At 43.9% G+C, this 72,089-nt stretch overlaps 1 protein-coding gene across 3 annotated transcripts; it reads right to left on the bottom strand.

Moving 5' to 3' along the window:
* Nucleotides 1-22,498: 22,498 nt before the first annotated feature.
* On the bottom strand, nucleotides 22,499-68,103 carry LOC120913054 (kelch-like ECH-associated protein 1A). Of its 3 annotated transcripts, XM_040322747.1 has the most exons (7): nucleotides 67,984-68,103; nucleotides 60,088-60,285; nucleotides 55,654-56,322; nucleotides 43,161-43,837; nucleotides 31,857-32,062; nucleotides 27,244-27,420; nucleotides 22,499-23,435 (listed from the first exon to the last, which is right to left on the bottom strand). In XM_040322747.1, the coding sequence occupies exons 3-7, from the start codon at nucleotides 56,215-56,217 to the stop codon at nucleotides 23,272-23,274; spliced, it is 1,788 nt and encodes a 595-aa protein (XP_040178681.1). In that variant the 5' UTR covers nucleotides 56,218-56,322; nucleotides 60,088-60,285; nucleotides 67,984-68,103; the 3' UTR covers nucleotides 22,499-23,271. The 3 variants fall into 3 exon arrangements, with proteins under 3 accessions (XP_040178681.1, XP_040178673.1, XP_040178689.1); XM_040322739.1 differs by lacking the exon at nucleotides 67,984-68,103 and having other exon boundaries at nucleotides 60,088-60,597; XM_040322755.1 differs by lacking the exons at nucleotides 22,499-23,435; nucleotides 67,984-68,103 and having other exon boundaries at nucleotides 27,346-27,433; nucleotides 60,088-60,597.
* Nucleotides 68,104-72,089: the final 3,986 nt, after the last annotated feature.

The raw sequence follows: 72,089 nt of genomic DNA, 5'->3' as shown, positions 1-72,089 counted from the left end.
ACAACTGCCAGTGTAGAAAATGCTGCGGGAGGTTGGTAACCCTGGCATACTGTATGGGAGAGTGAGTTTTGTTGGAGTATTTTTTGAGGTTTTGACTTGCTATGAAGGTATCTTAGCTAGATTTGTTATTTCACAAAAGATTTTTTTTTTTAAGCACAACTTTTTTTTTTTTTAAAAACACGTTCGAAAAATTGCTGCGCAAATACCGTGCAAGATAAATGACCGCCATTGTATTCTCTAGGGTCTTTGCTAAAAAAAGCATATATAATGTTTTGGGGTTCTATGTAATTTTCTAGCAAATAAATGGTGATTTTTCCATGTAGGAGAAGAATGTCAGAATTGGCCTGGGTGCCCCAGAACGCCTGAAGGTGCTCCCTGCATGTTGGGCCTCTGTATGTGGCCACGCTGTGTAAAAGTCTCACACATGTGGTATCGCCATACTCGGGAGTAATAGCAGAATGTGTTTTGGGGTGTAATTTGTGGTACGCATATGCTGTGTGTGAGAAATAACCTGCTAATATGACAATTTTGTGAAAAAAAATGTTGATTTTGCAAAGAATTGTTGGAAAAAAATTACAACTTCAAAAAACTCACAATGCCTCTTTCTAAATACCTTGGAATGTCTTCTTTCCAAAAAGGGGTCGTTTGGGGGGTATTTGTACTTTTCTGGCATGTTAGGGTCTCAAGACTTGAGATAGGCTGTCAGTACTTCAGGTGTGATCAATTTTCAGATATTGGCACCATAGCTTGTGGACTCTATGGCCCGGATTAACAGACACTGGCGCATATTTATGCCGCCGTAGCGTATCTCCTTTACGCTACGCCGACGCAGCGCAGAGAGGCAAGCACTGAATTCTCAAAGCCAGTGCTTCCAAATCTGCGCTGGGTTTCCAAGGCACAAATCGGCGTAAGTGGAAGTGGGCGTGAGCCATGCTAATGAGGTGTGACCCCATGCAAATGATGGGCCGAGCGCCAGACAGATACGTATCGCCAACTGCGCATGCGCCATCCCGTGGGCGCATCTCAGTGCGCATGCTCACAATCACGTCGGAACAACTGCCTAAGATACGTCGGATCACTGCCTACGGCGTGAACGTAACCTATGCCTAGTCATATTCACGTCCTACGTAAACTACGTAAAATACGTTGGCTTGTGTTCCCTGGTGCAGCCCTTTGCATGGATGCTGCTGAGTTACACCTCCTTTATGGGGCATAACTTTACGCCGGACGTATGACTTTACGCGCACTGCGTCGGATGGATGTACGTTCGTGAATCGGCGTATCTCCTTCCTTAATTTGCATATGTGAATAGAAAATGAATGGGAGCGCCAAATACGTCCAGCGTACATATGCGCCCACTCTACGCCTGCATAGGCAAGTTACGTCGGTCGGATAAAGCCTATTTTCTGGTGTATCTTAGTTTTGTGGGCACAGCGCACAGATACGACGGCGCATATTTGCACTTACGCGGCGTATCTCGAGATACGTCGGCGCAAGTGCTTTGTGAATCCGGGCCAATAACTTTCACAAAGACCAAATAATATACACCAATTTTGTACTTATTTTTACCAAAGATATATAGCAGTATACATTTTGGCCAAAATTTATGAAGAAAAATTAAAAATGTTCTAAATTTTATAACAGAAACGAGAACTTTTTTTTTTTTACAGAATTTAACGTTTTTTTCTTTTATAGCGCAAAAAAATAAAAAAAAAACAATAGTGATTAAATACCACCAAAAGAAAGCTCTATTTGTGTGAAAAAAAGGACAAAAATTTCATATGGGTGCAGTGTTGTATGAGTAATTGTCATTCAAATTGTGAGAGCACCGAAAGCTGAAAATTGATCTGGTTAGGAAGGTGCCCAGTGGTCAAGTGGTTAAACTGCACACATAGCCATAATACACAGATGCAACACTCAGCACAGCACACAGACACACTGAACATAGACACAGGACACACATTCAGAGATTTAGTATAATAAACAGACAAAATCCACACAGTTAGGCCCAATTTACATGGATGATCACAATTTTTATGCAAATTTTAGTGCAACTTATTGCCACATTTTTGCAAAAAACCCTATATATAATAGACTAATTCCCTTGTTACCCCCGTCGCACTTCCTTCCTCATTTTATCCCCTCATTCCCTCCCCCTTATCTCTACCTCTAGACCCCCATCTCCTACTTTTCTCCTCCTCCGGCCGTGTATACCCACGGACCGGAGAAAGGGAGAAAAAAAAAAGAGAAAAAAAACACACAAGAGAAAAAAAAAAACACAAGAAAAAGAAAAAACATACAATACCCCTCCCCTCCTCCGTTGTCCCCCCCCCCCCCTGTATGCGGTATGATCTCTCTTCTGTTTCCCTTCTTTCTTCCGCCTATTAATCTTTATTCTTGTTCCCCTAGTAGCTTTTTACCTTCCTCCGATTGTACACATAGGGCCAAATTTTCAAAAGAGATACGCAGACTTAACTCCAGTTTTCTAAATTTACACGGCGCGTATATTTGCGCACGATCTTCAAAACGACTTAAGTAAACATTTCCGTATTTTCAGCCGTACTTAAATTAGTTACACCTGCGCATCCCCGGGCGCAAATTACGCTAGGCTCGCCGCTGTTTTTGATAGGCAAAGATGCAAATGAGGGAGTTAGGGCGATTCTCAGAATTAAGTGTGTGTGCCGTATTTTCCGCCCTGTGCGCACCTGTTAGTTTTTCTGACAAAATTTCCACATTATAAAACCAGCCCTAATTTTACACATGCTGTGGAAGGGTTTGCTGTAGGTAGTGACTAGAGCTTAGAGCTATAGTTGTGAAGGTTATTTTTGGAAAAATGCCAGGACCAGCTATGATTGTGACGGCACTTGCTGCCTTACAGGCACAAAGGAGGAGGAGGGCACAGAGGAGGAGGATGAGGGCACAGGCGCGAGTTTATCGTCCACGGCGTGATCTTTGGCAAATGCCAGATTATGAGGTGATTGGCAACTACCGTTTTGATAGGGAGGCCATCCTGGAGATCACCCAACTTCTTCATGAGGATCTTATCACCCCAACCAGACGCTCCCATGCCCTGACACCTCTCCAAAAAGTGATGGCAACCCTCCATTTTTTAGCCAGTGGCTCATTCCAGCGTGCATCTGGAGGTGTGGCTGGGATGGTGCAGTCAACAATTAGCAAATGTGTCCATCAGGTGGTCCCTGCCATACTGCGGCGCATGACCAACCAGTTTGTCATGCCCACCCAGGAGGACCAGCGTGTGCAAGCCATGACAGACTTTTATAACATTGCTGGCTTTCCAAGGACCATCGGGGCGATAGACTGCACCCATGTGGCACTACAGCCCCCCCATGATACTGAACACCTGTTCAGAAATAGGAAAGGCTGGCATTCGATAAACGTACAGGTTATCGTAGATGCCCATGGCCTCATCTGGCACGTTTGTGCCAAGTTTCCAGGGTCGTGCCACAACAGTTACATCCTACGGCAGACCAAGATCTACCAAGACTTGGAGATGAACGTTTATGGAGACAGCTGGCTGATTGGTGAGTGACATTGGTGTCAGGTATGCCCCCCCCATGATGCAGACATCACAAGGGGCACATGCATGACTAATATCCTCCTGTCTTTTCCCTTACAGGTGACTCAGGATATGCGTTGGGACCCCACCTGATGACCCCCTTTAGGAACCCCCAAACACCCGGAGAACGGAAATTCAATGAGGTGCACATCCAGACCCGGGCAATAGTAGAGCGGACATTTGGCCTTCTCAAGTCCAGATTTAGATGCCTTGACAAGACTGGGGGTACACTCTTGTATTCCCCAGACTTTGTCTGCCAAATTATTGGGGCATGTTGCATCCTCCATAATTTTGCTTTGAGAAGGGGCCTGCATGTGGAGATATGTCCTGACCTAACCCCCCACCCAGGCAATCCCCCCCCCAAACCCCTCTACCCGGTCTGCTGAGGGCCAGGCAATAAGGAGACAACTGTCTGAAGGCATCTTTGCCCAGTAAATGGACCCTAATTATCTTTTTGTTTTTGCTTTGCCCAGAATAAATCACAGAGATTATGTGACCTTTAAATATTTTCTTTGCACATAAAATGCACATTACTTATATGCCAATGAGAATGTTTTTTTTTTGTTACAAAACGCACATTAATTATCTCACAATGAGAATGCATGAATGCACGTCACTGTGGTCCCTAGCACAGACACATCACATGCACATCGAATTGGATTAGATCCAAGAACCCCCCCCCCTTTGGTACTTGGGAGCAGTAACGCCCCGCCACGGCTCCAATTATGTCACTGTGCATTCATACACCATTCAGGAACCTAGGATGACTTCTCCCTGGTCCTGGGGATCCATACTCCACCAAAACTGAGGGTGACACCCTTATCTTTTCAGGAATGCCACCCCCCCACATTCACACATCATTCACACACATAAACCAAATCATAAGTACAGTAGCAAAAAAAAAAAATCAAAAGTACCCCTGCAAATTAAGGATGTTGCCGAGTGCTCCTTCTGGGCTGCCCACGGCCACGGCCACGGGCACGGCCACGGGGACGGCCACGGCCGACTGGGGGATCTTCACGGGGGGGGGTCTGTGCAGGGGAGGGAGTATTTTCAGGGGGGGGGGGGTCTGTGCAGGGGAGGGAGTATTTTCAGGGGGGGGGGGTCTGTGCAGGGGAAGAAGGACCCTCCCCTGGTGTCTGTCCTCCTGCTGGCCTTCCCTCAAAGGCAACGGCTATCCTTGTCAGACAGGAAGTAATGTCAGCCGTATTGGCCTGCACAGCCCGGGTATTGGCCTGCACAGCCTGGGTGAGAGCAGTCACCTCCTGGGCCACGCCTGTTGTGGCGTTCCTCAGGTCCCACAAACAGGTGATGACCCCCACGGAGTTGGTGGCCACGTCACCCAGTGACTCCCTCATTGCACCCAGGCTGCGCTCCACCTTGGTCATTGTTTTTTGGATTGCAGACAGACTGCGGGTCTGCCGGACATTGTCCCTCAACAGACTGACCGGCAGACGCACCAACCCCCCCCTGTTTTCCGGGGTCGGCCTCCTACTTGCCCCTGAGGCTTGTGGCCTTGGAGGAGGAGTTGGAGTGAGCCATGGGTGCTGCTGCATGTTGGAGGAGGGTTGGAAGGGGTGACCCATGATGGTGGCCTGACTGCTGGGCGCCTGTGGGGTTCCCTCAGGGGATGACTCAAAGGTCATATCTTGGCCCATCATTATTTCCTGCCCAATCACAATATTGTCATCTTCCTCCCCCTCATCCTCCTCCCACTCAACATCCAAATTAGGGGCGTTGTGGGCACTCCCCTCCCATGGCGAATCCTGCCCTTCTTGGGACTCTTGGGGGTGGTGCAGCAGCCTGCCCTGATGGGCCAGCAACCTCCTGACCTGATGGGGCTGCCACCTCCTGGGCTGATGGGCCAGCAACCTCCTGGGCTGATGGGGCTGCCACCTCCTGGGCTGATGGGGCTGCCACCTCCTGGGCTGATGGGGCTGCCAACTCCTGGGCTGATGGGGCTGCAACCTCCTGGGCTGATGGGGCTGCAACCTCCTGGCCATCTGGGGAGGACACAAAACAATCACAGGTTGTTGGATCCACACACTTGGCACATCTTCCCTTCCCCCACCCACACATGTTAATCACCAGATAGAAATTCCAAAAAATTACCTGTCCTCATAAGAGGATCATTGTCAAAGCCAGGCAGGCCCACCACCTGCTGTGGGTGGAAACACTGGGCCACTGCCCATTCCTCCTCACTCATCCTGACTGGGCAGGGTCCCCCTCCTCCAGTGCCCCTGGTATGGGCATGCAGCGTTGCCAGCTTGTTCCGGGACACGCTCCTCAAGTCATTAATTTTTTTTTGAACTCCAGCGATGGTCCTGGTCTCCCCCCCCCCCCCGCCGCATTGATCCGATCGGTGATCTTTTGAAGGATCTCCTTCCTCCTGGCTGGGGTGGTGTTGTGGCTCTCAGGGCCATGGAGAAATCGCCCATATTTAATGACGCCCTGAGCAAGTATATGCTTCTCTGCCAGGGTAAAATTAAGCTTCCTGCGCTTGGGAGCCATGACAGACAACACCCAGCAACAGGGAACTCACCCAAAAAACAAACAACAATACACACACACAACAAAGAAAATAAAAACAAGCAAAAATAAAAAATATACAGACAGCTACTATAAATTCAAAAACAAACAGGCAAAAAAGGAAAACAAAAAACAATCACACACCAAAAAAAAAACACTTATCAAAAACAAACAGGCAAACAATCAAAACAAAGAACAAATTAGCAAAAACAAACACCAACTATACCCTCCAACTCCACAAACACTTTTCTCACAAACAAATCTTACCAACAAACACTGACAAACGTTCAAAGCAGAAGCAACTTGCTTTAGGAAGGGAACACAGGGAAATACTTTTGCAATTGAAGTCTGTTTGACTGGGGCTATTTAGACACAGGGCGATCTTCAAACTAAGTACGCTTGGCCTTTTACCTATCTCACTGATTGCGCTGACCAAAGTTCTGCACATGCGCAGTGAGGTCCAGATTCGTGCGCGCATGCGCAGTACGGCCGGCACTTCATTTGCATGGGGTCACGGCTCATTACAATGAAGCACGCCCACTTCATTCCCACTTGCCATAACCACGCCTTACGCATTGAAACTTAAGTTAAGGATGGCGCAATTTTGTGCGCAAATGCACTGAGAATACGGTACTTACGACACCAACTTAGGGCACCGTAACTTAAATGACATAAGTTAGATAATCCTAAATTTACACAGGTTTTTGAGAATTTGGCCCATAGTTCCCAAGGTGCCCATATCATTTTGATTTGCTCTTTCTTATCTATTGTTCTTGGCAGGAGTTTCTCCATTATCCCTATTTTCCTTACTTTTTTCAGCCACATAGATATTGGGGGTGCCACGGGGTCTTTCCAATTTGTCGCAATGCAACTTTTTGCTGCATTTATCAGATGGCACATCATTCATCCCGTATATCCTACCGGAGAAATTTCTGTATGATATAGTAGGAAGAACGAGGGGTCATCTGGAATCTGGTATTCCGTAAATGCTTGTGTAATTCTCCATACTGTTTCCCAAAATTGTCGTATTGTTGGGCATCCCCAAAATGTATGTAACATTGTCCCTTTCTCCCCACAGCCTCTCCAGCATCTATCTGATATTTCAAGAAAAAATATATTTAGACACGCTGGTGTGTAATATCATCTTGTTAATATTTTATCGTGTAATTCTTGTATTTTCGTACATCTTGAAGAATTTAGTGCTAAATTTATGATATTTTGGCTTTGTATTGGGGAAAAGGTTTGACCTAAATCTCTCTCCCATTTGACTAGGCTCGACATTCTAAAGTCTTCCAGTGGTGCAATCAACAGTGTATACATTTTAGAGACCATATGGGCTAATGGTTCCTTTCCTCCACAATACTCCTCAAACTTTGTAAGTGCCCGTTTATATTTTTCTGCACCACCCAGAGTCTCCAGAAAATGTTGTACCTGTCGCGCTTGCCATATTGGTATGCCACAACGCCCTCCCCCTTGTGCTATTTCTCCTATTGTCATCCACCCCCTTTCTCCCAGAAAGTGGGAGGCTTGAAATCTACCATTCTCTTTTAATTTCTTAAATACCTGAGATTCCATGCCTGGCTAAAATTATGGATTTCCTATTATCGGATAGAGGGGGGAGTTTTTAGTTGAAAAATTCGGGTTATGACATACTTTATTTCCAGTCCATAAAGTTGGGCTTAGCGTTGGGTGGGTTTTAACTGTAAGGGGTAATGCGGAATAGCACCATATTGCCCTATTTAACGGTACAGGGCACATTTGTTGCTCTATAGTAATCCACAATTTGTAATCCCCATGTCTACTCCAATCTGCTATCCTTCCCAGCTGGACTGCTTGGTAATATTTTAACATATCTGGTGCTGATATTCCTCCAGCCTTCTTGGGTAGGATCAATAGTTTCCTACCAATCCTAGGCCTTTTACTCCCCCATATACATTTTGTAAATAAAGCCCGGACTTGATTGAAGTACGACATGGGGATCTGAATTGGTAGAGCTTGAAAAAGATAAATACATTTTGGCACTACACTCATGCCTCCCTGCCTTTGGAAGTCATGATTGTAACTAGGGATGAGCCGAACACCCCCCGGTTTGGTGCCAACATTTAAAAAAATGGCGTGGGGTACCCCCAAAAATCCATACCAGACCCTTATCTGAGCACTCAACCTGGCAGGGCACAGGAAAAGAGGGGGGATGAGAGAGTGCCCCCCCTCATGAACCGTACCAGGCCACATGCCCTCAACATGGGGAGGATGTCCCCATGTTGATGGGGACAAGGGCCTCATCCCCACAACCCTTTCCTGGTGGTTGTAGGGGTCTGCAGGCGGGGGCTTATCGGAATCTGGAAGCCCCCTTTAACAAAGGGGACCCCCAGATCCTGGCCCCCCTATGTGAATTGGTAAGGGGTAAACTCCGTCCCCTCTGACGCAACGCGGGTTTCCCCGTTGTGTCAGAGGGGGGCATGTCACTGGGTAACCCCGGCCTTTCCCCGTTGCGTCAGAGGGGGGCAGGGTCATCTGTGCACTGACAGGTAGCCCCGCCCTCAGCTATACAAGAGCTGTCAGGCTGAAGCGCATCATTTGTCGCGTGCCTCCCTTGGAGGCAGGATCGTGTTAGCATCATATCCTTGCTGGAGATCGAGAGAATTGATTTACATCGCTGGAGATCAAGACTGGATTACATCGCTGGAATAATTTTTTTCTTTTTAATAAAGGACTTGTCCCAAGCTGTGTACTTTGGTTTTTAAAATTTTTGACACTTTTTTGGGGGGAATAGTAGGGGTACAATGTACCCCTTACCAATTCACATGGGGAGGCTGGTATCTGGGGGTCCCCTTCCACCGGGCAAGGGTTGTGGGGATGAGGCCCTTGTCCCCATGGATTTTTGGGGGGAACCCCACGCAATTTTTTTTTTTCATTTTGGCGCGGGGTTCCCTTTAAAATCCATACCAGTTCTGAACATAAAGCTCATACCTAATTGTAACTGTCAGCCTTGCAGTGCCTCATGAGACTTGTAGTTCTGCAACAGTTGGAGGGCTACAGGTTGAGCATCCTGTTCATTTGAATGGTCCGCCCTACATGCAAAAAAAGGTGCCAAAGAAGCTCCTGGACTTCACTTGTTTTATTATCTGAGCAGTTATGCTACGTGCAAAAACTTTGATATGCTGGCCGCATCTAGTTTGCAATTATTAAATAATGGCACAGTGATGTGCATTTTTTGCACGTTCCTGGAGAGCATAGATGTAAGTGGAGCCTTATGCCCTGTACACACGATCGGTTCGTCTGATGAAAATGGATCGATGGATCGCTTTCATCTGACGAACCGATCGTGTGTGGGCCCCATCGTTTTTATTCCCCATCGGTGAAAAAAAATAGAACCTGTTTTAAATTTTTCTTATGGTTAAAAAACCAATTGTCTGTGGGGAAATCCATCGGTCAAAAATCCATGCATGCTCAGAATCAAGACGACGCATGCTCGGAAGCATTGTACTTCTGTTTTCTCAGCACGTCACCGCGTTGGACACGATCGGATTTTTAACCAATGGTGTGTAGGCAAGACTGATGAAAGTCAGCTTCATCGGATATCTGATGAAAAAATACATCGGTCCGTTTTCATCAGATGAACCGATCGTGTTTACAGGGCATGAGAGTTTTTTTTAAAATACTGCTTATTAATGTTGTGGTTAACATTGTCTGAAAAGTGTGATGGCAGCATAGCAGAATTACTTTTTCTTCTCATAACATACCATTGATGTTCGTCTTGCATGAAATGCATCTATACGCACATGTGGGAAATTTTCCATTTGCACGTCAGGTTTGTGGTCAGAAAAATCTAGAGAAATACAGTGGCTTGGTTGGCACACAAGCTTAGTGTGCTCATCAACATACAGAGGTGTCAGATGTCTGCACAACCACAAATAATTACTTCACATAGATCTATGAAAAGCATCACTTCTGTTTTAGCAATGGGACCTTATTTTAGTGGTTTCATGACTGTTGTATTCAACAATTGCTGTAAGGAAGTGTAATTTTTCTATTAGATATTTGCTATTTTGGCATCTGAAAGTAATTTGAACTGAGCAAATGGCTATAATGGCAATACTATGAAAACACTGCATTAGTCACTTGCATAAATGACCCAAAGGACAGCATGGTAACATTTAGTTCTCCTAAATATGAACTTTTTAACACAAGTCACACAAGTATTAACATGCAGAGAGCTATAGGAAGATGGCTTCATGTTGTGAACAAGTACTGTATATATTTGTATATAAGAGTCATAGACGTGAGGCTTTGGAAATATGACGAGCAACAACAAAAATGGTGCTTGTTGTATTAACGTGTTACTAACTAAACCCAGGACCCTGTAGTCACTGGGCCAGATTCAGGTACAAATGCGGCGGCATAAAATTCGACGCGGGAACGACGGCCATACTTTAACATGGCTCGTCTAAAGTTAAGCCATGTAAAAGCATGCTTAACTTTGCGACGGGAAAAAATTACTAGCAACGATGTAACGAACGCGAAAACCTTTGTGGATCGCCGTAAAAGCTCATTTGCATACCCGACGCTGGAAAACGACGCAAACTCCACCCAGCGGCGGCAAAAGTATTGCAGCCTATGATCCGAAGGCGTACGAAGCCGTAAGCCTGGCGGATCTTAGCCAAAAGCCGTCGTATCTTGTTTGTGAATCACAAATTAAGATACGACGCAGCAAATTTGAAAATACGCCGGAGTATCAGTAGATACTCCGGCGTATCTCTTCTGTGAATCTAGCCCTATATATCTGGTCTCCCACACCACACAGAACATGGAAATGCAACTATTTTAGTAGATATAAACTGCTAAATACCTTTTATCATCAGCAGTATATAGTGGTCTTGTGACTTCTACTAGTGTCCGGCCGAGCATTGGTTTAAGTTTGTAGGAGGCGTTTCAATTCTCCTCTAAATGTCCTATGAGGCTGCATGACCCCTGACCCTCTTTCTGGACAATGCTGATTGGCCCTGTGCTGATCACATGCACCCTCCCAAAAATAAAAATATAGGGCCAGATTCAGGTAGAAGTGCAGCGGCGTAACGTAACGTAGATACGTTACACCGCCGCAAGTTTACATCGCAAGTGCCTGATTCAGAAAGCACTTGCGATGAAAACTACGGCGGCGGCCTCCGGTGTAAGCCTGCGTAATTTAAATGGGCGTGTGCCATTTAAATTAGGCGCGCTCCCGCGCCGGACCTACTGCGCATGCTCCGTTTCGTAACTCCCACCGTGCTTTGCGCGAAGTGACGTCATTTTTTCGAACAGTGACGCGCGTAGCGTAATTCCGTATTCCCGGACGGCTTACGCAAACAACGTGAATTTTTAAATTTCGGCGCGGGAACGACGGCCATACTTTATACAGCAATACGTTTGCTGTGTAAAGTTAAGGCACCAAAAACGACGACTAACTTTGCGACGGGAAACTAGACTAGCGGCGACGTAGCGAACGCGAAATCGCCGTAACTCCTAATTTGCATACCCGACGCTGCTTTACGACGCGAACTCCCCCCAGTACTGCATCCTAAAATCCGACAGTGTAAAACAATTACACCTGTCGGATCTTAGGGATATCTTTGCGTAACTGATTCTATGAATCAGTCACATAGATACTCTGAGAGATACGACGCAGTATCTGAGATACTCCGTCGTATCTCTGCTGTGAATCTGGCCCAAACTCTCTAGCAATACACACCAAACTGAGCATGTGCAGTGTGCCTCCTAGGGCTCTGTTCTATCAGGAGATGGATTGGGTATGGTAAAAGAAGGGGAGGATCAGAGAAGTCAGGCTCAAGCAGCCTTTTTATACAGTGTGCGGGATTAACCCCTTAGGTTCCACAGTGAGTATAACAAGCATGCTTTACTGCATATACAAACACATTTTACTGTTGTGGGGTTAGTAACACTTTAATACAGTCATGTTTTCCGTGTTGACATTGTCATGTTATTAAAGATTATTGGAGGCCATATAGCAATGGTAAATTATTCAAAAAATCTTATATTACAGCATTAATCAAACCCTACTGCTCCTGAGAAAGCAATTCTAATTAAATGCTTTGGACATGGCTAGACCCTCACAACATCGTCACATTGGTGAGGCCCTTTGCATACACCTGCAGCAGCAGGATGGTTTTCAGAATTTGTGTTTGGTGCTCGTCTATAAGCACCTTAACATGTGAGGCCCCGTACACACGGCCGAGGAACTCGACATGCCAAACACGTCGAGTTCCTCGTCGAGTTCTGGGATGAAGCCGCCAAGGAGCTCGGCGGGCCGCCTTCTCCCATAGAACAACGAGAAAATAGAGAACATGTTCTCTATTTTCTCGACGAGTTCCTCGGCGGCTCCACCGAGCCAAAAGTGTACAGACGACAGAGTTTCTCGGCAGAATCCGGGTTTTGACCGAGTTTCTCTGTGAATTCTGCCGAGAAACTCTGTCGTGTGTACGAGGCCTGAGTGTTTTTAATTTGAGCAAGATCAAGTTTACATCGCTTCACTGCAATATGACCACACTTTGGAATTTACTGTTATTATGAAATAAGTTTTTCCTGAATTCCATTAGTAGTAATAAGGTTATAGACAGTTGCAATTTTTAACCATTGGTTGAGCTATTAATGTGGATTTTAACTATTTTTGCTACGTGTATCAAATAAAAAATTATATTTTTTTGTATATTTTTGTTTTGTCGTGCCTAAAAAGTCCAAACTCAATATTATTCTATTTTCTTTAATCTGAATGGTACGTGGCACATTCTATCTGATGGAGTATCCACAGTACCACTCTGTGATGATACAGCAAGCATATTGTCTGTTTTTAATTGTGATTTTAATAAAGGTGTTTGCATATCGAGTTTTTGACTATCCTGTTGCGATGATTTGACATATGAGAGCTGCTTAAGGGTAAGGAACATTAGGTACCCTCATTCCTACACTCTTGTGTTACACATTCCTGTCCCCTGCACACTCTGTATGTTACACATCCCTGACCCCCATACTCTGTGTTATTTGTAGCTGGTAAAACATAATTTTTTTTTGTTATGTATTCTGGACCCATGCAGTCTTTGAATTACGCACTACTGTTTCTTGTACTCTGTGTGCTAATTAGCCCTGACTTCTGTGCATTACACACTCCCTACTCCTGTTTCCTGTGCATTACACATTCCTGCTGTTTGTGCATTATTTAACGCCTGACCCCTGCACTCTGTGTTGCACATGCCTGACTCTCGCACTGTTTTATAGTCCTGACATGTTCTTACATGCTCTTGCCTCCTGCAGTCTTTGCATTACAAACTCCTGATCCCTGCACGTTGCACAATTCTGACCTCTTATACTCTGTTCATTACACAATTATGACCTCTTTTTGCACTCTGGGAAATTCATATTCTGGGCCCCTGTGCATTACACACTCGTGACACTTGCTCCCTTTGTGTTACGTGCTATTGACTTATGCACCCTGTGCATGAAAACATTTGGACCCCTGCACTCTGTGCGTTATGTACTTCTGTCCCTGCACTTAATTAATACATTATGTATCCCTGCACACTTCTAATTACTTACTCCTGTTTCCTGCACTCTGTGCGTTAGGTACCCTAAGGCCCCGTACACACGAGAGGATCTATCCGCTGGAATTTATCCGCGGACCGGTTTCAGCGGATAGATCCGCTGGTGTGTACGATCCAGCAGATATTTATCCGCGGATATTTTTCCGGGCGATGGATTTCCAGCAGATCAAAATTTCTTAGCATGCTAAGAAATCTATCCGCTGGAATCCAGTCCAGCGGATTGATCCGCTGGTCTGTACAGACTCAGCGGATCAATCTGTCCGATTCCCTCCCTCGCATGCGTCGTAATGATTCGACGCATGCGTGGAAGTCCTTATATTTCAGCGTCGCGCACGTCGCCGCGTCATCATCGCGGCGACGGCGCGACACGTCACCGCGGAGGGAATTCCGCGCGGATTTTGATCTGATGGTTAGTACAACCAGCAGATCAAAATCCGCCAGAGGATTTATTTTATCCGCGGAAACGGTCCTCCGGACTGTTTCCGCGGATAAATCCTCTCGTGTGTACTAGGCATAACTCTTGCACTCTATGCGTTACACTCCCTTGCACTCTGTGTACTATACACCTTGGTTACTTGTACTCTTTGAGTAACATACTCCTGACTCCTGCTCTCTGTGCATTACACACTCCTGCATTTTGTGATTACATATTTCTGATCCCTTCACTTTGTACAAAATGCGCTTTTTTCCTCCTGACCCCTGCACTCTTTACATTACATATACATACTCTTTGCATTACATACTCCTATTTTTGTGCTAGGTAACCATGACTCTGTGCACTACACACTCCTGACCCCTGCACTCCTGGTGCTACACACCAAACTCACCTGGGGACTGTTTTACAGAACATGACTAAAGTTCAGAAGCTGAAGTCAAAGGGATCTAAATGTTTAAAAAAAAAGTAATCACAATTTTTTAGGCTAATAGGCAAGGGATTGTCAAACAAATGGCATGGTGGTGGGGTCAGGCACTACCCTGTGGATCATGTACCTGAGAATTTTTCTTATTTTTATTCCGTTTCACAGGAAGCAGTGATTTTAATATAGTAAAAGTTGGGGTTGGGACTCAAGTTTGTATTTCCATGATGTTCAGCACTAGAAGCACAGGTAGTCCAGATTCTGGTCAATCCATATATCCTTCATCCACACCATGTCTTTCCGCTCCACCTTCACCAGTATCTATTGAAGCTCCTGCAGGTCAACATTGGCTACCCTTAAAAAGGACTACTTTGCTGGGCAAAGTACAGGTTCAGTTTTACCATGTATTATCGAGAGAGAGAGAGCACCTTGGTAACAGTATATCTTAATGAAACTAATTAAGCTGACACTGCCGACTGGCAAATACAATGTGCATCTATATGGTACTGAGTGAAAAGTGACAATAAATTACAGTTGTCATTAATAGGGATGAGCCGAACAACCCCCCGTTCGGTTCGCACCAGAACCTTCGAACGGACCGAACATTTGCGCGAACATTTAGAACCCCATTGACGTCTATGGGACTCGAATGTTCGAATTCAAAAGTGCTAATTTTAAAGCCTAATATGCAAGTTATTGTCGAAAAACGTCATTGAGAACCCGGGTCTTGCCCCAGGGAACATGTATCAATGGAAAAAAAGTTTTAAAAACGGTTGTGTTTTCAGGAGCAGTGATTTTAATGCACTATGACCTGCATGCTTGGCCAATCATCAGCGCGCAATGCCGCAGTGAATTATGGGCAGTGGCGCGTCACTCGAATTTGGCGCGAACGACCAGTTTTGTTCGTATTTCGACGAACGATCGAACATACGATGTTCGAGTCGAACATACGTTCGACTCGAACACGAAGCTCATCCCTAGTCATAAACACTATGGGCTAGATTCAGGTACAAGATACGACGGCGTATTTCCAGATACGCCGTCGTATCTCTGAGTTGCGGCGTCGTATCTATGCGCCTGATTCTTAGAATCAGTTACGCATAGATTTGACTAAGATCCGTCCGGCGTAAGTCTCTTACGCCGTCGTATCTTAGTTGCAATTTTATGCTGGCCGCTAGGTGGCGCTATAGTCGATTTACGCAAGGAATATGCTAATTAGGTAGATACGCCGATTCACAAACGTACGTACGCCCGAGGTATTTTTTTACGTCGTTTACGTTAGGCTTTTTCCGGCGTAAGTTTGCTCCTGCTATATGAGGCGTACTCAATGTTAAGTATGGACGTTGTTCCCGCGTCGAATTTTGAAATTTTTACGTTGTTTGCGTAAGTCGTTCGCGAATAGGGCTGTACGTAAGTTACATTCACGTCTAAAACATTGACGTTCGTAAAAACCGTCAAATACGTGGGGTCACACTAAATTTAAATAAAACACGCCCACATCATCCAAATTTGAATTAGGCGGGCTTACGCCGGAGCACATACGTTACGCTGCTGTAACTTAGGGTGCAAGTTCTTTCTGAATACGGAACTTGCGCCCTAATTTACTGCAGCGTAACGTATCGGAGATACATTACGCCCGCATAACATTACACAGGGCTATCTGAATCTAGCCCTATATTGTCACTGTGACAAATGATGATTAGAGCAAGCATCCCCCAATGCTCACTGTGATAGGAACTGTGCCTAGTAGACTCTGAGCCTCACTGAAAGAAAGTGTAAGCGTAAAGTATTACTAAACCCACAACAGTAAAATCTGTCTGTAAATGCAGAATAGCCTGTTTGTTATACTCACTGTTGAACTTAAGGAGTAATCCACTGCATTGTGTAAAAAGGCTCTTTGAGACAGATCCTCCCCATTCTGCAGGGTTTCTCTTGGCAAGACCAGATAAGACACAGTCAGAGTAGTAAAGCTGCACATGCTCAGTTTGGTCTTTATTGCTGGAGAGGATATTTCCTTGTTGAGCTGAGCTTTTCAGGTCACATGATTCTGACATCACACATTTGGGTGTGTGTATATAGATGCTAAATGACAGCACAGTCCCTCCTTCCTCCTCCAAGCACAGTAACTAAAAAAAGAACACAGTGGGTGTGATGTCACATCTTGATTGATGGATGATCTGCCTCCCATAACAACATGAGGACACGGGCTGTAGTGGAAATCTCCTCCTACCTGAACACTCAGCACTTGAGCAAGCCCTGCAGTTTATCACGTGACTGTGATATACAGATCAGCGGATGAACTATTTTCATATTACTGGGTTTAGTAACACTTTATGGGCCAAAACACAATTTTAAGATGGGTGCATTGAGGTTAAATGTGTAAGCATTTGAAATGGTACCCCATTGAGACAAAGCAGCTCCGTTGTATATGTGTTGCACAATGCATAGTAATGCACTAACATACGTGGTGCACTGACTTGGAAAAAGGACTGCATGCCTGATTTTTGGAAAACTGCTGCATCTTGCAGTCTGTTGGAAACATTGGGGATCCAGAGAACAGCCAAGTCATGGACTACCACCTGTAAAGGTATGCCTGGGCAGCCAACCAGTTGTAGCTAGTGTTAGGTTACTTACAATGATCATGTTGAACTGGATTTTCAAAAAACATTTAAGTAAAGTTGCATCAATGGTTCTAAGCCTGGATTGAAGTTTCTTTAAAGGGGTGCATATGGGTTCTGGTGTATCAAAAGAACATGGGTCAGAAAAGCACATGTGGGGTATGAAGCAAAAGCCACATAAAAACTACTTGGCAGGTCAAGCAGGAGGAGTATTGCAGGTTCTATGGGTAACCAAGAACTAGTGCAATGTACATTTCAGACAGTCGTGAAGCGTGGTACCTGGTATAGGTGACGGGTCCCTTGGTAGTGAGGGGGTCGTTGTGCTGGCACCCTCCCCATTGGTCGGTTTCCAGTAGCACTTGGAACCAAACCCACATTACAGAGATCAATGACCTAGTCACATGGTACGAACAAGTGAACCCATGAGATCTGTGCTAGGTGCACGGTGGGACCCCATTCTGTCACTGGGAGTAATGGGCAGAGGTACTCTGGACTGGTGTAGAGGGTATGGGTCCAGCAGCATCCCTACTAATCACAACGGGCATTAAATTATAGTGTGTAGTGACATGGGACAGCACTTTTCAGAGGCACTCTCCTGGTCCCAGCCATTGCTTAGCGTGTTTACGGAAATAATATGTAAACCTTCACCTTGTAAAACAACCCATTCAGTTTAAAATAGAAATGAAAGGCAAATATTTATGTATACATATAAAAAATATTATGAATACCTTTTTTCCCCTTTTTTATAAATGATTGCATGATCTTTTCTTACCTGAATAATGAGCTCAGAGAACGGGTAGAGGAGAAACAGCAGCACACTGGTCTTCCCAGTGAATTTTTGTGCAAAAGGGGTGTAAACAAGCCTGATTATTGGATTAGCTCCCAGCACAACCAGAAAACTGATCATGTTGTGCTCTTGTGTCGAGTGTGGTCAGTTTTTGATAGGAAAGCAGTGAGACTTGTAGAAACGCCAGGTATTTCACACAAAAAAGGCAATATAAAGAACCCTGGATAATTTTTCTTACAAGTACATGGTACAGCAGGCACATATCAGGAATGTTGGTTTGACATAATCTTTAAGTTCTTATTGAAGAAAGACTGCTTCTGCATTCTAAACTATCATTTAATATTCTGCTGTACATAGAATTCCATTTCTATAAATATGTATTTTCATAATAAAATTACAATTTACAAAAAAATAAAAGCGCTGGGGTATATAAGGTACAGTTTAAAGTTTCTAAGCAAGCCATCATTGTTCATTTTGGCAATATTAAAAATGTTCTTACAATACAGCCCAAAGAACAAAGCAGAGGTAGATATCATATCATAGGCAACCAATATGTTAAAAACTACTTACAAAGTTCATATTCTTAGAATTATGTAGCAAACATTTTACACAATACAGTGTACCAGACAGCAGGAAGTAAGCTATACTTCAGGGTCTGTTTAACACTGCTAGTATTAAACTGAACTACAGTAATATCCTTCTAAAACCTTTACACAAAGATCAATTGTGCCATCAGTATATATGTAAATACATTCTTGGTACATTAAAATAAAAGATGAAGCAGAACTTCACTCTCTCAAACACTATTTGTAGGCCTTATGCTGCTAGCATTAGTAAATAGATAGGAAAGTGTATTATATTTACTTGTTTTAATCATTTTTTACTTTTCTTTGGCTGCTTCATAATTTACAGGCCTAGGCAAATGATTTAAAAAATCCCAGCAGAGGAGGCGTTTTCTCCTCTAAACACACCCTTCTGCCTGCCGTCTTATAGTTATTTTGCTATAGAATGCAGTCACAGCTCGATTATAAAAGTTTGCCCCTGCCAGCAGCTGCAGATCAGGATGATTGGTCACTGTGGAGGAAGCAGTGGTTTCATTGTAGAGGTCCAAAGTGGCCTGTTGAGTCAGACCTACAGCTCTGCAATCAGCAAAGCTTATGCTCTTTGCTTATTGGACAGCTCTGGCTCTGCCCCCACCGGGGGGTGTCAGATCTCTGCAAAGAGATCACTGTTTATTCACAGAAAGTAAATACCCCCCTGTGCAGCATGTTGGCAGGGGACAGGCTTTTCTACTCAAACTGTAGTTGCATTTTAGTTCAATATTAGTTTATCAAAAATGTTGTATAAAAAGGTTACATTGCCAAGGTACAAAATGAGAACTACATGTGTAATACAGACCAGTCTTACATCATTGTATCACACTGATTACCTGAACAGTGTAGCATATCGTGTGAGAGAGAGAGGATATCCAATAGAAGTAAGAGGAGAAGATTGGGCACTATTGTCATGAGTCATCCAGATCATACTAGTTATGCTAAAGAATCTGTAAGGTCAGTATGGTGTTACCTTCATCACAGTATTCAATGGTATTCATTTCACTTGCTAATATAGTCTCAAATCAGGCAAGGCCGGATGAACAAAAAAGTCTGACATCTAAGTGTGGAAAAGAAGGTAAAAAAGGAAAAATAAAATAAAAAGAAGAAATGGGGAACAAGTAGTGGTGGCCACTCCATTAGGGGCACACTTCCTGTTCCTGTGCGGCCTGGGGGAGGATGTCTCGCCAGGAGAATCTGACAGAATGGCCCTGGCTCATCATGCCACCGTCTGTCTCCTGGGGGGGGTGTGGGTGTTGGGTATTCGCTGCTGTCTGTCTCCTGTGGGGAGGGGGATGTTGGGTGATTGCCACCAGGGGGGTTGGATACTGTTAGTTTGTGCCCCACCCCCTAAAATTTTGAGCACCAGACGCCACTGGGGACAAGAAGTGGCAGGGGAGGAGGGTAGGGTTACTCCATTACGGCTCATTTATGTATTATGGCTGCATTTTAAAGAAAATTACCTGTAAGACATTAAACATTTATTGTTTTAAAGCACTTGGAATGCAGTTAGCTCATTTAAACTGCAATTTCAATTAGGCATTAACTGGTTCCCGACCGGTTCCTGTAGATTTACGTAGTCAGAATGGCACGGCTGGGCAAAGTGACGTATATATACATCACCTTGAAATTCACGCCATGCGGGCGCGTGCCCCTGCCGCGAGCTCCGTGACCGTGCCCACGAGACCCGTGGACTCAATGTCTGCTAGTGTCCCGCAACTGGGTCAAAGAGCTGCAGAACGGGGGGAGGCAAGTGTAAACATGCATCTCCCTGTTCTGCCTAGTGACACTGTGACTGATTGTCTGTTCCCTCTCATCAGGAACAGCGATCAGTGACGTGTCACATGTAGCCATGCCCCTAACAGTAAGAATCACTTCCTAGGGCACACTTAACCCCTTCTACTTCACCTAGTGGTTAACCCCTTCACTGCCAGTGTAATTTTCACAGTAATCGGTGCATATTTATAACATTGATCGCTGTAAAAATGACAATGATCCCAAAAATGTGTCAAAAGTGTCCGATGTGTCCACCATAATGTCGCAGTTACGATAAGAATTGCTGATCGCTGCCATTACTAGTAAAAAAAATATTAATAAAAATGCCATAAAACGATCCCCTATTTTGTAGACGCTATAACGTTTGCACAAACCAATCAATAAACGCTTATTGCAATTTTTTTACCAAAAATATGTAGAAGAATACGTATAGGCATTCAGCCTAAACTGAGCAGAAAAATATTTTTTTTTATATATTTTTGGGGGATATTTATTATAGCAAAAAGTTAAAAATATAGCTTTTTTTCAAAATTGTCGCTCTATTTTTATAGCGCAAAAAAAAAAACCGCAGAGGTGGTCAACTACCACCAAAGGAAAGCTCTATGTGTGGGAAAAAAAGGACGTCAATTTTGTTTGGGAGCCACGTCGCACGACCGCGCAATTGTCAGATACAGCGACGCAGTGCCGAATCGCAAAAAATGCTCTTGTCTTTGGCCAGCGAAATGGTCCGGTGCTGAAGTAGTGGGTTGAAACTCAAAGTAGATATTTGCTATGATACAGGAACATTTTTGAAATGATAATTGTGCCCAAGCAGAATCCTTACAAACCTAAAGTGTTGGTATTCCAACAGCCACCACAGGTGGGTATCAGAATACAACAGATACAGTGGGTGATTCGTCCATCCACGCTGTATAGCTTGGATGGAGGAGTGATTAGGCTATCTGTAATTAATCAAAAATAAATCTTATTAATATAGATTAGGTTACAATGGTAGCTTTTTTCCATTGGTCCCCCACAAGGTTCCAGACTGAAAATCAGTCTCTTCTGACTCTTGTATGACTCCTAGCATAGAAGGCAGTTATATTCAATTCATCTGACATCTCTATAAATCTAATGAAAGTGTTCTATATATGGAAAAGAACAGCCAATTAGCAGCTCTCATAAGCTTTTGAAAGCCTATCTAGTGTGTGTGTAGAAAGTGTTAAAGCATAACTAAATGCAAAACGTTTGCTTTAGTTTTGAATAGAGTGGAGCTGGATTAGAACCCCCATCAGTTTTTTTTGTATTGCTGTCTGTTCCCAGTTAGGGAGATTCACCCTGTTAAAAATTGGCATTGAAAGTCAAAGAAAAAGAAAATCCCAAATTTCAGGTTGTCCCCAGAAAAGCAATAGAAGGGAAATCTTCCAATTGGGACACTCGTTGTTATTATTATTATATAGATTTTATATAGCGCTGATAGTTCTGGTTCCCTCAATTTAAAACTATTTCCTCTCACTTGCTGTTTTGGCTATGGGACAGGAAGTGAAAGTAAATCTCCCCAATGGGACACAGATGGCAAAAAAATAAGCCAGCAGGGGCTATAGCCCTTTCTTGTTGTAGCCAAAATAAAAAAATATGTTTTGTCCATAGTTCCACTTTAAAGCTTATAGGTCATTTACAGAAGTCCACCAATACTGATAATTCAGTTTGTTGTTGACATTCTGAGTAGAAACAATTACATTGCCATTATTTACCTTTACTTTTTTTTAAACTAGATTCTAACTATGATCAACACTTGTTTGTGCCATCCATGGTAGTTAAAAAAATAGTTTTCAAAGTGCAGTTAGTGCAGTAATAATGTGTCCTTGGAAGATGCCTATTACCAAACGTTATGTACATCCCAATTACTTTCCTTAATTTTCTAATTTCAGTTTAGGGGTTGTCCCCTAAATATCTAAGGCCTCTTTCACACGGGACGGATCTGTGATGATACGCCCCGTGAACCTCCGCTTGCTGTGCAGGGACCACCCTGTCAGATCTCCGCTCTCCTCTATGGGGGGGATCGGATAAACACGGGCCGTCTGTCCGTGTTCATCCGATCCGCAGACGGATAGAAAAATAGGGTTTTCCACTGTATGCAGAATCGGAGGATTGCGGACCCGGATGAGATCGGGTGTCCCGCAATCTCATTGGGATCAATGTATGTCCCTTTTTCATCCGTACAGGGATGGATGAAAAAGTGGACATACGGTCCGCCCATGTGAAATAGCCCTTAGTGTTTTTTCATCTGCAATATGTCATTCTCAAGCCATGTGCTTTTCACAGTATGCTGCTTTACCAATTCTCTGCCCTTGCCTACACCTTCACTTGTTCTGATATCTGAAGAAAATTAAGTCTGGACCACATACCAAAATGTATCTAAGGGAAAATACAGACATGACAGTGGCAACCATGTTTGTAACTGCAGCAGACAGCACCAAAAGAATGCATGAAACATAGGCAGACTGTTTGGCATTACTTTGTAGGGCTGCTTGGCCTGGCCAGCTAGAAAAGCTCTGCTGTACAGATCAAGATGCCCCAGGTTGTCAACACTTTTTTTGGTGGCAGTGATTAAACATTATACACAATACATGGTCATTGCAAGGTTAGAGGGTTCCAAAAACATGGTGCCACAGTGACTAGACACTGCTGTGTACATAACTTCCCATATGCAGACGTCTGCATGAACCTCACATTTCATATTACAAAAATGTAGGAAAGTTATATACAGTATATTTTGACCAGTGTTTGTGTGTAATGCATTTGTGTATTTTAAATATAACATCTCTTATTAAAAAGATGGATTTCAAGTTTTCATTATCATAAAGCTCAACTTTCACTTTAAACTATCGGCTATTTCTAACGATACCCTTATTTTGAGTGAAAATGTAGCTACAAACAAAATGACTTTCAAATCTTATTGATCAGGTCTCTTCAGCGTCATCAATGCCATTAGGACAAGGCTCCATGGTTACAGCTACACCCATGCCACTACAACTTGTTGGCATTTCAGTCACTTCTCTCCATTCATTGTTTTCAGGGCAATAACATTCCACAGACGAGAGAAAACCCTCTACATTAAAACCACCTATGGAGAGAAAACTTTTTTAGTTGCTATTCTGATGGACATTTTAATCTGATGCTAAAAAAAAGTCATTACCTCTGTACAGTGTATGTATATGCCAATAAATGTACAAAAATATATGGTGAGGAGCACAAAACTGTATAGAAAATTGGTTGTCTATTTTTTATAAAACACAACCTTTAATGTTAGACATTAGTTTAGGATAAAGGTGGACTATAAGTGATAGTTGGCAGTATCCTGGGAAGAACTGGGCAGAAAGTTAAAAGGTCATAGATACACTGCTTCACTGCTTACATTTCTTTACCTATGATGGCACTTTATATGTTTATCCATGTACGTCCTTAAAGGAGAAGTATGGCCAAAGCTATTTTGACCATTCTCCTGTGGATCACAGGAGTGCACCTACTTTCACTGCACTGCATTTCTGTGACCCATATTCAGCCGACAGATGGCTAAATTCCGATGTCTGCTGACTTTACAGAGCTGGCCAGGCTCTGCAGGGATCTCAACAATAATGTTGGGATCCACCCAGATGACTGACCAGCATCTGTCTCAGCCTCTCAGCATGCTGCTAAGAGCCTGAGCCAGCTGCTCCCTTTGCAGCCCAGAACTCCAGTGAGCACTGGAGGGGCAGAGCACAGAGCCAGTGACTGACTGTGCTCAGATCGGAACCAAGAACTGAGCAATCTGCAGTCTTTGCAGCCATCTAGGCAAGTATGTATGTTTTTATATATATATATATATATATATATATATATATATATATATATATATATATATATATATATATATATATATATATATATATATATATATATATATATATATATATATATATTCCTGCTCTTCTTTTTTATATTTGCCTATTTTATGATAATTAGCTCATTAGAACTAAAAGAACAAAATTGCTTTGCATTATCCCTATACGGTTCAGCAAAAAGCAGCCAAAATCAATACTGCAAAAGGGAAAAAGTTCTTGCAGCAAAGTAGACCTGTGATTTGGTTATACACGCGACTTTAAAGCTAGAATTTAGGATCGGGGGCAATGCACTTAGCAAAGCAGGAACAAAGATTGTCTCTGGACAGCCGCACTCTGAACAAATTGTAACCTTTTATTAAAAGAAGGACAACACTACAAGTCACAGCAAAATCATATAAAACCTGACTGCTGACACGTTTTGCACTGAAACTAGTGCTTAATCGTAGCTATGACTAAGCACTAGTTTCAGTGCGAAACAAGTCAGCAGTCAGGTTTTATTTTATTTTGCTGTGACTTGTAGTGCTGTCCTTTTTTTAATAAAAGGCTACAATTGTTTCAGAGTGCGGCTGTCCAGAGACAATCTTTGTTCCTGCTTTTTTAGAATTTAAGATCGCTGTCTTTTTTGTATAACTTTATAGCTATACTTACTTTCCTATGCTCACCTTCTTTTTGCTCCCTTAATACCTGCAATGAAGAGATGAATCCCTGTATAAGACACAAGTCAATCCCAGTCAAAGCTTACACAAGGCTGAGGACTCTCTCAAAGCCCCACGTGAAAGCACTAGTGCCTGAGCAGTCAAAAGCTGGGCTGGGCTACAGAAACAGTAAACATCTCCTAAACTATGCACGTTAAAGTGGTTGTAAATCCTTACAGACCACTTTTACCTACAGGTAAGCCTAGATTAAGGCTTACCTGTAGGTGCAAAAAATATCTCCTAAACCTACACGGTTTAGGAGATATTTGCAAAAAAGACAGGCATCGATGTCTACGGTGCATGCGCCTCGGCGACCATGCCGCCCGCGCGGAAATCACTCCAGGAGAGATGGCGGTGACAACGGGGGAGGGGAACGAGGACCACTGCGGGGCTTCGATCTCAGTTAAGTAATTCATAATGAGCTAGTATGCTATACATACTAGCTCATTATGCCTTTGTCTTTCAGGGTGTATTTTTTTTTTTCAGAGGGGTTACTTCCTCTTTAAGGCTTGGTTAACACCTATGCAGTTTGTGTTTTTAATGCATTTTTGTGCGTTTCTTTATGTGTTTTGCATTTTTTGGGCCAATTTGTTATTGGGTGGATTAATAAACGCAAATCACAACAAAAACACGTTGCCGGCTGTGCTCGATGATAGTGTAATGTGAGCTTTATTTGAAGTGTACAAAAGGTACACTTCTATCACTGCAATGTCGGGCAGTGCACTGCGCTGCCCGACATGGCAGTGCGATTCGGGCTGATGCGCTGCGATAAAATGCAGCATGTCTGCATTTTAGTGCAGCACTAGGTTGCGTTCCAGTGTGAATGGGACATATAGGAAACAATGGTTTCCTGTGTGTCCCATGCGGTAAATAGTGTGAAATAGCCCTTAATCCTAAATTGTCAGGGAACATGCCAAAAAGAGAAGATCATAAGATCATATTCCCCAGCTTGTCCCGACTTAGGGAATACTCCAGCATAGAAATTGAGGCGTTCGTCATTTGAAAATCGTATAATCTCTTCTTTGGTACCAAACTAGAGGATTTATCAAGAAAGTGATCCTGGTGGTAATATCTGGAGTTATCTGCAGGATGTGTTTGAAGCCCCTTAAAGGGGAAGACACATTAACACCTATGTGGGTCAACAACCCCAGGTGAGTGCATAGAGAGAAAAGTGGTAGAGTTCACTCAGCACAACTATATGAAAAGTACTCATGAGCACAAGAGGTGGAGTGTTCTTTTTACACACGGATAAGATAAAAGGACAATAGATTTATTATACATTTTGATGGTTTATTATAAACATTTATTAAAAAGTTTTGATTACTGACGGACAATTATATATAGTTTTTAAACATTGGCAAGGTCACATTTTGTGATATAATATAGGGTTTGAATGATTGCGTTCCACTATGTAACATAAAAAATACAACTGAATTGCCTTTTACACAATTTGTGCATTTTTAAACTGATAGTGGTTCTAAAGGCTTAAGGATTTTTACCTTAATGCATTCTCTGCATTAAGGTAAAAACCTCCTCTGTATGGCAGAATCCCCCTTCAGGGCCTGAAGCCCCACTTCCCTTATACTTACCTGAACCTGATCTTAATCCAGCGATGTGCATGGGAGCAGTGGCAGCTCACAGGGCAGCCATTGGCCCCTGCTGGGGGGTAGGGCTGAGCCTTGATGTCTGTGTTTATAGATGCAGGTAGCGCAGCTCAGGATCAAGCCCACATGAGTGCCCCCATAGGAAGCAGCTTCCGATGAGGTCACTGGCTGAAGAGGAGGAGCCAGGAGCACAGGTGGGAGACCCCAGAATAGGAGGCTTAGGCCTCGTACACACGATAGGTTAACCAGAGGACAACGGTCTGAAGGACCGTTTTCATCGGTCAAAACCGATCGTGTGTGGGCCCCATAGGTTATTTAACCATAGGTTAAAAAAAAGCCAACTTGCTTTAAAATTAACCTATGGATTCCTAACCGATAGGTCAAAACCGATCGTTAGTAGGCACAACCATCGGTTAAAGATCCATGCATGCTCAGAATCAAGTCGACGCATGCTTGGAAGCATTGAACTTCGTTTTTTTCAGCACGTCGTCGTGTTTTAGGTCACCGCGTTCTGGCACGATCGGTTATTTAACCTATGGTGTGTAGGCGTGACGGACCATCAGTCAACTTAATCGGTTAACCTATGACAACGGTCCTTCAGACCGTTGTCCTCTGGTTAACCTATCGTGTATACGAGGCTTAAGGGTTACTCTGTTCAAAACCATTGCACAGAGCAGGTAAGCTTGACATGTTTATTATGTAGGAAAAAAAGGGTCACTTGAAGTACAAAATGCATAACTTTAAAATCTTACCAAGAGCATAAATCTTCCCGTGGTGCAGAGTCAGGCCTTGTGCGCTCCGTTTGTGTTTCATGGGTGCCAAAAACTCCCAGTAATCTTCATCCATATTGTAGCGTTCTACAGAGTTAAGTTGGTTTGTGCCATCATATCCCCCGACAGCATATATATAGTTGTCCAATGAAACTACTCCTGTGGGAATTAACTTTATTATATGTTAGGCTTCAGTGATAAAGTCTCATAATAACACTTTCAAAATCTATAAACAAACTGTTGATTTCAATATTTCTGCAAGGCCTTTTGCATATGGGCAAAAAAATAAAATAAAATAATTGTGGCCTTATACAGTTTTGTTTTAGGGATCTGAACACAGGTGCATTGTTGTAAAGAGCCGTAATGCAGCAGTGCATTCAGAGTCATAAAAAAAAAAAGAAGGCAAATTCTACATTTAAATGCAGTCATTTATGCTCATACACGTGTGTACACACATATAAACAAGCCTATATTCATAAATTGCAACACAGTAGCTAGAAGAGGATGAATAAAAATGTTAAGCTTGTATATGCATACGCATGTTTACGCGCCTATCGTATATATACGCAAGATCTTTATGGAACACAACTTTATTTTTTACTCAGGATCTTTCTGACAACAAGATCCTGAGTATGAACATCAGTAAATGATTACATACATGTGCAAGAGGCCTTGTTTTTTTTTTTAGATTTTGCCAGAAAACACTACAAAAATTACTATATTTGCCACCTGGTTCCTTTCTTAAAGTACAAATCCAAGCTATTTTTTGAAGGACGTGGCAGGGTAGACCTTCGAAAGAATGCCCGCACTAGTACATCATGTCATTGGATTATAAAGATGCAGCTCATAGAGTCATCTGGGTCAATTTGATCCAAGCATGACTGTAAATGGCAACAAGAGCTTTTGCAGACCAGCTCACCCTAGTCTGCAAATCAATTAGCATTTCAAAATGATTGCTTTAGTGTAGTACAGATATGAGTGAACCCATGCCTGCCTGTATACAGTTCGAAGAGTCTCCTAAAAGCTCTGTCTTTTTAAATCTCAGGCCCCGTACTCACGACCAAACATGTCTGCTGAAACTGGTCCGCAGACCAGTTTCAGCAGACATGTTTGGCCGTGTGTTGGCCCGAGCGGACCATTTTTGGACGGATCGGACAGGTTTCCAGCGGACAACTGTTTCCCGGACTTGTTTTAAAACAGTCCGCTGGAAACCTGTCCGCCCGGACATGTACGGTCGTCTGTACAGACCTACCGTACATGTCCTGCCGCCCGCATCCCTCGCATGCGTCGAATGACTTCGACGCATGCGTGGAAGCATTTTTAAGGCGGCCCGCCCACGTCGCCGCGTCATTGTCGCGGCGACACCGCGTCATCGACGCGGTGACACCGCGGACACGCCCCGCGTAATGTTTACGCGCGGGCTTCTGTTCGATGGTGTGTATAGCCATCGAACAGAAGTCCCCGGGCAGTCCCCGGCCAGACATGTCCGATGGAAACGGTCTGCAGACCGTTTTCATCTGACATGTCCTGCCGTGAGTACAAGGCCTTACAGGAACACTCACCTATGAATATACTCCTTCATTTTTACTATTGGAAAGAGGTTGGATATGCAAGCATTGTAGGATTTAGAAGCTTCATTTATGATCCACTTTGCATTCATCCTGCTTAGGTTGCTAGAATGTTGAGCAAATGTAGTTCACTTTGGCTCCTCTGTATTCAGTGGAGCAGTGGTTGATTGCTCTGGGCTGTGTTTCACAGGCTGCAGTTTTGATTGTTTCCCCCTGTATTCTAGAATCCTAGTGGGCTGGAAAGCTAAATAAGCAATCTGAATATTTATGAGACTTCAGCTGATCCCTGGGAAGGTGTCCCCAGTAGGTGGCTGAGCGGCACATAACTCAGCCCTGGTCTAGTCCTGGGTCAAATCCTGCAGATGGAGTTCCCAGCCTGAGAGGCTCTGCTTCTCTGGGCAGACCGCTGGAGTTTTCTGCATGTTTATTGAGGTTCCAGCTTTGGCATAGCTGAGGGAGGAGCTACTTTTAACAATCTTTTTTCTAAAGCTAATCAAGGGACCTTGTCTGGCGAGCTCACCGAGGAGTGCCCAGTGGAGGTTGGAAAAGGTCTGGCTATCCTGTGTCATTGTGAGCATTAACATCTCCCTCCTAGCCTGAGGGGCTCTGCTTCTCTGGGCAGACCGCTGGAGTTTTCTGCATGTTTAATGAGGTTCCAGCTTTGGCATAGCTGGGGGAGGAGCTACTTTTAATGATCTTTTTTCTGAAGCTAATCAAGGGACCTGGCCTGGCGAGCTCACCGAGGAGTGCCCAGTGGAAGTTGGAAAAGGTCTGGCTGTCCTGTGTCATTGTGAGCATTAACATCTCCCTCGATGAAGAGTGTTTAGTGGATACTAGAAGGAGGCATCTGGTGATCCTGGGACATTGTGAGTATTGACCCGAGCTTAGGGTCCTAGTGACTGTGTCCTGTTTTATTTTGAGTTGCAATAGTCAGTGGTAGTTCTAACTGGGATAGCTTGAAAAAAGGACTCGGTTCTGCCATCAGTGATTTATTTTGCATTATGACTGTTCAGGGAGGCTTAGCAAAGTGGAGTGTCCCCATGCAAATATCCAGTATCTGGGAGTATCCCAGCTCACCCTACACCCCATCCAAGTTCGTCAGCAATAAAAATCATAAAAACGACATCCCCTAGACCAGTGGTTCTCAACCTGGGGGTCGCGACCCCCTCCGGGGTCGAATTACGATTTGCCAGGGGTCACCAAACACGGGCTGTTCCTGAAGCGCGCACCACTCTCCCAGCCTTTTCACGTCCGCCCACTCAGCCTATTCGCAGCTGCCCAGTTCACGGCACGGATGGAGGCGGAGACTAGAGGTCAGCTGACTGGTGAGGAATGTGAAGTGGGAGGGGCTGAAGGAGACCCTATCTCCTGATTTCAAGGGGTCACCTCTTGCGAGACACCACAAAGCCAGAGACACAGTGAGTAACATTGCCTGTGATTATATTTGCCATTAAAAGTCCTCACTACAGTTCTCAGATCAGCAGATTTGATCAAGAACACCTAAATGGGATGATCAGAACTCCCCCAGCACTGCTACTCTTCCCATTCCCCCCACCCCCTCAACAAGGAGTAAGAGAAAGAATAAAAATAGAGAATACATGGATAGGAGAGGATAGAGGGGGAGGAACAAAGAAAAAGGGAGAGAAAGAACTAGAAAGACGGCTAGAGAGATGGGGGAAAAAAACAAGAAATTAGGATAGAGAGAGAGAGAAAAAAGGGATAGAGAGGAGAAGAGAAAGAGTGGTACATCCTAAAATGTGGAGTGGAAGGGACTCAGGGAGCACTAAATGTCTGTGGGTTAGGGGTGCAAATTACTTGCCTTGCCTTGGGTGCTGACAACCCACACTACGAAAATAATTTTACTGTTAGGGGTCCCTACAACTTGGGAAATTTTATCAAGGGGTCACGAGACTAGAAAGGTTGAGAACCACTTCCCTAGACTGATTCATGAGCCAAAGTGAATGGACTGTTACTGTGTGCCTGGCTGCCTCTGCGCTTATATTGAGGAAGAACCAATTAAATTATAGCGGCTCCTATGTGGGGTAGCACTACACCTGATTGTCATCCCTGAGAGGTACTGTCAGCTTCCTTTTAGCAGGATACTGTTCATAATTGTTGTTTGCTCTGTTATTAAATTCCAAAGTTGCCGTTTTTGATGTCAGAATAAACGCTAAAGATTGGCATTTGAAGGGGAGAATATACAGATGGATATCTTTTGACTGCTTCTGACAGCAGTAGAGTAAGCTTATCGTGTTCTGTAAAATGTATCTAAAATGGCTAATATGATCTAATACAGATTTATCTATGCTGCACATAAATAAATAATGTTAGGTAGAGTACAGTGAAATATGTCCTTTAAAATTCCTTAAGTCAAATGTAGCTTGTATTTGGAATGATTCTAAAACACTACATTAGAAATACTGTGTGACTTTATTGTGACATTTAGGTATAAAGCCATCAAAAAAAATGCAATAGAAATTATCCAAAACTAGTTACAATTTTTAATTTCTAACAAAGCTTTAATATGGACTTGCTAACAGAGTTAATTTGTGAACTTATCATTGTATGAAGTTTGAGTCATGAGCAAGACTATTTAGTGATTTATTGTTGATAAAGCTGGCCTCTTCTGCTTTCTACATTTTGCCGGTTTACAAGGATGTGTAAAGTTTATTTTTTAATTCAAGCAGAATGCAAGGAAGTAGGAATACTACAGGGTTGATTTACTAAAACTGGGATGTGCAAAATCTGGTGCAGCTCTGAATAGAAACCAATCAGCTTCAAGTTTCTTTTTGTTTTGTCAAAGCTTAATTGAACAAAGCTGAAGTTAAAAGCTGATTGGCTACCAAGCACAGCTGCACCAGATGTTGCACTCTCCAGTTTTAGTAAATCAACCCCTATGTGTCTGTGCTTTTATGGAGTAGTAAGCTAATGAGAGTATAGTACATTTTTCAGATATAGTAAAGTAAATAAAAATAGGTTGGTGAGCTATATACTGTATATGGAAGAGATCTACAAAATGATATGTACCTGCCCCACTACGGATGGTCTTCATTGAAGTTACTGGGTGCCACCTGTTCTCATCAGGGTCATAACACTCAACAGTGTTTAGTCGGCTATTCCCATCAAATCCACCAATTGCATACAAAAGTCCACGACTTGATGTGACTCCAGCACCAATGCGAGCACCATTCATGGGTGAAACAAATGTCCACAAGTTGACTTCAGGATCGTACCTAAAGTAATGCAATACATAAAACATCATAGCAGATGCAAGAACAATAACAGTAAACCCACATCAAGGCACATGCCCAGATACTGTATTCTGCTTTTAAAAAAAACATATAGGCCCAGATCCACAAAGAACTTACGGCGGCGTATCTATTGATACGCCGCGTAAGTTCTACGATGCGCTGGCGTATCTTTGTTTTGTATTCACAAAACAAGATACGCCTGAATAGTACGCCGTCGGATCTTAGGTGCATATTTACGCTGGCCGCTAGGTGGCGCTTCCATTGATTTCCGCGTAGAGTATGCAAATTAGCTAGATACGCCGTTTCTCAGAACGTACGTCCACCCGGCGCATTTTTTTTACGTCATTTACGTAAGGCTTTTTTCGGCGTAACGTTACCCCTGCCTCATGAGGCGTACGCAATGTTAAGTATGGACGTCGGGACAGCGTCAAATTTTCCGTCGTTTGCGTAAAACGTTCGCAAATAGGGCTTTGCATAAGTTACGTTCACGTCGTCTCGGCATTGAGCGGGTGTAATTTAATTTGAAAATTCTACGTGATACTGAGCATGCGCGCGCATGCACCATTCGAGAAAAGCGTAATTTACGTGGGGTCATACTTAGTTTACATAAAACATGCCCCCCTGTTCCTCATTTGATTTAGGCGCGCTTACGCCGGCACATTTATGCTACGTCGCCGTAACTTTAGAAGCAAGTGCTTTGTGAATACAGCACTTGCCTCTCAAAGTTGTGGCGGCGTAGCGTAACTACGATACGCTACGCCCGCTTATATGTATGCCTTTCTACGTGGATCTGGCCCTCAGTTTCAGTAACATGCCCTGAAATAACATGTAATATACCCAGTTCTTTGAGTGACATAGATAGATAGATATATATATATATATATATTGGGACAATATGTTTTATCAGTAAAGCAACACAATATTTATAGCATTAAAGCCTTTATAAGTCATTGGCTAAGTACCAATAAGGTATCTCTAATGACATGCTCCCCACTGGTGGCTGTTGCTTCTTTCTTGAAAAATGTAACTTACATGTAGCCTCTAATGCACCTGCAGTGGCGAAACTGAAAGTTGGGTTGGAGCAGGGTGATCACAGTAGGTCACTCGATATACAGATCCTCAATACAGAAAATGTCTTGTGAACTGCACAGTGAGTGACTCAATGTGATCGCTGTGATCCAGCCACGACTTCCCCACCAGGACTTCAGTGGTGGCATCATCATCTGAGGTTACATGCAAGTGACATTTTTCAAGAAAGCAGTAGCAGCCACCAGTGGGATGCACATCATTAGTGGTAACTTATTGGTACCTAGCTAATATCCCAATATGGTTTTTGGCTACACTTCAGCTTTAATATAAATTAATACTTAAATTATTTCAGTGATAGTTAAACTACACAAAGACAGAGCCTATTAATTTGTATGTGGTAAATATCAGTGCTTGTAAAAGTGCTTGTAGTCCTATTCCTCTTGCTTCTCTGTATCTCTATCCTATATCCTATATTTATCACTGGGGAAATGACATTATAAGTGCTGAATTTACATACCCCCTTACTTCTCAGTACTCATTCCAGAAGGGAGGCAGGCTCCATCTACCTCTTTGCAACCATCAGCATTGCCCTTACCCCTCCCAGTTACCCTTTGCAGAAGAGTGCCCTTGCTATCTATCAGCAATAATTTACATTCAACTTTACACACTCATGGCCAATGCACACAGCGCACAAATACACCACAAAGAGGCACAGAACACAGAAAGAAAACACATACAGCACACCGAGAACAGACACAGAAGGAACACAACACACAGAGCACAAATATTTTACACACACTTTTGTTTTTTAAATAAATGCAGAGATAAAGTGAAAAGAGTCAAATTCCTCTGCATTGTGGTAGGTAGATGAAAACACGAGGCTCAGGTGTTTTACTCCCCCACTAGGATACATGCAAGCAGCAGAACAAAAATGATCGTCTTCTGAAAAAATCTGAATTCATCAGGAAAATACTACTGTTCATCAGCAACCCAGGGACCAAAGCAACACACCAACCAAACTAATCCTCTAGCTAGTCACCCCAGCACTTGGCGACGATGGTCTGACAACCTGAAAGCAGAGGAGGAACACAGAACTCGATTATCCTAGATGGCCAGTATTCCCCAGCCACAATGACGCTGAGCACCATGAAGGAGGACTCTGCTTCCAGGCTTTCTGCAGGCTCCAAAGACAGCCTTTTTGTAGGCATCCAGCCAGGTGTATGGCACACGGGGGAGAACATTGTGTAGGAGGAGCTTACAAGAGCATTTGCAGCCACCATCACAGAGCTCCAGCCTCGCTGTAAAGTAGGATAGACAAGTACACCAACAATTCTTGATGGTCATGAACAGGTCATGAACAGTCCAGAAGGAACTAGTCTTCCTGAGCTACCAGTTTTAGGACTTTGAAAACATAGTCCATTGCATTAATATTCACATCAGGGGCCTCCTGGAAACCACAGAGGATCTGCAGGATACTGTGATGGTCCTATTTCAGTAGCTAGCTTCTGTCCAGCCTTTAGACCACCTCGGGATGGGACAGCGTCCATACAGCCCTCAATCCCAAGAGAAAAGGTGGTCCACCGTCTAAAAATATAACTAAATGAAATGTTTTCTGCACCAAGGACTGGCTTTAAACCACTGACAAATGATATGCTAGTTTTCTGGATGCCTCTACACCCCCATATTTTGGGATACTGTTAAAATCATCATCCTCCCAGACACCCTCACACCATCTTACATGCTTTTGCATGACTCTGATGTTGAGTATTCCCTGCTTCTGCAAATGGTTGACTCCACACAGCCTTTCCTTGGCCTGACTATTGCTATCATAGACAGACATAGCCTATACTCAGGTGATGCCACTTTGTGGATCCTTCCAGAGGTTTATTAACAACTCATTTTTATGCTAGTAGTTATGCATACTTAGATTTACACTAGTTGATAAGTTTTGAGCAGGCCCCATTCAAGGAAATGTGCCATGGTTTATCTGATTAGGTTGTTATCCTACAAGGGACTTTTGTCTATAGTCATTTCAGATATTTCTTCCACTACCCACGCCCTATTCCACCCTTTATAGTTGCATGACAGCCATGTTCAACTTGCCTGGAGAACAACCCCTCAAGTGCTTCCAATTGGGACTGCTGTGCTGAACTCTATATGCCCATGGGGCAAGTTATTTTGTTGTCTGAGATAGTTACCTGGCACTATCACACAATCAATTATAGTCTTATTTCAGAGGTGTGATTCTCTGACTGTTGTTATACCAAATGTATGATCTACCTGTCCTGTAGAAAATACCACTTTACTGCACACATCTTGTTAATTGCTGTAGGAACTGAAGGCACATTATATGGTTAGTTTATCCCTAATAAAGGGTAAAATATGCTTTTTAGTGCCTATGTCTAACCTCTTTTGAGGATCTTGACTATGTACCCCTCATACAGCGCTGTGCTTTGTAGTTTTTTGGGGCCTCACTTCTGCTAAATGCAGCACTCTTGCCTTTTCATCCCTGACTGTTGATTTAAATTTTCAGTATGCACTGAAATCTAGGGAGGTCTCAGATGCACACCTAAGGCCACTATACACTGTGCTCAGTGGCATAAGGACTGTTGGGGAGCTCTGCTTTAGATTTCACGTTTATTACCCCCCCCCCCTCATTCCCGTTCCCTTGTTGCTTGTTAAAGCACTCTGTTCTCTCACGCAAACTCTCTTGCAAATATTCCCTATCTGCATACTACAGTTTTTTCTGACTTTCACATGCTTACAGAATATAGTACAGCTGACAACTGTCCTTTACGTATACTGTGCGGGCTAGAGCCACCGCTATGCTCCTGTGTGCCTACTAAATGGCCATTGTTACATGAGCCCCATTAGGCCCCTCCTTATCACTAATTCTTATGATCCTCATAAAGCCAGGGCGCACTAGCTGATAATGCCTTCCATGTCTCCTGCCTTTATTGTGCAACATCAGCATTAGCAGTCGGTCGATTGCCTGATCGATGATACATTTCACCCACCCTGGAATTCAGGTATACCTGGCCTACCCAGCCTCAGAACTCTCGATACACAGGGGTATCCTGCTTGCTTATAGTAAAGTCACAACAAATTTCTGAACCCCAAAGTCAATGCCTTCTACTGAGACTGCTAGTTTCACATGGTCATTCTTGGTATAGTTATAGACCAAGTTCGCTCCTGAACACAGATACAGAGATCATGACAAAGGTTCTAGTCAGTTGAATAAACCATTTCCTGGGTCAGCTCATCCACAAAGATTATGTGGGCTTTGTGAAATTGAGAGGTGTGAACAGCAATGTCAGCTGGGCAATATCCTTTTTTTAGGGCTTCTTCTTGACATTTGCTAGGTCTTTGACACCTTTGCCTGGCACTAAATGCTCTTTGCCCTCTGAAAATAGCGTTTAGGAGACAAATTTATATTCTTGTATCTGGGAACTATACGCTCAGCCAACTACAACAGTATAGTATGTGGGCTTCACCTCTGATTCTTCCCTGATGAACCGTGGTACTAGGCAGAGGTGCCCTTTATCCTGGCCATGGAACCTCTCACAGGTGCCATTTGGGCACACCCAGGGTTTCAAACATGCAGGTGAAAGCCATAAAATAATGTTGTTCACCGATGACCTCCTTTTTAATGTCACCCCCCCCCCCCCCCATATTACCTACCCAAAGTATTCAGCACTCTCTCATCTTTTGCACAAACCTCACGGTCACCAAGGCAAATTCCAAAGCCCATTGGGCAGTCTAGTCTGTTAGCTTGGAAGGGGGCAGAAGGAAGGGGTAAGGGGGAAAGAGGAGCAGGGGAGTGCCTTCCCATTTTAGGCCACAGAGCTGTGTGTTTCTGTTGATGCACACAGTGTAGGGAGACACAACTCTATTTCCTGCATGCCAGGGCGTCTCCATAGGATGCTGTAAGAGAAAGAGACCATCCTGAAACAGAAAACTTTGGACAACGGTCGTGGGACAAACCTAGGCTGGAACATAGTTCAAGGATTAAAGCGGTAGTAAAGTCTGGTTGTTTATTTATACCTACAGAATAACCTATAATAAGGCTTACCTGTAGGTGCAGTAAATATCTCCTAAGCAGGCACCGTTTAGAAGGTATGTACGTTAGTAGCAGCTGGTGACGTCACAGGCACATGTGCACTGTGCTCTCAATGGAAGGCATGCCCTCGATTGAGAGAGCTGTGCCACAGCCATGACTCCCAAGCACATGCACGGGAGTAACATCATTGTGGCTCAGCCAAACAATCGGAGCCCATGAACCCAGAAGGAAGACTAAGTGAAGATGGAAGCCCTGTCAGTGGTAACAGTGTTCCGCTGGAGGGCTTTGTTTTAAGGCAAGTCATTCATAATGTGCTAGTATGCGATGCATACTGGCACAGTTATACTCTTGACTTGCAGGGGTAAGTTTTACTTATTTTTTTGCAGTTTACTACCACTTTAAAAGATAAAGAAATTTGCTGAATGTGCTTAAAAATTTGGGGTTTATAATCACTTTAGGGCAGTTGGACTCCGTGAAATTTTCCACCAACTTAAATTTATCTCACTTCCGAGTCTTAGGGGTCCTACATAACCCCCTCATTTATCCCACATGCAAGAACCCAAAGGCTTTCCTCTGGTGACATCACATAGTGTTTATAACCTCTCCATAATAGATGGTATCCAGTCTCTTCAATAACTAAGAGAAAATTGGAAACTGCCCCATATGGAAAAGTTCTAATATATGCAGATTAGACACTATATTAACATGCTCATACACATCAACACTATGCAGATTGTCGATTCATCCGTCCCCATTCAAAAATCACTTTCTGATTGATTCCCCATTCTAAGGGCATTGTTTCCACCTTATACACTACCCTTAGGAGCTAGACAAAACTCCTATAGATAAATTGGAAAGAGATCTGGGAGAATCCATGACTATAGTTGACTGGAATAAAATTTGAACTGCCACAGCTAAATGATCACCTAACATTTTAGCTAAAAAATAAATATATTAGGGCTGTGGGGAGCATGGTACTTTAATACGCATATGACGGCACTGCCCTAAAAACCTTGTTGGTCCTGGATTCCAGTATACAATCTGATCAGTCCTGAACTGTTACTTGATCCAGGACCCATGGAGAAGCCTTGCTACCTGAGTCTGTCTCTAACTTTTTCTTGGACAAAACGGAAATTAGTGAATTTCATCTTTCTTGCTGCCAGACAAAAGCTGGGAAGCAATGGACTCTCAACCTTGCAGAGGTGAAACAAAGGGTAATTAGCACTATGGTACTTACTGAAACTCACCCTAAATTTCTCAAAACATATTCCCATGGCTGTAATAGAACTGCCATGGGAATTCTCTTCTCTTCCACTTCAAAAACACTCCACAAAACCAATGTTACTGTGCACCTGGTCTCCTTGCCCCCCCCCCACACCTTTTTACTTTCCCTCACACCCTCTTTCCTTCCTTTTTTTTCTCCAATACTCTTTGTGATGCATTTGCCTATATGTCTCAGTTTAATTCTCCCTGCTAGCCATGTGTGTGTGTTAGAGGTAGAAAGGGATTTCATGTGTGATTCATTCCTCTGCTAACAGATTATTGAAGTGCTAATGTCCCCTGACTATTCTAAAGGTAAATTGATCTATTGTGTTGTGTGAAGAAGATCTGTGTTTACCCTTAAAAGATGTGTATTGTATCATCAGGCTAAATGATTAGATAAGTGGTATGTTAATTATTCTGATTGCTTCAGTGTAGTAATTACCTCCACTGATGTCATTATCTAAAGAAATGTGTCTGCATGGTCGGCTCCGACGTGTCTCCTATAATCTGTATGGGAAACCCCACTGTGTGAGGGGGGGCGGAGATTTCATTGTTCCTAACAGGTTGTAACCACATATAAGCTGAGTGTTGTGTGATTAAAGGGTCTTGTTCTAGCAGTAAGCCTGGACTCATGTGTGGCTTATTGGGGCGATTCCATGGACTTCTACTTGTGGAATATTGGGTGATTTTCGTTATGGTAAGAAGGGACTGTTTGACGGGGATATCATACCAATACCGTCACAATTGGTTGGCAGCAGCGGGATTTTCCCTTCTACTCTCCTTTACACCCGGATTCCAAGCAGACACTGGAAGAACTACTGGAAGGTCGTGGAAGGATTGCTAGCAACAAAACTAAGCGGGTCATCATAGCAGAATTAATGGAGCTAGACCAGGAGAACGTGGTTGCAGCAACGCCAGCAGTACAAGAGATGGAGACACCAGTGGTTCAGGAAGAGGAATCGCCAGCCAACAAGCTAATGAGAGAGAAGCTAGCATGGTTCGGTCCGAACCCAACGGCGGATGTGGTGCTGAAAGTGATGGACCTGTTAGTAAACGCAGCGCTACAGAAGGCTAAACAAATAAGAGACGCAGAACTACAGAAGGATAAACAAATAAGAGACGCAGAACTACAGTTAAAACTGGCAGCAGTCCAACAAGCAGCCGCACATTCTCCAAGCAGTGAGTCCAGCACAGCAGACGCAAGGAAGATTCCGTTTAGCGCTTTTAAAGCTTTTGATGAAAAGGACTGTGAGATTGATAACTACCTGGCAGATTTTTAGCGACAATGTAACCTGCACCGAATAGCTAGAGGAGAGTGGGTTGCAATATTGTCAGGCAAATTGTCAGGCAAAGCTTCTGATGCTTTCCGGACCGTGCCAGATCAGGATATCCATAGCTACGCCAGGGTTAAAGAAGCGCTCCTGGCTCGTTATGCAGTAACCCCAGATTCCCACCGACAGAAGTTCAGGGACTCACGCAAAACCACGGAAGACTCTTACGCGGAATGGGCATTCCAGTTATCCCTGTCGGCCTCTAACTGGGTTAACAGCAGCCAGGCCACCACCGCAGAAGACATTTTGCAACTAATGCTCCTGGAGCAATTTTACAATCACATCCAGACGGATGTCAAAGATTGGGTGAGAGATTGCAGGCCCATGACTCTACCAGAGGCCGCGAAATTGGCGGATGAATATGCGGATACTCGCAAGACAAACCAGGTCACACCACGGGTACAACCTCCACGACCAACGTCGCCCTCACACCCACCAGCCGCTAGATACCAACCTCCTAACAGATCGATGACATCTAGCCCTCGCTATCCACGCCAGGAGGACAACGAACAACGCTGCTTCCGGTGCAAACAGCTGGGTCACTTCAAGCAGAATTGCCCCATGAAGGACAACACCAGGTCAAATTGGTCTCAACCTGGGTACCGCCCACCAGCAGCAGCCCATTGTGTAGACTCGGCTTGGGATCTCCAGGAGCTGGGTCAGGAAGAATCATTGGACACCCTTTACGAAGTCCTCACGGTACAATCTGTGATTACGGACAACAGGGAACACCATTGTTAGTTGGTCATGGGCGACAGCCATGAGCCGGAGGGGCCCTGGAGGGAGCTGGGCAGAAAGAGGCACCGCCGGCTACCCCCCAAGAAGAATAGGTCCTGGAAGCCGTATAACAAGCTGACCTGGGAGGAGAAGAAGCGACTGGAGGAGAGGGAGTCGCAGCGGGCATCCCAGATGCGGGCCAAGATGTTTGCCAAGGGCCCACCGGTGGCCCCTTACACCACCACCCAGTTCCTGATGATGAAGTACCACGTGGAGAGCCTGCAGGACATGAGCAAGCAGGAGCTGATCCGTGAGTACATAGAGCTGGAGGAGTGCATAAGCCGCATGGAGGAGAACAACCACCTGAGGTCACAGCAGGCTGACCCCCCCAGGCTCCATGAACTGGAGATGGAGAAGCTCAAAGAGGAGAACCGGCGGCTGCGGAGGGAGCAGAGGGTGGCTGACCCTATGGGGCACTGATCCCCCCCGGACTCTGAGCACCAGAGCTACAGCATTTCAACAAATATAACTTTTTCTTTTTATGAATCTCCTGTGATTGTCACTTCAGAGCCAAAACCTGCCCCTCCCATAGCGGGACACCTAGATGGCGGCGCACAGACCCATTCGCCGTCTTCACACTGACTTCTGGTGACTCTGCAGATCGCACAAAGACTTGGGGACTGACCAGCGTGTGATCTGACGACCCGGTGACATACCTGAGTCGGAAGCTGTTGCCAAGGGAGGTCAGTCACGCCAAACGGAGTTAACCTCGTTCTAAAAGCTCTGAACCCGTCAACCCTACTGGACCAGGGAAGGTCCAACCGGGTTTGCCGGAGCAGGGAGAAAAAGGGGGGCCATTGTGATGCATTTGCCTATATGTCTCAGTTTAATTCTCCCTGCCAGCCATGTGTGTGTGTTAGAGGTAGAAAGGGATTTCATGTGTGATTCATTCCTCTGCTAACAGATTATTGAAGTGCTAATGTCCCCTCACTATTCTAAAGGTTAATTGATCTATTGTGTTGTGTGAAGAAGATCTGTGTTTACCCTTAAAAGATGTGTATTGTATCATCAGGCTAAATGATTAAATAAGTGGTATGTTAATTATTCTGATTGCTTCAGTGTAGTAATTACCTCCACTGATGTCATTATCTAAAGAAATGTGTCTGCATGGTCGGCTCCGACGTGTCTCCTATAATCTGTATGGGAAACCCCACTGTGTGAGGGGGGGCAGAGATTTCATTGTTCCTAACAGGTTGTAACCACATATAAGCTGAGTGTTGTGTGATTAAAGGGTCTTGTTCTAGCAGTAAGCCTGGACTCATGTGTGGCTTATTGGGGCGATTCCATGGACTCCTACTTGTGGAATATTGGGTGATTTTCATTATGGGAAGAAGGGACTGTTTGACGGGGATATCATACCAATACCGTCACACTCTTCTTATCCACGCTCTAATGCTGCGTACACACCATCACTTTATGTGATGAAAAAAAATGACGTTTTTAAAAACGTCACTTTAATTGACTGTGTGTGGGGGAAAACGTCGTTTTATGTCTTGTAAAAAACGACCAAAAAAAATTGAAGCATGCTTCAATTTTATGTGTCGTTTTTTAAAAGTGCACTTTTTACTTCACAGAAATTGACCGTGTGTAGCAAAAAACGTCGTTTTCTAAGACGTTTTTTCATCCACGCATGCCCAGAAGCTACTTATGAAGCAAGCTTCAATGGTAAAACGTGGTGGAACGTAACCTCAATTTGCAAGAACATTGTGAGAAAAACGATGGTGTGTAGGCAACTTCGTCTTTGAAAATTGAAGTTTCAAAAACGTCATTTTTTACTTCACAGAAAGTGTCGTTTTTTTTCATCACATAAAGTGATGGTGTGTATGCGGCATTAGAAACAGTGACAAGTGTCATAAGCTATGCATTCTAACAACAACATTATAATCCCTCATGACTTCCAGCACATACTGTATAACCCTAGCATATTATGCAGCCTTGTTTTCAACTACAGTTTCCAGTTGTCTTTGTAAACCTCCAGCCCAGTGATGGCGAACCTTGGCACCCCAGACGTTTTGAAACTACATTTCCCATGATGCTCCCCTACAATGCAGAGTGCATGAGCATCGTAGGAAATGTACCGGTAGTTCCAAAACATCTGGGGTGCCAAGGTTCACTATCACTGCTCTAGCCAATACTTTCTTTACCATACACTGACACTTTATGTGGCATTTGATCCACCCCTTTCCCTCTTTTCTCATTATACATTGTTTATCTTGTTGCACTCTAACCTTATTTTTGCCTCCCTGCATGCTTACAGTGTTCATTATTTCACTTTTTGTATGTCTTTTTGAAACCTAAATCCCAATAAACTCTTTGAAAATAAATATCACTACCAATAGGCATTAGAAGTTGGGCAGTGATTCAACCTATCAATTTAGACAAACATAGAAATGACACTATGTTATTTGAAAATATACTGCGTTAATAAGTGCAGAAAAATTATTAGTTATGTCCATTTCATTTCTTCCTACTTTGAAAGGCTCTATTCAGAGAAATTCGATTTTGTGCTCTAAATGTATGTTGTGCTCAATATGTTCAAATAATCTGCATGAAGTGTTAAGAAAGAATATTTCCTTTTTCTAATTTCGCTTTTGTTTTTGTCGTATGTCTTTTGTCTTACCTTTCAACACTTTTGTGATGTTCACAGGCAGAAGAACCCCCAACAGCATAAATGGCTCCATCTATTACACCTACTCCAACCCGATTTCTTGGTACATTCATTGGTGCTCTTTTTGTCCATTGATTGGTCATCGGATTAAAGCAGCTTATAGAGTCTGAATCTGCATTTTCTGTAGCAGAATGATTTCTCCCTCCTACAGTGTAAAGCAGTCCACTCACAGTACAGGCTCCAAGACCACTCCTGGGCTCCAACATGTCAGCAAGCGTGATCCATTCCATAGTATGTGGATTTAAGGCCTCCAGAGAGGTCAGAGAATTTTGTTGGTATCCACCCGCTACATAAATAAGCTGATTTCCCCGTACTTTCATTGGTGGAAGAGGCTTGTGTAATGACATTTCTTGGAATATCTTATACAGAAACTTCCTACATGAGTTTTCCTTATTGAGAATGGGGCAATGCTTTAGCTGCACTGCCAGAAATTTTGGTGGCAAAGCATAGAGATGAATGGCATTTAACAAGACATTAAAATACTGAGCTCTGCTGCTCACATCCCACTGCATCCATCTTACGCAGGCATTGTATACTTCAGTCTCACAAAGCACATTTAGGCTTTCCTGACTAACTAAGCCCAACAGTTCGCAGTGATTAAGGTTTAGAAACTCTTCTTCTTTGGTTACCTGAAATAAAAAAATATGTACTTTACATTACTTTTCTTTACATTGTACTTTACAAGTTTTTTTTACCTTCTGAATCAATTGTTATAGGTTGGTGTATATGGATGTTTTCTATTTATTTGTTGTATAATATTGTATGGTTAAACTAGATGGACTTCATTTTTTTGTGGTTGAACTGGATGGACTTGTGTCTTTTTTCAACCTGACTAACTATGTAACTTATGTATTTTTTCAACCTGACTATGTAACATTGTACTGTATTTTTATATTGACAACTGTGATGCACTAAATGTTGTATAGTTAATTAATTAAGGTAATTAAGGTTTTAAAAAAAGACAAGTCTTGGATGTTACTGAACATGTTTCACTGGCTGAATGTGTAGTTATCAAACAGAAAATAACAGGGTCAAGATCTGGGATTGAAGAGAAAGTTGCTTTACTTGGTGAAGTTTTTTTTTTTTTTTAGCTGAAATAATTTTCATTCTAGGATTTAGCCCATGATTTAGAAAGGATGTCGTTTAAAAATTAAAAAAATCTACTTTTACACAGTTAAAGCAGAACTAAGGCATTTTCATAACATGTGTGAGCAGGTAGGCTATTTATTGCAGAAGAGACATGCAATGTCTCTTCTACAATAAAAGAAACCTACCTGCCTGCTTACAGCATTTTCAAGCAAGTAAACTGAGCTGCGCATGCTGCTCAGCATACATTGCCAGCACAGCCCCCGTGTGTGGGGATGACTGACTCCTGCACATGTGCAGTAGTAATGTCATGTAGAACTTGTAGAACTTGGGGAGAAGACGTCGGGGCTGGCGAAGGACATTAGAGAGGAGGTAAGTACTTTAGTTCTACGTAGGACTTTAGTTCTGCTTTAATCTTTGTATAAACTACGCAATTTCTACAGTATATCAGTCTGAAAGTGGAATTCCAGGCAACCAACAGTCCAGAGTGGAAATATATATACTTTGATTGTACCTGCCAAAGGATATATTCCATTCATTCAATCTTGTGATTTACAGAGCTCTGTCACACTGTATAGTCAGGCAGTTAATACCCCTATTTTTTGTTTAGCTTGGCAGCTCCTTGTTTTACATCTCGCTTTAAGCCTATGTTACAATGAATCAGCATAATCACCTTTAAAATCAAGGATGAGTACCAGTAAAAGTAAAGCTGGCCATATACTGGTAGATTTTCAAATTATGTTTGTACAAAAAAAAAAAAATTGTCAGCATATACAATAACATCAACAGATTACAATAATGCTGTTTGAAAGCACTTCAAACTTCATAGGCTTTTAAAATTAGATTTTGGTATGAATGAAATTTCCCAAATGAAAATCACATGTACAGTTAGAAATTAATTTGTTGGGAAAAATAGGAATATTTACAAGTCCATATTTAGGAGTTCAGTACAGGACACAGGAGCTGAGACTTAGACCACTGGCTTTATGTTGCTACCTTCAGGTGACTGGACACTGAGAACCACCCAAGTGTCCTCATATAACTCAATCCACTCTGTGGGGATCCAGTTTTTTAGCAAGCAGTAAGTAAGCTTTAGGAGATACTGCACTTCAAGATATAGAATGTAGAGCTACATCAACATTCCTATTACCTCAATGGTACAGTACAGGATATAGGATTTGATTCTTAGACCATGGAACATCCCCAATCACTAAATCAAGGAGTGGGAAACACTGCGGCTTAATTGAAGCAACAGGCCCACAGGAAGAACAAGAAGGGTCAACAGACTCAAACAAATAGGCAAGAGTACAAGCGCCTGGTAGCCTAAGCAGGAATCAGCTTAGACTCAAAAAGCCAACTCTCAAGAAAACAGTTAAATGAGCATAGAAAAACAGGCAATGGCCCTGTAACCCCCTGAGAAGGACCAATTCTAGATGCTGTAAGGAACCCAAGAACCCAACCTCTTTTTCGCGAATGGGGTCAAGTAGGAACAGAGGGACACTTTCCTTGAGGGCAGAAGCCCAGGAAGAAGTGCAAAATAACCACTCAGCTGGGTGGAAGAGGAGGAAGGAGTCTCAAAGGAACTGCTCCTGTGAGGAAGAGAATACATGGCAGGGAGCCATAGATGACAGTCCTGACCCCACTCATAAGGCAATTCATAAATGTTTGACATGCTATCAAGGCAGGACATAGGGAGGGAAAATGACATTCCCACAGAACGTCTCAGAGATGCAACTGAAGGGTGTCAATGGCAGCCTCTTTACCAACATAGGGTCAATGATAGACACAATGTTGTGCTGAAGGGAATCTAAATAAAATGATTAGACCCAGATATCCTTAGCAGTACAATGGTGGTGTTGGAAGGGGGAAGTTAAAGTATCAGTGTTTGGTCAAATAATTCCGAGATTTAACTCAGGAGCTTTTTTTAAAAAAAAGTCTCCAAGACACCCTGGAACACGGAAGCTCAGGATTTTATTAATGGTGTACAGTGGAACCTTGGATTACGAGCTTAATCCGTTCCAGGAGAACGCTCGTAATCCAAAGCACTCACATATCAAAGTGAGCTTCCCCATAGAAAGTCAATGGAAACGATGGAAATAATTTGTTCCGCATTGACTTATATGGCCAGACATGGGGGGTACCGGAGAGCCTCAGAAACACTTGGAAAAGCCCGGGACAGCGCGGTTGAACTCAGTAATTCACCTTAATGCATTCTATGCATTAAGGTGAAAAACCTTCTGTGCTGCAGCTGCCCCCCATACCACCACTTTTCCTTTCCTGAGCCCATCTGATCCAGAAATGTGCACAAGCGCAACGGCTCCTGCTGCTCTTTCTCTCCTCATTGGACAGATTGATAGCAGCTGGAGCAACTGACTCCCACTGCTGTCAATCAAATCCAATGACACGAGAGCAGAAGGCAGGGCCAAGTCCCGATGTCTGTGTTAATGGACGCATGGGTGCCCCAGGGAAAGGGGCTTTCCCTACGGGCACCCGATGAAGATGAGGAGCCAGGATTGGGCTGCTCTGTGCAAAACCGTTGCACAGAACATGTAAGTACAGTATATTTTTATAACAAAAAACAGGGCTTTATGGCAGACTTGGTGGGCTTTGTGTTTCAAGTCTTGCACCAAGAACTGCATTCTGACTTTGAAGATGAAGCCTAGGAAAAGCAGTGTGGCCCTCTGCATCCTCAGAAGCCACTGATGAGGTGTATTTTGAAGCCTTCTGTTGTTAAAGGACTTTAACTCCTGTGACATATTTTATGAATTTGTTAAATGCCTCAACAAAGAGACATCCTCTTTCAAAGGACATCTAACTGAGGCATCTTCAGCGCATATAGACAGAAATGAATGGCATTCTAAAAATGTATTACATGAAATGTTCAAGGGCATCATCACAGAAGGCAGAAGACAGAGAATCAAATGCAGAGACCAGTGCATTCAGTGCATAGGGTCCTGCTCCGGTGCAAGCGTCAATCTGAGAAGTTTGTTTACCTTGCATGTCATCAGCAGAGCGAATGTTTGCCTGAGGTTTTGCCACGATTCCCTTGAGCCTGGTTTCTGACATTGCTATCAGTGAGCATATTTCCCTGCAGGGTACTTATGACGTTGGGTGCGGCAATTGGGTAAGCATCTCTGGAAGAGGATACACAACAACCCTGGTTTTGATTATCCTCAAGGCAAAAGGGTGGGCGGAAGTGCGTGAGTACCTTAAATGGGTTCTGGGCAAAAATTTCTGGTAACAGTGTGACCTGTGGCATGTCAGTTTTTTGGCATCTGTGTCCTATTTGAGAGATTTACCTTCACTTTCTGTCCCACAGTCATACAAGGAAGTGACAGGAGATCTTTCCAAACTGAGGGAATCCTTGTTGGTCACCTGGGCCACAAGAACTAGTGTCACCATTAGAGGATTTCCTCGCTATTACTGTTCTGGGGCCAAAATGTAAGATTGTCTTTATTTACATTTACAATGAGAACAGAAAAAAGAGAGTGGAAATCTCCTGAATGGGGGCACAGACAGCTATAAAAAAAAAAACTGACAGATGTTCTAATCTCTCTCCATTCAATCAAAAACCAACAGCCTTTAATTATACTTAAATATACTTAACATGTGAGTAAAATCAAATACAGTCTCTAGTCTTCTGATAGTTTAATCGTTTAGTGTCACATATACGCTTATTGTAGGTAGTGGAGATATTAAAAATGCATACTTGCTATATAACTATGGCAACATATAGGTCCAGGATGAATCTGCCTCACCAAATAAAAAAAGAATCATGAAATATTAGTTTGGCCCTCTTAGTGCTGTGAGGCCTCGTACACATGACCGTTTTCCTCGACAGAATCCATCAAGAAACTTGGTGGCAGAGCTTTTTTGCTGAGGAAAGCAGTTGTGTGTATGTTTTTCATCGAGAAAACTGTCGAGGAACTCGACGAGGAAAAAAGAGAACAAGTTCTCTTTTTCCTCGACGGGAGTCTCAATTTCCTCGTCGGGCTGGTTTTCGACGAGAAACACATTCATGTGTATGCTTAGAAACCCACGCATGCTCAGAATAAAGTATGAGACGGGAGCGCACCTTCGGTAAAAGTAGCGTTTGTAATGGAGATAGCACATTTGTCACGCTGTAACAGACTGAAAAGTGCAAATCGTCTCCTACCAAACTTTAACTTAACATGCAGTAACATGAGATTAGCAAAAGCAGTCCCAAGGGTTGTGCCAGTGGAATCAAACTTCCCCTGCCGTCGTATGTGTTGAACGTCACCGCGTTTGAGAACGAGGAGATTTGGTCTTGACAGTGTGTACGCAAAGAAAGCTTGTTGAGTTTCTCGACAAGCCTAACAAGGAACTCTTCAAGGAAAACAATGTGTCTTTTCCGACGAGTTCCTCTGTCGTGTGTACGAGGCCTGAGTAATGTATAAGAGATTTGTTGATGAAGAGGCAATGAAAACTTTAGAAACAAACGGGAAGGGGGAGGTTGGAGTAAGAAGACTGTGGAAAGAAGAAATTGTCCAGAATAGTGTGTTTTGGGAAGGGGGTTGAGGTAGGGTGATTTGAATGTCTTCCGGTAATTGGACATAATGGATGGGGACAAAAATGGAAAGCTAGTCTGATGTGAAGGATGGCAGTGGTAGAAAGGTAACCCATAGTGGGTGGGGCAGTAATATAAGATTGGTTTGAGTAAAGCTAGATGGGGGCAGAAAGTAGGATATTGGCAAGTGATTGGGTCAAAAAGAGTGATGAACGGGTATTACCTGGAATGGAAATAGGTAGTGTTGGTCTGTAATGTTGTGTTGTAATTGTAAACTGCTGGAAGGCTGTATCTTTACAGGTCAGTTTAACTGGGGGTGCCAATGGACCAGATGAGAATGGGTTGGGCTTTTGGACATTCCGGTGTGGGTGTACTGTCCACGATGAAGTGGATTGAGGGGGTGCAGATGGAAACTGAGGTTATGGAGGGAGCTGTGGAGGAGAAAAGCAGCGGTGTAGTTAGAGTAGCAGGATGGTGCAAGATTGGAGTAGCCTCCAGCGGGGAAGAAGAAAAAGGCTGCATTACCACTGATGAGGGCCTTTTCTCTAAAAATAGGTGCAATTCCAAGTCACCCTTTGTCTCCGCCCCTACCCACCTCTGAGCACTGTCCCTTGGTTCCACCCCTTACCCACCTTCCAGTACCACCCTTGTTTTAGAGAAAACCAATCCAAGTATTATTTTTTGGTGACAAGTAAGAAGTATGGAATTTGTTAAGGATAGTATAAAAAGCAAAATAGATTCCTACAGCCAGCAACAATAGCCCCCCAAACAACAATAGATTCCCCAGGAGCGATAGGCACCCCAGCAACAACAGAATCCAGCAACAATAAAAAAAAACAAAAAAACAACAGATTTACCCTAGGAGCAATAGTCCCACCATCAGCAACAATAGACCTACCAACAACCAGCATTAATAGACACTTCAGCAGCCAGCAACAACAGTAGATCCCTCCCAGCAACATAAGACCCCCTAGCAACAATATACCCATCCCTTTACAGTAGATCCATCCAAGCAACATAAGACCTCCCAATAACAATAGACCCCTTCCTCAACATTAGACAGAGAGGAGGTGATCACCATCTCACTTGGATCAATCGTATTGGCCACATCCCTGGAATAATGACCAAAAAAAGGGTGCCAAGGGAAAACATCATGTCTTCATAAGGAAGTTGTACACAGAGATATGGCGGGTCTATTTTGACCTTAATAGGGATTCAAGGAATTATACCTGGGCAGGACACGCCTCAGGGTCAGAGGCGTCCCTAGGGGGGGCCAGAGGGAGCCCTGACCCCCCCAACATCATGCTGTGCCCCACCATGTGCCCCCCGCAATTTTTGTATTTCAGTGGGCTGATACCCTTTGTCTAAAAATCTCCCCTTTAGGATACTACATTGAGAATGAAAATCTCTTTCGTTGGTACAATTTCTCCTAAGACGGAGAAATTGGCCCCGGGCAGAGGCGTCCCTAGGGGGGGGCCAGAGGGGGCCCTGACCCCCCCAACATCATGCTGTGCCCCACCATGTGCACAGCATGATGTTTTGCTCCCTGAGAGGGAGAGCGTCCCCAGTAAGCTCTGCGGGGAATTCCTCCCCCTCCCTGTGCTCGCCGACACTGCATAATGCGAGCGCTCACACAACCAGATATTCTAGCCTGGGCCGTGTTTAAGTGTATGCACTGCAGACTGCAGTACACTGTAATCACTGAACTACATTATCTCCATCCCTTCTGTCCCCCCCGATCTGTCTCCCTCCCCCTCTCCTGTTCTTTCAAAACATTCACAATTTACTTTCACTTTCAGTTAGGCAGATAATTTACGGTGCAAATTTCTTTCCTGCATCCACAGATTGCAGGAAAGAAACTTGCATGATTCCCCCATCAACAGACAGTGGTGACAGGGGAATATCCCTCCTGCCCAGCAATTATATTCTCCCGACAAACAGTGATTATCACCAGTGGCTATACAGCAACCACTAGTGATAATTATAAGAGAATCTGCTCATTAATGGTTCAAATCTCAGCCAGTTTCTGCTGAACCAGCTGAGATTTAAACTGTCTATGGCTGGTCTTAGCTCTTAGGCAGCCCATACATTGATTAGCACTGTGGAGTGTCGGCTTCCTGGCGTGATCGGGCATGTGGGATTTCAAACACACCCGAGCCCATCTCTATTGGTTGTAGACAGTTGAGCTCCCTGCAGGTTGCTTAGCAGCAGTGGACCCTTCTCTGACATGCTGATCGGGATGCAATCCAGGTGATGCTCTTAGTCAAATCCTAATGTTAAATATCAGTCATTTTATTGATCAAAGCCCACAGTTTACAGGCATAGAGCCCACATGGCTGCTGATCATACGGTTGATTATATATTTGTGGTTGTACTCTTGATGCTAATAAATACTGTGTTTATTAGATCTGACTGGGAGCATCACCTGGATCACATGCCGATCAAAATGTCAACAGAGAAGGTTATACAGCATTACTGCTGCTAGGTGACCAGCTGGGGGCTCGGCTCTCTATAACCAATAGTGCCAGCCTTCCCCTGCATGCACCCATAATGTCACCAGCACTAGGTCCTAATAGACTGCCGCCATTGCCAAGGAGACAGACGCCAGACCAGCTCTGTAAATAGCAGGGACAGGACAGCTGGGGAACCCTAGAGTGGCAGAACACCAGCGCCCGGTGGCAAGGCAACCTTTGCAACTCTGATAGTTCTCCCACTGCTTTGGACCCTTATATTTTCTTGGTGTGCTGGTGACATATCTCTTGTTTTCTGCCACCCTGGGGGGCCCCAGTATAGTAGGAAGGGAGCTCACTGCAGAACATGTGAAAGGGCCCATAGTGGGATCGTAGTAAAGGGCCCCAGGATATATATATATATATATATATATATATATAATTGCATTTTATAGTTGGCCCCCCTACTTTTGTCCCTGTCCCCCCATGTGCCCCCCCTAAATATGAAAGCTGGAGACGCCACTGCTCAGGGTTGACCATATTAAAGGTCTTGGTCCTCTTAGCCTTTTCCCTGCTATGCCCATCTTTGGGCTGGACTGACGCTCAGATGCAACCCCACCCTTTTTAGACATTTTGCATTCGCAAAAACTGCATTTATGAAATCACTCGGATCATGCTAAAAAGAACCACGATTACACTGCTTCCCATCTGTGACCCCTGATGATGGTCTAATACCAGAAACGTGACGGGCACTTGGGAACCATCATTCTAGTAGAGTTTTGTTTTTGTCATACATTGTGGTATACATTGTGGTATATGTGCTGTTTTTTGTATTGTTTATGTATATCTGTTCCATACATGCACACTGGTTGTTTGATGCATGTTTTATTCATTTTGTAATAATGTGTACTATTTCTTATTAAAACATTTTTATACACATCATTGTTTGGCCTATCAAAGTCCCACCATAGGGGGAGCTATTCTTTTTGTTCTTCCTCAACATCAGATCCCCCAGCAGCCACCATCAATGGACTTTTCAGTACACCCCTGCACCCCTTGCCATTAAATAAATTGAGTGTTGGAGGTGCCGAACTGCATCCCCCCACGTCCCTGCCCCTGATCATTTTTTTATTTGTTTTTTTTTTAACCACTTAACCCCTTCCCTACCGAGTCATTGTAAAATGACGTCGGCGGAAACCCTCCCTCCCTCCCTCTGGGTGGACGTCATATGACATCCTTGGCTTCCCTGGGCGGCTAGGGGGCGCATTGCTCGGGACCCAGTGCACGTGCCACGATGTCCGCCGGGCACCCACGATTGCCCGCAATCACGGCAGAACCATGGATCTGTGTGTGTAAACACACAGATCCATGTCCTGTCAGCGGTGAGGAGACCAATGTGTGTTTCCAGTACAGAAGAACACACATCGGTCCTCCCCTTATGAGTCCCCTCCTCCCTACAGTTAGAACACACTTTAGGGAACATATTAACCCCTTCAGTGCCCCCTAGTGTTAACCCTTTCCCTGCCAGTCACATTTACACATTAATCAGTACAGTTTTATAGCACTAATCGCTGTATAAATGTGAATGGTCCCAAAAACGTGTCAAAAGTGTCCGATATGTCCGCCGCAATGTCACGGTCAAAATAAAAAAAACGCAGATCGCTGCCATTACTAGTAAAAAAAAAAAAAATGCCATAAAACTATCCCCTATTTTGTAGACACTATAACTTTTGCGTAAACCAATCAATAAACGCTTATTTACCAAAAATATGTAGAAGAATACGCATCGGCCTAAGCTGAGGGAAAAAATCGTTTTCTTTAAAAAAAAATTTGATATTTATTAAGTCAAAAAGTAAAAAACATTGTGTTTTTTAAAAAATTGTCGCTCTTCTTTGTTTATAGCGCAAAAAATAAAAACCGCAGAGGTGATCAAATACCCCCAAACGAAAGCTCTATTTGTGGGGAAAAAAACATAAAGATTTCATTTGGGTACGGTGTTGCATGACCGCACAATTGTTATTCAAAGCGCGACAGCGCTGAAAACTAAAAATTGGTCTGGGCAGGAAGGGGGTGAAAATGCTCTGCATGGAAGTGGTTAAGGACCGGAAGATTTTCTCCCTTAACGACCAGGCATTTTTTGTGCGATAGGGCACTGTATAGCTTTAACTGACAATTGCGCCGCTGTACCCAAACAAAGTTGACACACAAATAGAGGTTTTTATTTTTTGCACTATAAACAAAAAAAATATGTAAATTTTGAAAAAAATAAATATATTTTTGCTATAATAAATAATATAATAAATACCCCCCCCCCCCCAAATGTTAAATAAATAAATAAATAAATAATTCTTCATCAGTTTAGGCCAATTTGTATTCTACATATCTATTGATACGCCGCATAAAATTCTAAGCTGCGCCGGCGTATCTTCTTTCTGTATTCAGAAAGCAAGATACGCCGAAATTTGGCTAAGATCCGACTGACGTAAGTCTCTTACGCCGTCGTATCTTAGTTGCATATTTACGCTGGCCGCTAGGTGGCGCTTCCGTAGATTTACGCGTAGAATATGTAAATTAGGTAGATACGCCGATTCAGAAACGTACGTGCGCCCGGCGCATTTTTTACATCGTTTACGTAAGCCTTTTTCCGGCGTAAAGTTACCCCTGCTTATTGAGGCGTACGCAATGTTAAGTATGGACGTCGGGCCAGCGTCAAATTTTCCGGCGATTGCGTCGTCTGTTTAAGTCGTTCGCGAATAGGGCTGTACGTAAGTTACGTTCACGTCGAAAGCATTGACTATTTGCGACGTAATTTGGAGCATGCGCACTGGGATACGTTCACGGACGGCGCATGCGCCGTTAGTCAAAAACGTAATTTACGTGGAGTCAGCCTTCATTATGATACAACACGCCCACTCCATGGATAATTTGTATTCCGCGGGCTTACGCCGGACCACATACGCTACGCCACCTTAACTTAGGGCGCAGGTTCTTTCTGAATACAGAACCTGCCTCACTAAGTTACGGCGGCGTAGCGTATCTGAGATACGCTACACCCGCACAAATTTACGCCGGGCTTTCTGAATCCGGCCCAGTGTATTCTTCTACATATTTTATTCACACATTGCCACAATACAACTGCGGTGGCTGGTCCTTAAGTAGTTAATATTTGAATGATTTTGCCGTATTTGATGATTTTTTTAAATTTTTCTTGAATTACATATACATATTTATATTGACATTTATACGTTAAATTTATCATAATCATGAACGTATTTACATTCTGATCACCTACTCTTTTATATTTGAATATGTTTCTTATTAAGAAGATCACCTGTGGACTTTATATTATATTTTTTATTGCACTTTTCAGCTATACATTGGCAATAATGTCTGTGGACTACACTGTCTGTTTTACACATATGTTTTTATTAAATTGTCCAATACAGTTTAATCAGCTTGTCTTTTTTATGTTCTGTAAGATTGAAGTCTGTTAAAACATATTTTTGTTAGAGGTGTTTTTCATCACATAAGGGATATATTTTTGGACCTTTTTTCTAATAATTTGTTTTATAACTGTGTAGGTGTGAAACACCTATTAAGTGCTGGGTGACTGTCCACACGAAGGCTTAAATGAGGTTTGGACATACCGTTCCACCTGGGTCTATTATATTTTATTTGTATATATATATATATATATATATATATATATATATATTCCATCCCGATTCACGGACGACTTACGCAAAAAAAACAAAATTCAAATGAAACGCGGGAATGAATGCCATACTTAACATGGCAAGTCTAACTATACGCCGCAAAATACCAGCTTTAACTATACGCTGGAAAAAGCCGACTAGAGACGACGTAAGAGAATGCGACGGCCGCGCGTACGTTCGCAGATTGTCGGAAATAGCTAATTTGCATACCCGATGCGGAAAACGATGCAAACTCCACCCAGCGGACGCCGAAGTATTGCATCTACGATCCGAAGGCGTACGAATCCGTACGCCTGTCGTATCTTGGTTTGAGGATTCAAACTAAAGATACGACGCAGGAAATTTGAAAGTACGCCGGCGTATCAGTAGATACACCGGCGTACTCTCTCTGTGGATCTGGGCCTATATTGGGCATGCCTCTACACTCTTTTTTGAGCATGGCTCAGTGCCACACACTGACCGAAAACTGAACCAGCTGAATTTAGATCAGTGACCGTAGTGACCTTCCAAAAACCTTGACTTCCCCCAATCTTGTAAGGAAGTGATTATCACAAAAATTCACAGGAGGCTGCATGAAGGCTGTGTGACAAATTATATTGGCAAATAATATATTTCTAATAATATTGTTTATGATAATTTTACACGATAAAAAAAAAAAAACTTACCTCACTAAAGTGCTTATTGATGTATTCTCGTCCTTCTTTATATAGCTCCATGCAACCAATTTGCTCTGCAAAGTTTGATATCCCAATGACATTACTAGCATCCAGGTGTTTGACAAGAAAGTCACTGCATGCTTTAGATACATCTTCCATCTGGTATCTCGTAGCAGCTAGAAGTACATGCAAGACACACTTCTCCCCAACTGTTATTCTTGATGAGTATGCAAATTCTATTAACCTCTGCATTACTAAAGGACACATGTCTTTGATGGTGATTTCCTTGGCCTGGCATTCACGAAAATTATTGGAAAACATTGCTCTGAAAAAGGGGCTACAGGAAGCAAGTACAATCCTATGTGCAGGGAAGTCCTCTTCTTGACCATTGTAGTTAACTTTTATTAGGACATCACACAACTGGTTATCCCTCCTGAGTTCATCCATCTTCTCAAAAGCTTTGGAAGCGTGATTTTCAATTGTGTAATCGAGGTAGCCATGTCCTTTCATAGAAGGGACAGCAATGGTTGTTGAGTGCTTTAGGCTGGCCTTCTTCTTTCTTGAACATAACATTCTTAGGATTACAGTTCTCCTCAGAATTTTTTTAAATTTGGCATTGTATTTTTTACGTAGCTTTCATAGGAACATCGTCCAAATTCAAGAACTACTTGGCAAGCCCTTTAAAACATTTAAAAAATAGGTATTAGCAAAAACAAAATCTAAAGGGTAATATTAAATAAAATGTCCAAACAAAATATTAATAATATAGAAATTACAAACAGCAAATAAAACAGGCCCAAAGTAGCTGACTTGTAAATACAATGTGCATTAACTGAATATATCACATGGTAAACAGCAGGCAAATCTCTACTAAGGCCTTGTACACACGACCGAACATGTCCGCTGAAACTGGTCCGCAGACCAGTTTCCGCGGACATGTCCGACCGTGTGTACGGCCTAGCGGACAGGTTTCCAGCGGACAAAAGTTTCTTAGCATGCTAAGAAACTTGTCCGCTGGAAACATGTCCGTCGGACATGTCCGATGGTTAGTACCACCTAATCGGACATGTCCGCTGGTTATGACGTGTAACCAGCGTCCCGAAATCCCATGCATGCGTCGAATTGATTCGACGCATGCGTGGAAGCATTGCACTTCCGTGTTTGAGAACTTCGGTGTCTTCTACGTCACCGCGTTCTCTGTCCGCCGGGATTTTGGTCTGGTGGTGTGTACACACATCAGACCAAAAGCTCCCAGAAGACATGTCCGATAAAAACGGTCCGCAGACCGTTTTCATCGGACATGTCTCCTCGTGTGTACGGGGCCTCACAGTTCTCAAAATAAGCCTTCAGAAGAAGTTGCCAGCAGGATCTCTCCAAAATGTTAAAACTGTGTTTATATGCAGTATTGGCACCAGAAGTATTACATTTCAGTTTTTTTAAGGGGGTGTCAGCATGGGGAAGTTATGTGTCACCTATCTAGGGAACTGGCTTTAGGGGTCCCTGACAAGTTCACCAGTTTGTGAAGGTGAGAGATGTCATAAATAAAAACACCACACTGTTTTGAAAATACTTTATCAATTGTAATTTTGCTCATTTTAACTTTCCAGGTTTCAGAGGTCCCTTGGTCGGCCTATGTCACTGGAGATGTCCCAGAGAAGGGAACCAATCCCCCTCCATCATAAACCTTGACCAATGAGGGGGATACTGCCAGAGGCATGATTTTCCTGTGCTCTCCATAGACAATCACTGCATTTTTTTTAAATAGAAATGCAATGAATTGTCAGTTCAACCAAACACATTATATATATATATTTTTGCTATATAAACTAAAACATGCTGAACATTTTGGGAAAACATTTTTTTTTCTTCATTTCTGTTTTAAATTTTTTGCAAATAAATAATCTTTCTTCATAAATTTTAACATATTCTGCTACATTTCTTTGGTAAAAATAAGCCAAATCAGTATATATTGTTTACAATAAAGTCTACAAACGATTGTATATATACAGTATAACAAAAGTGAGTACACCCCTGACATTTTTGTAAATATTTGATTATATCTTTTCATGTGACAACACTGAAGAAATGACACTTTGCTACAATGTAAAGGAGTGAGAGTACAACTTGTGTAAATTTGCTGTCCCCTCAAAAATAACTCAACACAAAAAAGTGAGCAAACCCCTAAGTGAAAATGTCCAAATTGGGCCCAAAGTGTCAATATTTTGAGTGGCCACCATTATTTTCCAGCACTGCCTTAACCCTCTAGGACATGGAGTTCACCAGAGATTCACAGGTTGCCACTGGTATCCTCTTCCACTCCTCCATGACAACGTCACGGAGCTGGTGGATGTTAGAGACCTTGCGGCTCCTCCACCTTCCATTTGAGGATGCCCCACAGATGCTAAATAGAGTTTAGGTCTGGAGACATGCTTGGCCAGTCCATCACCTTTACCCTTAGCTTCTTTAGCAAGGCAAGTAGTCTTCTTGGAGGTGTGGGGCACCAGAAATATTTCTGCACCCAGGCGTCTGTGACCCTAGGATCGGCCCTGATAGGGGGAACACTGATCCAATGGCAAATTGAATCAGTGTGATGGGAATTATAGGAGCCGGGACTTTGTTACAGCGGCCACTGGAGGAGGAGGAGGCGGCGGACCGAGGGAGGGGAGGATGGGGTCGCGCTGCAATATTCAAATCCCAGATCCAGACACATGACAGGCTTCATTGTTAGACACAGATCAGGCTGCATTGCTGTGCACTGATCGGGCTGCATTTGATAGGCACTGGTAACACTGCATTAATGGACACTGGTAAGGCCGTATGGGCACTGATCAGGCTGCATTGATGGGCACTGATGAAGCTGCATTTGATGGGCACAGATCAGGCTGAATTTGATGGGAACTGGTAAGGCTGCATTGCTGGGCACTGGCAAGACTGCATTGTTGGGCGCTGATCAGGCTGCATTTATGGGCACTGATCAAGCTGCATTTGATGGGCACTGGTAAGGCTGAATTTGATGGGCACTGATCAGGCTGCATTGATGGGCATGGATCAGGCTGCATTGATAGGCACTGATCAGTCTGCATTTAATGGGCACTGGTAAGGCTGCTTTACTGGGCACTGGCAATGCTGTATTTGATGGGCACTGGTAAGGCTGCATTACTGGGCACTGATTCAGGCTGCATTTGATGGGCACTGATCAGGCTGCATTGATGGGCACTGGTAAAGCTGCTTAACTGGGCACTGGCAATGCTGTATTTGATGGGCACTGGTAAGGCTGCATTTGATGGGCACTGATCAGGCTGCATTTGATGGGTACTGAGGAGTGAGCGGTTTTTTGTTCTGCTCACCATTTTCACATGACTCCCGATGTGTCACACCATTTAGCTGCTGATCAATGCCTGGCAGAATCTTCTAATTATTGCAGCCAACCATCGATTTATTTTCTCGATTTTTTATTGTATAATTACTTTTCCAGTCTTTGGCGACAAACTTGTTTTGTTGTTTATACCATAAATAAATAAGCCCTACCCTGAAAATAAGACCTAGTGTGTTTTTGGTGACTAAAATTAATATAAGACCCGGTCTTATTTTCGGGGAAACACGGTATGTATATATATATATATATATATATATATATATATATATATATATATATATATACACACACACACACACATATACATACACACACACGCACGTTTTTATTTTTGAGGTGGGGGTGTGGGGAATCTTGGGTGAGTTCCCACACTTTTTTTCCCAGGACTTGACCCCTGTTGCTGACCATGTCTACAGTGTACCCATCTTCTAATGGCTACTTCTAGCAGGATAATGCACCATGTCACAAAACTCAAATCATATCAGCCTGGTTTCTTGAACAAGACAATGAGGTCACTGTACTCCAATAACCCCCACAGTCACCAGATCTCAATCCAATAGAGCACCTTTGGGATGTGCAGCCGACAAATCTGCAGCATCTGCATGATGCTATCATGTCAATATGGACCAAATTCTCTGAGCAATGTTTCCAACACCTTATTGAATCTATGTCATGATAAGTTGAGGCAGTTCTGAAGGCAAAAGGGGCTCCACCCGGTACTAGCAAGCTGTACCTAATAAAGAGGGCGATGAGTGTATATCAGTGTATTGATTGTATCAGTAACATCAGCAGTGGGTCTGTCACAAAAGCCTCCCTTCTGCAATGAAGGCCCTCTCTGTCATGAAATGTGCAACAGGCAGGCTGGTACCCCAAGCACATATTGGGTCACCTCCAGCCAGTTGTTAACCCTTGACACCCACTAGTCCATTCTTTTGTTTACAGCGAATGTAAATTTATTATATTGAAAGAATATATAAACATTTTATACATTTTGTACTAAAATATTAGTACAGGATTATTTTTACAGAATAAGTGGTTAAGCAGAGACAAAGCAGTATTTCACATACCTGATCTTGCAGTTCCTGGGTGCTGAAATATTCAACTCGCCTTTGCACGTCTGTAACAATGCTTTCACCTCCATTTCTTCAGATTGTTATGTTTGAATTTAAGCCATGGCTGGAATGCAATTGATCTTCACTTGTCACTATCCAGTTACTTCCTATGGTGACGTAACAGCAACTTATGTAGAATTCAGAAATCCAAACCTCCAAGAAATAAAGAAATAAATGCATTCAGGTTATAAAAAGGAAACCTGAAGCTGCAGCTAATTCAAGCTCAGCCCACATTCTTGTCACTTGCGTTTTCTATCTAATAATCAGAAGCCTAATTTATCTGATCTGCCAGTGCCCGTAAAGGAGACCAAAGGCCAAAAGCTTTTGCTTGTTCTAGCAATGTCCAGCAGTTCTAGTTCAGTTTTCATACTGATGTTGCTTAGCAAGTCTATAAAGTCCCTCAGTTACTGCATTGTCATTCACACCAAGCTAACCTACTAGTGAATCATTGCAATGCTATGTTCATATGCAAAATAGGAGTTACCGTCTGTTTAACCCATGTCTTGCATTTGGCAGTCTGAAAGGAACCTTTGTTGATGAGCATATGCACATAGTTGCACAAGCTATCATAACGCTATCCTATGCGTGTTTTAGGAGGAGCATATACATTGTACCATTTCTTCTATTACATTTTTTGTTTTTGTTTATTCTAACATGTACACTAAATTCAATTTAAATAAAGCTTCAGATATTCTAACTTGCTATGGGAAAACTAAAAGACAAAGGTTACTTTCAATTGAACTCTATTATGCTTCTAATTAAAGCGGAGGTTCACCCAAAAAACAAGTATATAACATTACATTCAGTATACCTCAAACATGTACAGTATGCCCTTTTTTTTTTCTGGGGTGTACATATGGTATTATCGGTATTTTCCTCCCGGCTTCCGGGTACTCGCTCCCGCGGTAGCTGAAAGTAGCCGAACCACGAGTCGGCTCTATACGGCGCCTGCGCAGTCAGCTCTACACGGCTCCTAGTCGGTGCGCAGGCGCCGTATAGAGCCGACTCGCGGTTCGGCTACTTTCGGAAAGTCGTGACGCGCCTTATCCGCCGGGGGGAGTTTTTCTCAGGCACGTCAATCATATGGGCGAAGTCCCAGATGACGTTGCGGAACTGCACAGGAACGCCCACTCCCGCGGGAGCGAGTACCCGGAAGCCGGGAGGAAAACACAGATAATACCGTATGTACACCCGCCCCCCCAAAAAAAAGGCATACTGTACATGTTTGAGGTATACTGAATGTAATGTTATATACTTGTTTTTTCGGTGAACCTCCGCTTTAAAGCACCTGGATTGAATTGCTGTGTTCTGAGGAAAAGAAAAAACACACACACACAAAAGTTGTTTATTACCGCAGAGTGCTATAACTTAGCTCTGGTTCACACTGGAGCGATTTGTCAAGCGATTTGACATGTCAAATCGCATGCCAAATCGGCGGTAACTGCCGGCAATGGCGCCGTCCAAATCGGTGCTGCGCCACATCGATTCCCAAAAGTAGTTTCTGTACAACTTTTGGTGACTTTGGGGTGCGATTTCTATAGACATCTGTGCAGCAACCCGCAAAGATGTCTCTGAAATCGCCCTTGAAGTCGGGACTGACGTGTGTGAATGAACACTTTTTTTGTAGCACAAATAATCCTGCATAACAATCAGTAAAATTATACTTTTTTTTCTCCTTATACCTGCATCTGGCATACATGTATACATTCATATATGGATATGAAAGCAGTGAATGTTTATGCGCCTTTTTGAGTGTTTTACCTTTGAAAACAATACAGATGTGTTCAATACCGCCATGTGAATGAAGCCTGCTCTAATAAATAGGTTTGAAAAGCCAAAAGGTACATGACTGTTGTATAACAGATGGAACTACTATCCCCCTTAACACCTTATACTCCCACTCTTACCATTAACTATAGTAACCGAGACCACACCAGTGTTGGAGTTATAAAAAGGTCGTAGCAGACTGATTTATTAAAACAATTATATAAAATAAATAACTCTGTATAAAATAGAATAACAACATAAATAACAAGAATACCATAAAATAACATAAAACTCAATATGAACCATAATCTAACTTGGTGTTGGTCTCAGCAGGGACTCAATACCCCTAGAGGGGAAAAACCATAATGCACTGACGGTACTTAACAGTGTATGATAGGCCTCCTGCCGCAAAACTGGCCCGGAGACAGCCACAGACCGCAGTGCCCCATTATCACTTCCCAGCTAACCTCCGTTAGCTGGAAACCATTATCGGGACCCATAGCAACGATGGGTCCCCAAAACTCCTCCTTCTGCCATATCTTTCCTTTCCTGCCAAGACCAACACCTGCCACAGCACCCAAGGGGAAACTCCTTACCCTTGGGCGCCCCTCCAAACTCAAAGGGCTCTCTGCACTCCATCTTCCAACCCCAACACCCACAGATCAATTCCCACATCAGTTAAGTGGACCCCATCACTCCTCAGATACCTCCACGTGTCCTGTTCCAATTCCCGGTGTCTAATCGCCAGACCCCCTTTTTCCACCATAAATTTACTGATCACATCGTTGATCTTTGTTCTAGCCCTGTTAATTCCCTCCACAGACCTAGCCATTCTCCAAGTCGTCCTCGCCACGATGTCCAACCAGACTATGACCGTATCCGGGAACTCAAACATCAGTCGTTCAACATCAATTTTGATATCGTGCATGATGTCCATCATGGACCTGATACCCAAATCGTTACCGCCAACGTGTAATACCAAAACGTCAGGCGGCCTATCCCTCTGTGCAAACCGCTGTACTTCCGAAAACATCCTCCCCCACAACATACCCGGGACCCCCAACCATCGCACACAGGCCTCCTGTCTGGACAAACCCAACTGCCTACCCCCAGGTCTGACATCACCTCTCCGAGCCCCCCAGCACACATATGAGTGGCCCAAGATCCAGACCAGTCCCGGCACATCACCGGAAAAATAAAGAAGAAAAAAAAAACAGGAAAAACGGGCACCGAGACAACAGATCACCCAATGCAAAAGGACATGCACCCCACACCAGAGTCCAGCCCCCCACCACTCACAATCCCACAACTAAGTGAGGACGGACATATAACAAAAACCTCCTGGATTCCCACCGCCCAATACGTCTTACCACCTCTTCACCCATACCCGCCCTGGCGGCCTCAGTTGCTGCCCCTATACAGAAAGAGTGCGAGGAAAATTCCATACCAATCAACCCCAAACACCCCAAAACATAAAAACCTCCACAAATTGAAAACGAGACCGGAGAGAACCATCCAAATGTATCAAAAACGACCCCACTGAATTCGGCCGCAACCGCAAATAAACACCCACCGCCCGAACCTGGCATAACTCAGAACCCAGGATAGAGAAAACCTGCACCGATCGCCCCCTACCCGCTTGATCTGTCTTAGACCTGCTCCAAAACAACCGCAACTCATCATCACCACACACCACCTCATGGAAACCAATGCCCCCTCGAACCTTCTTGGAAGGGCTGACCAACTCCCCAATGCGAAAGGCCCCAAAAAATGCCAACAAAAACGCCACCTTAAACAAGGTGACCTTATAAGCTGAAGTGCAAACCCCAAGCAGCTGTTCCACAATGCCCCCCAGAATCTCGAACGTCAACGGTCTCCTAGTGTCCCGGCGTACCACCGTCTTCCTGTATCCTTTCATTGCTTGGCGAACCAAAAAATCTTTAGTGAAGTCAGTCTGTCCCTGCATTTTAAACAAAAATGCCAAACCAGCCAAAGGGTTATTGACCTTCGCCACCGACACACCGACCTCAAGCAACTTACCGATATAACAGAACAAGAGCCAACGCACCTGACCACCCACCGGCTCCTCACCCGACTCTCGTACAAAATCCAGCCATGCTTGCCATACCTTCGCATAGGATGACCAGGTGCCCGAGCTCAAAGACTTCCGTATCCATCCCTCTAGGAGGTGAACGCCACCTCCCACAACCATTCGGGGCACAGAATGCCTTGTTCCTCCGCCGTCGGTGCCAGCTCCCGAAACCTGTCCCACTGGAAGCGAGACAAAGCATCAGCAACCACATTATCAACCCCCGGGATGTGCACCGCGTACAGAAAGATATTAAGTTGTAAACAACGCAAAACCAAATGCTGCAGAAGCTTTATAACCAGAGGAGAAGACGCTGAAAACTTGTTAATCACCTGTACTACACCCATGTTGTCACAGCGGTAATGCACTTTCAGATCCCTGAAAGACGCACCCCACAATTCCACCGCCAGAACCACTGGAAAAAGTTCCAGCAGCACCAGGTTCTTCGTGAAACCAGCCTCCACCCATGAACTCGGCCACGGGCCCGCGCTCCAACGGCCCTGAAAAAACGCCCCAAAACCGAAAGAGCCTGCAGCATCCGTAAACAACTCAAGATCAAAATTACTCACCGGGCCCGCCATCCACAGCGCCCGACCATTGAAGGAACCCAGAAAGGTGTGCCACACCTTCAAATCGTCCCTGTGCTCTTTGGACAAACTAACAAAATGTCTCGGGGACTTAATGCCTCCGAACCCATCCCACGGCGGCATCAAGAGACGTATACGTCACCGAACACATCGATTGATCAATCGCATCGTTAACCGACCCGCCCATGGGAAAGGAAAGGTGGTGAATGAGGCAAAACTTATTGGGGTCCTTCTTGGGCACGTGACCTACTAGGCCACAGCACCGCACCCGAGCCCTCACCCCGCCCCTCAGAAACCGCGCCTTGTTGGCCAGGGATCCGCACAGGACTCCCCGCCGCTCCCACCGCCGATCGCTTGGCCGGGGGACCCGATCGATCGCCCGATCCGCTCCCCCCCACCTTGTGGAGGCCCCGGAGCGCTCTGGTGCAAAGCGCTCCGGAGGCCTGGACCTCCGGGCCCTGCTGGGAGTGGGAACCGCAGCCTGGATCTCCCCCTCCGGTTGTAGCAGGACGGGACCGAGCACCCCTTGCAGCCAATCCTCCCCTCGAACCTGGGCCTGATCCCTGAGCTGAGCCAGGAGCTGCTCCATGCCAGACATGCTGAAAATTTCCCCCGGGAAGTGCTTGCTAGGATAGGGAGGGGCCAGCTTTTATAAGCCTCTCAACCCCTCCCACTGAATTCATTTCAGAAACTCCTCTAACTTTTCACTTCCCCTGTTAACCCCGTCATGTCCGCCCTGCGCATATGCCATTGCATTCTATTGCTCCGGGCTTTTCTGTATCTGGAATTTTCTACATACATTAAAGGGGTTGTAAAGGTTTGTGTTTTTTCACCTTAATGCATCCTATCTATTAAGGTGAAAAAACACCTCGCTGTCATGGGCCCCCCAGCTCCCCCGTTTTACTTACCTGAGTTTGTTCATCTGCTGTACACGTCCCCCGGCGTCCTCTTCTCCACTGAGTCTGGCCGTTGATTGGATAGATTGATAGCAGCGCAGCCATTGGCACCCACTGCTGTCACTCACATCCAATAACGCTGCAGCCGGGGGGGCAGGACCGAGTCATACACTTGCCGTCTATGGACGCCAAGTGAATGACACAGGAGGGGGTTAGCTTTAGCGGGGAGGAGCCGAGACAACCGCCGTGGAACCCCAGAACAGCAGGATCGGGGCCACTCTGTGCAAAACAAACTGCACAGTGGAAGTAAGTAAATGTTTGTTTATATATATATATATATATATATATATATATATTAGTGCTGTCAAGCGATTAAAATTTTTTTTTTGTTTTCTTATTTATTTTTTATTTTTTTATAATATTAAATTGTGTTTTTTTAATTTTTTTACATTTTGATCACTTTTATTGCTGTCACAAGGAATGTAAACATCCCTTGTGACAGCAATAGGTGGTGACAGGTACTCTTTATGGAGGGATCGGGGGTCTAAAAGACCTCCGAGCCCTCCTTTGCACTTCAAAGTATTCAGATCGCCGAAAACGGCGATTCTGAATACTGTGTACTTTTTTAAATCCGGCGCCATTGGCAGCCGAGAAACCGGGAAGTGACGTCATGACGTCGCTTCCGTGGTTTCAATGCGGAGACTGAATCAAAGCCGCTTACGGCTTAGTGTCAGTCTCCGCCTGGACACAGAAGGCGCCGGATGGAGGATCGGGTCTCCCGGTGGGACTGGAGGCCCGGTCAGAGCGGCGAAAGGCGGCGGGAGGGGGGGGATGTCCCCTCCCGCTCCTCCGGCATAACAACCGAGCGGCTTTTAGCCGCATCGGTTGTTATGTTTGGATAGCCGATCGCCCGCTCTAAACAACGGTACCGGGATGATGCCTGCGGCTGCAGGCATCATCCCGGTATAACCCCCGAACGCCGCCTCGTTAATCGCGCGATAAAAAAATTGACGGCGTTAACGTGGGTTTGCGTTAACGCCGTTAATAGCGCGTTTAATTGACAGCACTAATATATATATATATATATATATATATATGTATATACAGTAGATATATATATCTATATATGTGTAGCGCCGGGTTTCTTTCCAGAACCGGTGCTAGTGTAAATTTAGAGGGGTCAGAGAGTTAAGTGACTCTAACCATGCTGATTGATTCAAATTTAAGGCTTCTGTCTCAGCTTTGGCTGTGCTGTGGGCTCGTTCTGTCGTTCCTGGGGTGCTGATCTCACACCAGGTCGACAGGTGGCAGCAGTGGAGTCAGAGATTTGGATGCTTTCTCCTATCAGGAGGGGATTTCCTCGCTGGGCATGCTGGGAGGGGGTATTTATGGGGCGGACGCCATTTTGCTGGGGAATTCTTCTTCACGTGTGGCGCCCACCTTTGGGGTGGCCATACCACGGCGCCCCGGCAAGATGGCCTTCCAGGTCAGGGCGTGCGTGCTACACAGTGTTCCATGTTCCGGGACCGTGTTGGCCTGGAGCATTTGAGCTGTGGCTGGGGCCTAGTGATCGACTGGGTCCCAAATCTAAAAGGAGTCCCAGGCGTTGGTCCTGTGAGAGAGGAAGCTGATCGGTGGAGAGTCTGCTTGAGGATTACCAAGATAGGCTGGTGTTCCAGGAGGGTTCTGACCATCCACCGGGGACCAAGGTAACCGGGTGCTGAGAGGCTGGACGTCGGTCGCCTATCAGCCAGTAACCTAGTGAACTACCTGAAGGAGACCTGGGTGTCGAATTTCTATTGTTGCAGCCAAAGGGAGGGTCTGTGGCAGAGACTTGTGCCCGAGTTCCGAGTGACGCTCTGGCTGCCAGGCGTGTGAGAGAGGCATGTCCATGTGCATTATACCCATTCCGGCTGGAGTGGTGGAGAAAAGGAGTTGTCGTTGGAAGCAGGACTGTTTCCCTATTATTTACGCCTGAATCTGTTATTCCTCATTTCTACTATCTCTACATTCCTCACCAAGTTTTACTGTTCTGGGTAATAAAGAGCACAGAAAAGACACCTGCCGTGTGGACATTCCCTTTGCTTCAACTTTCATCAGACACACCTAGACAGCGGAGACACACGAGGTAACATGCCACCCAAAACAAACCAGCAGCTCCTTCGGGAGTACCGCTACATATAGATCTATATAAATATAGTTTTCTATATAGATCTACAGTATATATAGAATAGTTACACTATTTTGCTCAGAGCTTAGAAAATGTGGTGAAACTCTACTAATTTCCATCATCCAATAATGTACAAGCAACATTTTTTCCTTGCTTCTGATTAGGTATGCTGCACAAAATGAGGCTTTGACACATTTACATTTACTTAAGAAAACAAGTGCAGCTGCACAGTCTATTCGCCTTTAGTAAATCCACCCAATGTGTCAGAAACATGGAATTATGCTTTAAGTGTCCCTATCTCTCCACCTACGCATGACAATAATACTTATAGTTTTTAAATACCTTAGTTGCAAAGAAAAGCTTGAATAGCCCTGCCTGAATACTTTTGTGAGCTTTGCTTTCTTCTCCCTCCCGCTCATTCTCCAGTAAGAGGTGGTTTGGGTTCACAGCTATCAACAGCACTTTACTACCCTCATTCTTCTGATGAGAATTACAGCAATGACTCGACAGTTTTCAGAACGAGTGCAAATGTTACTGAAAATAGTTAATCTCCAGGCAACCACCGAGAAGCTGGCAAAAATTATAGTGTCTGCACTGCTCATGGTAATGTGCTTGCTAACTAATGCAATACCTAATTTAGTAATGCTAGCTTTTGAATAAAAAAAGTTGATAATGAATCATAAACATTGAAATTGTGTGTGCAAATTAAAATAATTTTATTGCACATTATGAATATAAAATATAAATATAGGATTTATTTACTCATCATAAAAACCTATTCTTGGAGTACATTGAGGGATACAAAACATCTTCAACCTTCTGGTTATACTGCTACCTACAGGAGGACACATCTGATCGCGTCTGCGCTTGGGACACCCATCCCTAATTACAGGTAATTAACTGGTGTGCAGTTACATGAAAAGTGATGCCTCCGTCAACCTGGCGATTCTTTATACAGGCTAAGCAGCTGCCACTATTCGCATGCATCCGTCATTCCAGCAGCAAGAATCCACTAATTATTGCCGCTGGAATCTGGTGTATGCAGCTAATAGGCCATATAAAGAAGGCCTTATGCCCCTTACACACAGTCAGAGTTTCCGTCAGCAAAAGTCCGATGTGAGCTTTTGGTCAGAAATGCCAACCGTGTGTATGCTCCATCTGACTTTTGCTAGCGGAATTTCCGCCAGCAAAAGTTTAAGAGCATGTTCTCTATTTTTCCGACAGAAAAAAATCCTATCGGAAAACTTGATCGTCTGTAGCAAATCCAACGCGCAAAATTCCGACGAATGCTCGGATACAATTTGACACATTCTCGGAAGCATTGAACTTTATTTTCCCGGCTCGTCATAGTGTTGTACATCACCGCGTTCTTGAAGGACGAAAGTTCAGAGAACTTTTGTGTGACCGTGTGTATGCAAGCCAAGCTTGAGCGGAATTCCATCCAAGGTTTTTCCGACAGAAAATCCGGTCGTGTGTACGGGGCATTAGACTTAGGGGTATTGGAAGGTCTGAAATGTATATCCCCCATCTACAACGTATATATGACATTGACACACCCCCTGCCATGCCCCCTTAAGGAACATTTTGACATAGAAAATATATTAGTTAAACCACTTCTACTTTTAGCAGCAATTGTATTCAGGCCTAACTTTTAGCAGTGGGAAACACTTTTTGAAAGATAAAAAATGCATTTTATACAGAACAGACCAAAAGTTTGGACACACCTTCTCATTCAAAGAGTTTTCTTTATTTTCATGACTATGAAAATTGTAGATTCACACTGAAGGCATCAAAACTATGAATTAACACATGTGGAATTATACATAACAAAAAAGTGTGAAACAACTGAAAATATATTTCATATTCTAGGTTCTTCAAAGTAGCCACCTTTTGCAGCAGACACATCTCTAGAACTGTTAAGAGGAATCAGGCCTTCATGGTAGAATATCTGCTAGGAAACCACTGCTAAAGAAAGGCAACAAGCAGAAGAGACTTGTTTGGGCTAAAGAACACAAGGAATGGACATTAGACCAGTGGAAATCTGTGCTTTGGTCTGATGAGTTCAAACTTGAGGAAAAGTACACCAGCAATTGTATTCAGGTAGCTTTAGGTGCACACTGTGCAAAGGACATAGTACACTAACTGACAATACTTGCAGCTCCCTGCCTGTGGTATTAGTATGAGAACACCAGCAATTGTATTCAGGTAGCTTTAGGTGCACACTGTGCAAAGGACATAGTACACTAACTGACAATACTTGCAGCTCCCTGCCTGTGGTATTAGTATGAGAACACCAGCAATTGTATTCAGGTAGCTTTAGGTGCACACTGTGCAGAGGACACAGTATACGAACTGAGAATACTTGCAGCTCCCTGCCTGTGGTATTAGTATGAGAACACCAGCAATTGTATTCAGGTAGCTTTAGGTGCACACTGTGCAAAGGACACAGTACACTAACTGACAATACTTGCAGCTCCCTGCCTGTGGTATTAGTATGAGAACACCATCAATTATATTCAGGTAGCTTTAGGTGCACACTGTGCAGAGGACACAGTACACAAACTGAAAATACTTGCAGCTCCCTGCCTGTGGTATTAGTATGAGAACACCAGCAATTGTATTCAGGTAGCTTTAGGTGCACACTGTGCAAAGGACACAGTACACTAACTGACAATACTTGCAGCTCCCTGCCTGTGGTATTAGTATGAGAACACCAGCAATTGTATTCAGGTAGCTTTAGGTGCACACTGTGCGAAGGACACAGTACACTAAGTGAAAATACTTGCAGCTCCCTGCCTGTGGTATTAGTATAAGAACACCAGCAATTGTATTTAGGTAGCTTTAGGTGCACACCGTGCAAAGGACACAGTACACTAACTGACAATACTTGCAGCTCCCTGCCTGTGGTATTAGTATGAGAACACCAGCAATTGTATTCAGGTAGCTTTAGGTGCACACTGTGCGAAGGACACAGTACACTAAGTGAAAATACTTGCAGCTCCCTGCCTGTGGTATTAGTATAAGAACACCAGCAATTGTATTTAGGTAGCTTTAGGTGCACACCGTGCAAAGGAGACAGTACACTAAGTGAAAATACTGCAGCTAGCACAATCACCTGCCTGCCTGTCAGTATATTAGGAAGAGAATACCGGAAGAGATCTAGCTAAACTGAATACATTATATAAATATATATGTAGCGCTACCCCCGCAGGAGCCGCTGGTTAGATTGGGACGGCATGATTATGTTACCTCTGTGATGTGTCTAGGGATGATGACGATGAGGATGAAGTAACGGAATGTCCAAACAGCCGAGTGTCATTTTCTGTGCTTTATTTACTTGCCCAACATGGCAAACAGTTAACTTGAGGTAGAGAGAAATAGGTTCGTGAAAGGAGAATTTGCAGATTCAGGCCTATAGATAACGGAAGCAGTCCTGCCACCAATGGGACTTTAACTCACGTCGCCACTCCAGCCGGAGTGAGAGAGTGGTTAACCGCTCAAAGAGAACCAGGTAATCTGATTCCTGTGGTCCGAGCCAAGGGTGCAGGCAGTGCAATCAAAATGCAGGTTAGGGTGAAGGAAAAAAGCTGGGACAGCCGCACTCCAAAAAAACTCCTCCTTTAATTAAAAATCACAAAATACATGCCACAGCAAAAAACAGCACAACAAAAGAAAAGCTGACGTTTCGCACTATGCCTTAGTGCTTCTTCATAGCTAGCCGGAGTGGGTAAAGTGTACCTGGACAGGCCTCTCACACCGACCTAGCAGCCAGAGTATCACTTAGAACTTTCTGAGAAGGAACAAGTCTCTGCCACCGACTTGGCTCTAAAGTAATTTAGAATTTGGAGTGGAACCTCTGCCACAGGCCCTCTACTCAGGAACGAAGCTGATAGAGCGAATCCTATAAATATAATTTGCCTGAATCTTCCTCAGGTAGACTTCTTAGTTTGGGGTCACCGACTGACAAGTTGCAGCATACAACTTCTCAGTGTCCGGTCACCCAGATCCCAGATGGTTCGTTTAAGCCATGTTGGATCACCTGCCTCCGGGCTCACCTCAGACCGACTCCCCACCGAACAGCACAGCTCGCTTGGGATCTTCCTCATGAAAGGTGGGGACCCAGTAAGTCACTGGTGCCCCTTTGCAGCTTTAGTTGCTCCAGGTCATGAGAGCCCAGAGTCAGGGACTCTGCGTAGCACGTGCGCCCCAGCCTGGTAAGCCATCTCGCCGGGGCCTGTGATGTGCGCACACCCTAAAGGTGGGTGCCGCACCCAGAACCAGGAACAAGCGAAGACCCCACAAAATGGCGTCCTCCCTAGAAGAACCCTCCCCCAGCATGCCCCGCGAGGGAAAAACTCCTCCGATTGGCTGCTGGCAAGAGGCATCTCAGACTGAACCTCACTGCTGCCACCTGTCGCCCAGACATGGAAAGATATCTCTGGAACACA

This window comes from Rana temporaria, chromosome 1, assembly GCF_905171775.1.
Source record: "Rana temporaria chromosome 1, aRanTem1.1, whole genome shotgun sequence".
In the NCBI taxonomy this organism is placed as follows: domain Eukaryota; kingdom Metazoa; phylum Chordata; class Amphibia; order Anura; family Ranidae; genus Rana; species Rana temporaria.
Note: the sequence above shows the minus strand (reverse complement) of the source record. Positions and strands in the feature narration are given on the sequence as shown.

Excerpts from the sequence above, each read along its gene's own strand:
- LOC120913054 (XM_040322747.1), bottom strand. The coding sequence starts at position 56,217 with ATGTTATGTTCAAGAAAGAAGAAGGCCAGCCTAAAGCACTCAACAACC. Across the intron at positions 43,838-55,653 it reads TCAATAAGCACTTTAGTGAG|GTAACCAAAGAAGAAGAGTT; the intron begins GTAAGTTTTTTT and ends TTTTTATTTCAG. Across the intron at positions 27,421-31,856 it reads GACCATCCGTAGTGGGGCAG|GAGTAGTTTCATTGGACAAC; the intron begins GTACATATCATT and ends TAATTCCCACAG.